General features: G+C 36.9%; 6 protein-coding genes across 6 annotated transcripts; 1 reads left to right on the top strand and 5 right to left on the bottom strand.

Moving 5' to 3' along the window:
• The first annotated feature begins 1,523 nt into the window (after positions 1 to 1,523).
• On the top strand, positions 1,524 to 6,840 carry LOC130470192 (uncharacterized). Its single transcript, XM_056839833.1, has 3 exons — positions 1,524 to 1,588; positions 1,688 to 2,183; positions 3,730 to 6,840. The coding sequence occupies exons 1-3, from the start codon at positions 1,524 to 1,526 to the stop codon at positions 6,838 to 6,840; spliced, it is 3,672 nt and encodes a 1,223-aa protein (XP_056695811.1).
• A 45-nt stretch (positions 6,841 to 6,885) lies between these two features.
• Positions 6,886 to 11,524, bottom strand: LOC110804537 (mannan endo-1,4-beta-mannosidase 7). The gene is made up of 5 exons (XM_022010139.2): positions 10,915 to 11,524; positions 9,537 to 9,731; positions 9,319 to 9,441; positions 7,959 to 8,161; positions 6,886 to 7,552 (listed from the first exon to the last, which is right to left on the bottom strand). Exons 1-5 carry the CDS (start codon positions 11,260 to 11,262, stop codon positions 7,129 to 7,131), a joined length of 1,293 nt encoding a protein of 430 aa, XP_021865831.1. The 5' UTR covers positions 11,263 to 11,524; the 3' UTR covers positions 6,886 to 7,128.
• A 4,898-nt stretch (positions 11,525 to 16,422) lies between these two features.
• LOC110804532 (uncharacterized) lies at positions 16,423 to 17,484 on the bottom strand. Its single transcript, XM_022010132.1, has one exon. The coding sequence runs from the start codon at positions 17,482 to 17,484 to the stop codon at positions 16,423 to 16,425; it is 1,062 nt and encodes a 353-aa protein (XP_021865824.1).
• Positions 17,485 to 51,336: 33,852 nt separating this feature from the next.
• On the bottom strand, positions 51,337 to 54,722 carry LOC130470583 (uncharacterized). Its single transcript, XM_056840980.1, has 2 exons — positions 53,752 to 54,722; positions 51,337 to 53,420 (listed from the first exon to the last, which is right to left on the bottom strand). Exons 1-2 carry the CDS (start codon positions 53,822 to 53,824, stop codon positions 52,609 to 52,611), a joined length of 885 nt encoding a protein of 294 aa, XP_056696958.1. The 5' UTR covers positions 53,825 to 54,722; the 3' UTR covers positions 51,337 to 52,608.
• Positions 54,723 to 54,859: 137 nt separating this feature from the next.
• Positions 54,860 to 62,662, bottom strand: LOC110804536 (GTPase ERA-like, chloroplastic). Its single transcript, XM_022010137.2, has 9 exons — positions 62,240 to 62,662; positions 60,743 to 60,888; positions 59,957 to 60,097; positions 59,769 to 59,879; positions 57,738 to 57,863; positions 57,457 to 57,555; positions 56,399 to 56,500; positions 55,597 to 55,677; positions 54,860 to 55,205 (listed from the first exon to the last, which is right to left on the bottom strand). Exons 1-9 carry the CDS (start codon positions 62,592 to 62,594, stop codon positions 55,119 to 55,121), a joined length of 1,248 nt encoding a protein of 415 aa, XP_021865829.1. The 5' UTR covers positions 62,595 to 62,662; the 3' UTR covers positions 54,860 to 55,118.
• A 2,541-nt stretch (positions 62,663 to 65,203) lies between these two features.
• On the bottom strand, positions 65,204 to 69,923 carry LOC110804538 (uncharacterized). The gene is made up of 4 exons (XM_022010140.2): positions 69,625 to 69,923; positions 68,745 to 69,496; positions 67,214 to 67,654; positions 65,204 to 65,909 (listed from the first exon to the last, which is right to left on the bottom strand). Exons 2-4 carry the CDS (start codon positions 69,478 to 69,480, stop codon positions 65,725 to 65,727), a joined length of 1,362 nt encoding a protein of 453 aa, XP_021865832.2. The 5' UTR covers positions 69,481 to 69,496; positions 69,625 to 69,923; the 3' UTR covers positions 65,204 to 65,724.
• Between the last annotated feature and the right edge of the window lie 2,166 nt (positions 69,924 to 72,089).

The raw sequence follows: 72,089 nt of genomic DNA, 5'->3' as shown, positions 1-72,089 counted from the left end.
ACTCTTACCTTATGTTCAAGAGCAAGCATCGAGCGACAAAGGAATTAGGAAATGCACACTTGTCCCTAAGGACAAGTGGGAGACTGAAGGAAATAATGCCCTTGGTCCAAGTATGCATTCTATGTTAAGTCTAATAAATGCGGTTCAGTATTAATTAACAAGTTAATAATTCAGTGAGATCAAGTGAGCTGAATGCCTAGCTAGAGGCCGCTTCAGTTCAAGTGGAATTAATGATATTAATCCACAGCTTACTCTTGACTGAACCCGTAGGGTCACACAAATAGTACGTAAACGGATCAAGTATTTAATGGCATTAGATACTCCATCTATGGATATTCGGAATCGACGGATCTTGGTTTCAGTGGGAGCTGAGATCGTCACAGGCAAGAAATGAATACTCCGGAAACGATGATATTGCCGGAAACGGAAATATGGATCGTATCGGAAATATAAATATTATCCAAGTCGTAGATGTTGCCGGAAACGGAAACATGGTACGTATCGGAAAATATTATCGGAAATGGAAATATTACCAGAATCGGAAATATTGCCGGAAACGGAAATATTGTCAGAATCGGAAATATTATCGGAATCGGAAAATAATTCCGGAAACGGAAATATTAAATATTTGTTCGAAACGGAAATTGATTCCGGAATCGGAAATATTAAATATTGTTCGTATCGGAAATGAATTCCGGAACCGGGAATTTAATCGGAAGCGTATCGTACGAATTAGCATCGGACGAGGCCTGCCGGACGAAGGCCCAGCACGAAGTCGGGCCATCGCCCAGCAAGCCAAACGCGCGCCCAGCCAAGGCAGCGCCCAGGCCCACCGTAAGGCAGGCCCAGCGTGCGCCTAAGGCCATGGGCCTCGCTGCGTGGGTTGCTGCTCGCACGCACGCATGGGCGGCCCTCGTGGATGCCGTGTGTGTGTGTGAGTTTGTGTTCATGCACGATTCCTAAAACTATTAGAATTAGTATATTATTAAATTCCTATTCCTAAAAGGATAAATTAATTAATTAGAGTTCTTATAGGATTCTAAGTTTAATTAATTCGTATCCTACTAGGATTCCAATTCCCTTTCCATAACTCTATAAATACGTGCCTAGGGTCACATATTTTTAGAGATTAATTCAAGTATTCAAAGTGAGTTTTGAGAGAAAAATTCAGCCATATTTCTTACCTAAGAGTGCCGAAAATTCTAGTACCTTAAGGGCGATTCTAGTTGGTCAATCTTAAGGCGGATCCGGACGTGCTGTGGACTATCTACGGAGGGACGACACTTGGAGTCCTAAAGACTTGTTCTTGTTCGGTTCGGGCGCAGCTAGGGAAGGCACGCAACAAAGAGTATGCATCTAAATTATGCTATATGATTATGTGTAAATAATATGTATTCCTGGCTAAATGGTTGTTTCCGCATGATTTATGAATTGTCATATGTATCATAACCTAACAGGTGTTAATTAGCCCGTGTAATCTCCCTGCATGCTTACTTAGACTAATTAACTGCGTTTGCTCTTCTATGAAGTTAAATTATCTGGTTATGCAGGCTTTTGTAACAAAGTGTTGTAATGTTGCAGTTAATTGGTACTTTGTTGTTTGTGTCTTTAATTGTAGTACTAGTAAGTCCCTTTTCGCATTTTGCTTATGTTCTAATATTATCTTTTGTATTCTACCCCAGTGCAGGAATATTAATGAAAATGCTATTTATGTTTTTAAGGCTAATCTGTCCCTGATTCATGATGATATTTTAAACTCTGGATTTCATGTTTGGTTTGCCCCTGTTTGTGTAAAGGCTAATGTTCACGGAACAGTTCTTCGTTTGTTGCTCCTTTGGTTAACTAGGAACCCAAATTCTGGGAAGCTAGTTACAAGGTTGAAGCTCATTCTTGTGAGACATTCTGTACATAAGCCCAAACCCTATGATGAACCCATTGCTTTCTCTTGTTTTGGGCCTGAGGGTTCTGTCCCTGTTGCCTCCATTCCAGCGGTGAATGATGCTGAGGTCTATTGTAGCTCCCAGAATGTTTTATCGTGTTCTTCCATTACCAGAACTTCCGTTGTTGTTGTCTTTAGAACTGGTTTTATCTCTAATTTTTTACCACACTTGTATAACTTTCTCCTGTTTACTTCCTTCATGATCGTACCCTTGATGTATTTTGTGTTCTATCCAGGAACTCTTGTAAGTCTGCATGGGGGGTTGTGTACTACAGAAAAGGTGGTGCTACCCTTGGAGCTCCGGTGTTATAAATACAACACCTTTCTAGTTGGCTTAGAAAATAGAACCCAGCATTTATATGTTTTTTCGGTAGTTTCTACTCCTATCAGTTTAATTTGCTGTGAACAAAATATATGTATTCGGATCCTAAGATCGAACATTGGGACATTTTGTAACAATTTAAATGCACTTTGGTTTGAAGATGGAAATTTTCAAACCGTTAAGGAATCACCAAAGAACGTATGTTCTTTTCGGAACCGGATTTTATTATCCGCTAAGGAATCGCCTAAGAATGTATGTTCTTATCGGAACCGGATTTTTATATCCGCTTATTTTCTGTTCCCCTCCCTTGTAGAAATCAGATTCCTCAAACCATGGACAAATATAGCAAATGTCCTATTCTGGAGAATAGGTGGTGAAAAATATATCATTTATATAGTTTTAATATGAGAATTTGTTCTTGGAATATTCAAGGAGGAAAACGCGATCAAGCAATCGCCGAACTCCTACTTATAAAACATAAATTCAGACCTGATATTCTTTTTGTTCTAGAAACAATGACCAATAATCAAAATAGTAAGAATGTTATAAAAGCATTGAAATTTCAACATAAGCTTATTATTAACCCAATCAACCACTCCGGAGGTATTTGGATTTTATGGAATGATGATAATATAAAAGTTACGAACACCACTCTTACAAATAGGTGTGCTCACCTAACGGTCCATCACAAGCCAACCAACATCACTTCATTAGTGTCCGGTGTTTATTGCCCGGCTCAGGAAAATGAAAAGGATTCTTTCTGGGATTCGTTAAAAACTTTTTATAACAATATTTCAATGCCATGGCTCCTTATAGGAGATTTTAATGAATTGTTATCCCCATCTGATAAACTAGGTGGAAACCCCGTCTCCCAGCGGCAATGTCACCGCTTCCCCGACTTTATGTTACACCTTAATGCGATTGATATCAATTGCATCCAAAAAGCTTTCTCTTGGAAATCAAACCAAGACGAATCTCTTCTCCAACGGTTGGATAGAGCCATTGTTAATTCGCAATTTGCAAACCTATATCCCTAGGCTATAATCTCTTATGGAATTTTCTCCATCTCCGATCATGCCCCAGTTTTCTTCGAAACAAAGTCGCCTAATCTCCATCAAAATAAGCTCTTTAGATTTCAGAATCTTTGGACCTTGGATGGTGAATCCCATGATATTATCAACAAAATATGGAAATCTAGAAAAGAAGGATCTCGCTTCTTTAGAATCAAGGAAAAATTAGCAACTGCTAAAAACTCTCTCCGGAAAGATAAAGAGTGCTAACATAGTCCTTGAACGGGCTGAATTGGTCAAAGAGGAAATACGGAAATAATAACTTCAAACTTCAGGTGAATAATGATAAAATCAAAGAATTAGAAATCAAAATAATCCAACAACCTCACAACCCAATTTATAAAGATCACATTCAAAGAATGATTAAGCAACGTGAAAAATTGTTGTTATTTGGGCAGAGCAGTTGGAAGAAATTCTACATAAAACAGTGGCTCACGCAAGGTGATAGAAATTCTAGCTTCTTTCACCAGAGAACGAAAACAATTATAGCACGCAACACAATCTTCCGACTCAAAAATGAGGTTGGTCTATGGGAGTCGGACCCAAAAGATGTCTCTGACATACTTCTAACCTCTTTCAAGCAGAGATTTAAATCAATTCAGGCTCCAAATAGATCAATTGACCTCTCCTTCCTTCCTTCTTTTGTCTCAGAACAAGAACAGGAAAATTTGATTCTCCCATACTCTGAAGAAGAGATCAAAAATGCTTTCTTAGATATGAATCCTGATAAATCTCCTGGTTCAGATGGCTTTGGGCCTAAATTCTTCCAAGCTTACTGGCCCATTGTGGGGAAAGAAGTAACCTCGGCAATACAAGGCTTTTTCTACCATGGGAAAATCCCGAGATTCCTTAATCATACAATAATTGCTCTTATTCCCAAAAACGATAACCCTGAAAACCCCAATCACTTTAGGCCCATCAGTTTATGTAACACTATTTATAAGGCTATTGCTAAGCTGATTGTAAACAGACTAAGCCCGATCCTTAAAAATCACATGAGTCCTTTCCAAAACGCTTTCACGCCAGAAAGATCCATCCACGACAACCTTCTTATTGTGCAAGAAGTTCTTAATACTTTTCAAAAATCTAACTCAAAAATTGGATGGTGTGCTTTAAAACTTGATATGGAAAAAGCTTATGATAGGATTGAATGGGATTTTCTCTGGGCAACGCTTGAGGCTTTTGGATTCCCCTCTCAATGGATCCAATGGGTGAAAGCTTGCGTCACATCAGTATCCTATTCCTTAAAAATTAATGGTGCTACTACAGAACATTTCTCCCCGTCACGAGGAGTTAGACAAGGGGATCCGCTCTCACCTTACCTTTTTATTTTATGCATGGAAGTTTTTATTTTCATGCTCAACTTAAAAACCTCGAACCCAAAAAATGGAGTGCGAATTAAGGTGGCCCCTGGTTCACCAAAAATTCCGTGCCTCCTTTTTGCAGATGATAGCCTCCTTTTTTGCAAAGCTACAAACTCGGCATGCCAAATACTGAGGAACACTATAAATGACTTTTGTACTCTCTCTGGACAACTTGTTAATTTTCACAAGTCCGCTATCGTTTTTTCAAAACATGTGTCAAATAATAGAAAAGATAATACAAATTTTTTCTCCATGACTAAATCAATGTCACTAGGGAGGTACCTTGGGATTCATTTCTCAGCCTATAAACCTACTAAACGAGATTTTGCAGCTATTCTACAAAAAAACGAAACCAGGATTAATGCATGGCATGCAAACTATCTCTCAAAGGCTGGAAGGACTATTCTAATCCAGAGTAACCTCGAAGCTCTCCCAGCTTATGTATGTTCTTCCTTCCTGCTGCCCCAAAAGACTTGCCAAAATCTAGATTCGGCACATAGAAATTTCTTTTGGAAACAAACTTTCAAGTCGAACTCCACCCCGCTCATTTCTTGGGATACTATATGTAAACCTAAATCCCTAGGTGGATTAGGACTTCGTAGAACAAGGCCTCTCAATAAAGCTTTCCTAGCAAAACTTGGTTGGAAAATTCTTCAAGACAACAATAATCTATGGACCTCTATTGTTAGGAAAAAATACCTATCAAACACGTCTTTTTTCAATTGCAAACCAAACCCGCAACAATCGCAGATTTGGCGAGATATTTTGAAACAACGGGATATCCTAAGGAAGGGAATTAGATGGAAAATAGGAAATGGGAAGGATATTAACTTCTGGTTGGACAACTGGGCGATGAAAAAAAGCCTACTGACTGCTCTCAACAAAAGTGTAGACATTGTTGATACAGAACTGATGGTGGCCGATTTCATTCTTCCTTCAAAAGAATGGGACCTGCCCAAACTTCTTACGTTTCTACCTCTCTCGTTGGTTCAAAAAATTAAGGGAATCGCAATCCCTTCCCTTGACATAATTGACACCCCAATCTGGGGACCCACGACCTCAGGTGAATTTTCAGTCAAGTCAGCAACATGGATAGCTCATGATATACCCGATGGCCTTGCTCGCTGGGAATATCGATGGATCTGGAATCTTGACATCCCTCCGAAAATACAGATTTTCCTATGGCAAATCTGCCACAATAGTATTCCCACTAGAGATATCCTTTTCCAACGAAAAATCCTACCTTTTAATGTTTGTCCGCTTTGCGACACCTATATCGAAAGCATAAACCACCTCTTCATCCAATGTCCTACCGCAAAACAAATATGGAATCTCGATCATACCAAAAAATGGCTAGATTTTTCTATTCCTTTTTGTGACTTTTTTGAAACTATTGATTACTTGAGAAAGTATCAACAAACTCTTTGCAAATTTCTATTCATCATTTGGACTCTGTGGAAAGAGAGGAATGACTGCATTTTTAATAATTGCAATTTTAACACTTTTCGAGTATTCTGTAAAGCTAATTTTTATTTTAAAGAGTGGCAGGTAAGAACAAATATTGACCAGCATCAACTTAAGGGTACCCCACTCACTTCACACACCCACACAATTATCACTCACAACCCTCCGGTGCTAGTTCGTTGGTACCCTCCCCCTCAAGGTACCTTCAAACTCAACTTCGACGGCTCTTGTAATTCTTCATCAGCAGCGGTTGGGTTTATCATTCGCGACAATAACGGCACCGTTATCAGCATTCGTACTTACAACCTAGGAATTACACAAGCTTTTATGGCAGAAGCTTGTGCCCTACACAAAGGCCTCAAAGAAGCAAGGAACCTCAACATCAAAAACATCTATATTGAAGGTGATAACCTATTGGTCATCAACGTAGTCAAAGGAACTTGGAACATCCCTTGGAAACTCCATTATATTATTCAAGACATCCAGGATATTCTCAAATTTTTCGACACTTGGGATATCAAGCACGTTTTCAGAGAAGCAAATCGAGCAGCAGATTGGGTAGCAAATGTAGGGCATCTAGTTAGTGACACTATGGGTTTTGAACCTTGTAATAGCTCCCATTTACTGTCCATTTTAGATAGTGATTACTTAGGAGAACTCCTCGTGCGGAGGGGCTCCTAAGATACTTTTCTCCTTACCTTCCAAAAAAAAAAAAAAAATGTTGAGTGACATAATAACAACCACCCTTCAATCCCTTTGTAACAACAGAACACAGAATTACAAACTTCACAACAAACACTCAAACTACATATAGTTATTCTAGGAATTACATGTAAATAGCATCACCCCCTTGGACGAACCAAAATTCATCTCTAAGAGAGGATACCGAACAGACCCTACTTTTTTTGGTTTTAATTTTGTAAAAACCAGAATACTAGAAACAAGAAACGATACCGAACATGCCCTAATTTAATGCAATTTGTTCCTTATCTCCCTTGCCCGTTTCCACAACTGAACATTCCTCATTCTTGCGAAAATCTTCCTGATTAGAAACAACTTCCTCGATTGCTGTGCAATAATGTTAGCAGTCGAAGGATCTTTACTAAGAACAATGGTGTAACCATCTCCATACGACTCAATCCCTTCGGTTAACAGCTGCCAGAACAAACCACCAGCAGCTGCACCACCTCGCTTAGCTGACGAGTACAACTTGCTGTAAACACTCGCAAATAACCGGTCCCTCTGGTAAGTGCTGAACCCTGAATCCTTGTCTGATTTCCCGAACTCTGCTAGAAGCAATGGCTTTCTGAGAATGTTTTGTGCATCGTCAATGTGGGATGTTAGCCACTTGTTCACAAAGTCGAGCTCAGATTGATCATTCATGTTGGACAACCTGTTGATGATGACGATGTACTTGTGAAATTAAAACAAAAAACCAGGGTTTTCGAAACTAGTTCTACCTCCGTTTCATAATGATCTTTACATTTTTCCGTTTTAGCCTCTGGCCGACTTATTTTGACTTATTTCAGACAAAATAAGTTCAGATAAGTTAAGTCAAATTCAGATAAATTCAGATAAGTAAAGTTAAATTCAGATAAGTCTAGTTAATTTCAGATAATATAAGTTCCGAAAAAATAAGTTTTTTCCTGACATTTTTACACACAAATAAGTTTATTTCAGACAAAATAAGTTTTTTTTCAAATAAAATAATTTCATATAAGTTCAGTTAAGTTCAAATAATATAAGTTCAGAAAAATAAGCCGAATAGAATGGTCACTTTTGCAGAAGGTTTTACGTACCATTGATCAGGGTATGCGTGGACTGTTGCAAAATCAATCCCGGGAACTTGGTTGTTGGCAATGAAATCCGTCCCAATGTTAAAGTTTGGATTAAAATGCAATTTTTCAGGATGAGAAGATCCGTAAAATCCTTCTAAACCAGCTTCAAGCAAGTGGTTTCTGTCTATCGACTTAACATGAGCAGCCATCTCGGTGATCCATGCCTACAATTAAACAATGTAACTCAGTTTTTTTCGGGTAAGCAAGTAAGAATTTTATTGCAATCCAAACAACCATTTACAACCAAGAGTTAACTAACGCCACAAACCATCTAGGATGGACCATGGAACACAGCCAGAGAACTCAAAATACCCCGCTAGGCTAACAAAAATAACTCAATTTCTGGACTTTTTTGCATCTGTTTAGAGAGTACTATATAAAATCTCTATGTCATAATCTGTAATCCTCAAGATCAATAAAACTTTCCTCTTTCTTTATTTACGTTATTTATAATCTTTCTTGCTTCTGTTATAACACATCTCTTGCATTGATCACTTTTGGGCAACTCGATTTTAAACCATCTCAAAACTTCTCTTAAGAACGTACATATGACACGACACGTCTGTAAAACACTAATGGTTTATGATTGGATTTCTTAACACGGGATAAAATGACACACTTGAACAAATTAAGACTAATTTGTTTTGTAAAATCCAACAACTAATTCTTTTATTAGTCCTCTTAAAACTATTGCCAACACTCCATTATTAACTAATTGCACTTTAAAATGGTAGGACTTTACAAGTGAACTTTTTTTCCAGATTTTGGTGGAGCATGTATCTAACAATAAACTGCCATTACTTAGTGTCGGCAGGCAAGATTAAACTTGAAATCTTGAATTTACCTAATCTCAGCTAAAATTCCACTAATCACGGCCACGAAAAATTCAATCTGAAAGGTTTATTCTTCACATTTTAAAGTGTTACTCAACTCCTACATGTTGTAATTACATACGAGTAAAAAGAAACAACATTCGTTTCATAAATATCGCACCAATCAATAAGAGCCCAAATGAGAGAGATCCCTCAACAACAGGATCACATTCGTTTCATAAATATCGCACCATCCTGTTTTTTTTACAGTTTTATTCTATTCAGTATTCACATTACTTTATAGTTATGTGTGATCTCGTTAGATTCGTATCGATATATATTTTTTATATATCAATTTTTTATAATATTTATTTATAAGTAATTCGACATATTAAAAGTCAAAATATGTGAGGAAAGCGTAAAGTCAACCATGCTGCAATATTTAAAGAACGAAGGAATTATAAAATGTTTGAACTAGTACAGTTTAAAAACAGAGAAGAGTACAAAACCTGAATGTTTCTTCCAGAAGGATCTGATGTACACCTTGGTTCATTCATAAGCTCCCAAGCCATAATTGTGGGGTCATTCTTGTACAACACTCCATTTACCGTGTTATGTCTGTTAAGAACAGTCTGCAGAACATGCACAGTCAAAACAGAAAGATCAATAAGAAACGGAGTGAGTGACATTTTTATTATTATTTTATAAAAAATAGCAAATTATTAACCTTGATGTGATTCTTGTAGAAACCTTTAACAACAGAATTGGTGAAGAAATCATCCTCAGAAGAAAGATATTGTCCTTGATTCCTAGCCCAATTCACATATTGTTTCTTCCCTCCCATGCTTTCGTAGTTATTTGCAAAGCTTAGTATCAGCTTTATCCCATGTTTTCTTGCCTCAGCTATCACAAAATCCAGCCCCTGTCATTTAAGTTAATTAATTAATACAAATAAACAAGAACAACAATTGACAGGAGAAACTCATGATTAATTGAGATTAAGTATAATTAGTGTCGGTGCTACGATAACGCCACAACTATGGGTCCGGAGATAAAGATGGATATGCGTTGGGCCGGACTTCTTGTCGAATTCAAGTGCCTTGGGCCTGAACGGGTCCGGCCCAATTGTTTTGTGACAGGTCGGTTCATACAGTGACTTTAGAAAGGAAGTCCAAGCAGCGGCAATGACAGGTGTCAAGGATGAGCTGCCGACCATCCAATTTTATTAAAAGATGTCCATACCTTACATTTGTCAGAAAAAGTAAATTAATATGGATTAAATGACTTTTATTAACATGTCAACACCCCGATTCAAAAATCATGGCTCCGCCACTGGGCCAAAGCCCACGTGCCCGGTGCCCCTCTTGTCGGTATGATAACGCCACAACTAATTGCCCGGAAATAAAGATGGATATGCACTGGGCCGGGCTTATTGTCGAGTCCATGTGCCTTGGATCTAAACGGGTCCAGCCTAATTGTTTCGTGACAGGTCGGGTCATACAGTGACTTTAAAAAGGAGGCAGAAGTAGTGGCGAACACAGGGTGTCAAGGATGGGCCGCACCAACCAATTTTGTAAAAACACCGATCACACCTTATATTTATTAGAAAAATTAAATTAATATGCACTAAATAATTGTTTTATTAACGTGTCGACACCCGCCACTATGCCCAAGTCCACGTTTCCCTCTTGTCGGGCCAGATTGGGCCTTTATGTCCATGAATGATTTTAAAATTGCAGCTCCGCCACTTGACCCAAGCCCACCTGCCCGGGTGCCCCTCTTGTCAGGCCAGGTCGGGCCTTCGAGGCTATGCATAATTTTAATCAACATGGTTTGTCGGGCGGGTTAGCTTTTCCAAAAGTGGTTGCCAAGCCCGACCCACCGCCCAGGTCCATAACTCCGTGCTCGTGCCGGAAAAAACAACAATTCCTTCCCCTACTATTTCACTTTCATTTTCCCTTACATTTATGAAAATATATTCGAAGTTTGAAATTTGGGGCCATTTTTGGACCATGGGCCGGGCTTGGGCACCACCCTAAACCCAGAACATCCTCTAATCACAACAATAATACAATTAAAAAGCGAGTATTAGAGTAAAAAAAAACCTGGAAAACATGTTCATTGTACGATCCAGGTGAAACTTGAAGAGCACGGTCACCTGCATCATTAAAAGCCCAAGTTCTAGCGACGGAAAGGCCATGAGAAGAAGCTTGACGGAACACATTAGAGACCAAATAGCGTTGAGAAGGATCAGAAGCCATGTACATTAACCAGTAAGCATTGAACCCATTTGCATAGTAAGGTGTGCCGTTTAACAAAAACCGAGTTCCTCTTACTCTGATGAACTCATCTCTTTGTCTTGATCTTCTTCCATTAGCTTCGACTACTTTTAGGAATGAGTTGCATTGTTGGATTACCAGTAGAAATGTCAGAATCAATTTCAGGGGTTTCATTTTGATTTTTGATTTTCTCTCTCTAGAAAATGAAATTGAGGGAATTGGGGTGGGAGATTGGAAGTTGGGGGTTTGTTAAAGAAGGTGGATGGGGAAAGTAAAGAGACAATTACAATTATAGGTCTTTTTATGAAGAATGAAATGGGAAATGGAATCTGGGTTGTACTGTGGTAGGATCCGTAACTTTTGTGGTGCTCAAGTTTTTGATCCTTTGAGAAGTTTTTTCTTTCTTTCGTCCGAGGAGCCAACCGACTAATAATAACACCACACTCGATCCTATGTGGTATGTCCACTAAATTAAGCTTGTCCTAGTGAAAAAGGAACAATATACTAAAATAATGTCTATTTAAAACTTATTTTTTATTTTGCATCGGAATGAAAATTACTTATCAAATTACTGTTCATGTAGGCTCGGGTAAAATTAACCCCTTTTTAAAAAAAAAATTATTACACCATAATCGCTATCTGAAAACCGCTATTTCAGATAGCGGTTTTGGTCTAGGAAAATAATTTTATAAAAACGAACGTAGCTCCGATCCTACGTGGACAGTAGTTTAGTAAATAAGTTTTATTCTGATGCATAATGGGAAATAAGTTTTAAATGGGCATTACTTTGGTAAATCAACTTAAAAGTTGGTGTTCGATTCTGATACTTCGTATTTATTTTTGAAGAAGCGAGAGATTGTTTTCTTTTAGTATATTGTAACCTAACCATGGATATGGCTGAGTCGGGTCATGTCGAGCGTGCCTGACCAACGCCAAGTTTGCTTGTAATGTTTCTTACCGGGCCAAATTTCAAAAATGCGGCCCAGGCACGGCCAGATCCACATGTCTACGCTAAATGATTTTACTCAATTCAGCGTATCTAATCGTGCTTTTCCAAAAAAAATGGTGGCAGACTCGGTCCACGACTTCGTGACTATACCTGCCCAAACCAGTGTCATCTTTATTGCAATCCACATAAAAACTCGGCCCGACTGCGAAGCCCGAACGACCCGCTAAAAACGGGTCTGGGGCAAGCAGAATTGGCACAGTTGTTGGCCCGACCCAGAGCAACGGACAAAATAATCTAGCGGCCCGGCCCGAACCAAGTCCGGCCCGACATTTTATCAGGTCTACACTACACAGTCACCGGGTTAATTCTTCAATACCATTTTTGTTACATATCAAGTTATGTTTTGATCATGACTAGATGCATCATATTTTATACATTTTGCACAACAATCTAGTCTCATGGAAGGTTTAACCTTTCTGATTAGGGGCTACAAAACCGGAGAGAGTTGCAAAAATACGCCACTATGGCTGCGTTCTATTCACATGATTTCCACTTATTTTTCCTGAACTTATCTGAACTTATTAGAACTTATCAAAACTTATTTTAGTTATAAATTGTACTTGACCAACCCTTATTTTTCCTGAACTTATCTTATCTGAACTTAACTGAACTTATCTGAACTTATCTGAACTTATTTTTCCTAAAATAAGTGAAAATAAGGTGAACAGAACAGGGCTTATGCCTTGAATCGCTAGGAGAAAAAATGGCGTTAATGTACGGAGCATAAACGGCCTTTGGAATACTCTTCACTAATTCAATTTTAGATTGTCAAGTTATTAAATCGATTTAAGAAAAGGAAATTAATCACTTTGCTATATAAAAGTAATCAATTAACCTTTGATGTTGCTTTCACTTTCAATAACGGTGACTATATAGAACCTAAGATGGGCAACTTTGATGATGTTGCTTTCACCTTGATTAGTGGCTTTTTTTTCTTCTTTTCTTGTCAACATAAGTTTGAAATCTAAATTAGGTCTTAACTTGAACACTTGAATTTGAATTAGCTTTGTGATTTCTAAGAGTTTTAACTAAAAAACCCAGTACTAGGACGAATGGATGATTCATCTTCCAGATTACAGAGTCATCGGTATACTCTTAACCCTTAATATATACTTGCAATACTTTATATTTCGAAATAGAACCATCAACTTTCATTTCGTGGACCGTGGACAATGATGCACAATAAGCATGATATGCCAAAAGAACATGTGTGTACAAGCAAAAGATACTGATTTTGCGACAAAAGAACATGCGATATATTATTTCACGTTTTTGTTATAAAAAAAACATATTATTTTACTTTTAATTAAAAGTATAAATAATAAATATATACATGTTCGTTTTACACAAGGTAATGTTAGCGATTTACTTGCAATCTTAAGGTGCATCATGGCCGGTCCACCTTTTAAATTTCGACCAACTTTTTGGTGTTTATCTCTATTACTTACGGAGTACTTCATTTGTTTCAATTTTTTTATAAACTTTTAGGAAAGACTGCCTAACGGTTAGACCACATTGTTGTCACATAATAAAACTGATTAGTTAAGCACTGAACCAATTAGTTAAACAATAAAACTGATTAGTTAAGCAACGGGATCAATTAGTTAAGATTTTATGGCTTTTAGTTAATGATAAGTTTTTTTTTGATAAATTAGTTAATAATAAGTTTGTTAAAAAATAATAATTATTCGACTCGTAAATTTAAGTATTTGTCTTTATACCTTAACTATTTTGTTATTCAATTAGTTATGATTTTATTACTTTTAGTTATGTTTTACACTAGTTTATTTAGTACCTACAAAAATGATTTAACTGTTAGGCAGTCTTACGCACAAACTTTTGCAACTTTTTTTTATAGTTTCTCCCTCTAACGAACCTCACTTGCATCAATTCTTTTTTTTTTTTTTTTTTTTTTTTTTTTTTTCTGTCACGCTCTAATATTACGAGTATTTATGACCGAAGGAAGTAACATGACTTACTTTTTCATTCAAAAAGGAATCATCAATGCCTTAGTAGCGGTGCCGACACCCAAAATTGAGTAGATTGTCCCAAACTTTGTAGGTCAAGTGAAATCAGAAGCAGTTAATGGCGCAATCTTCGGATCCCCATTCCCATACTTTTCCCCTATAAACATGAAACATCATTCGTGAAGTTGTCTATCTATCTAAATTGTGGATGATGAAGCACCCACCTATTATTAAATTTACACCAAATTTCATTAATGTATTATTGTATTGTATTGTGTAGGGTCTCTTCCTACTGAATCAGTTATGAACCATGTGAAAGCTTTAGAGCCTATCTTTTGGGGGTCATAACTTAAAAGGTACTCCGTATTGTATAACCGACTCTCAATTTCTTAGCCCGGTTTGAAATGGGTGTTGCTAAAGATGGCCGGGCCGGGCCGGGCTCAGGTCGAGCGGTCTAATCGGGCGGGCCCATACCAGGACCACGTTGTTTTGTGTCATGCCGAAAACTTAAAAAAAGGGCCCAAGTCCACGGGCTTTTGTGCTGGACAGGGACAGCCCGTCGTTCCTAAGGCTAATTTTACTGAATTTAGCGTGCTTTGTCGTGTCGGGTCGAGTGGTGTCGTGCCTTGTCGTGCTTTTTCCAAAAAATTAAGGCTCAGGCCCGGCCCACGACCCACGACTTCGTGCCCGTGCCGGACCGTGCTTTTTTCGTGCTCGGGTCAGGTCGGGCTTTTTTCGTGCCGGGTCGAACTTTGGGCCGGCCCGGCTCACAACCATCTTTAGGTGTTGCACGTATTCGGTGTATAATTATTTTTATTTTTTATAAGGACATAAAAGACTACCTAGCTCATCCAGTCATCCTTTAGGGTGACAAATGACAATTATGTTTGAATTAAATACATGGACTTCGAGAGAGAGATAAGGAAAGTGTATCGCTATTCGACGTCCTCGTTCGCTAAAAACGCCCGTGTATTTTACTGAAAAGGACAATTACGCCCTTATAAATTCTACCCCACACAACTTCACAATTTACCACAATCTTTCACCCTCCCTCTTTCTCCGGTCTGTGCAAACAAATTCCGGCAACAAAAACCGATAGCCCCACCATCTCCACCACTCAACACTAGTCGGCAGGTTCCCACCATCTCCACCACCCTCCCCGTCACCACCACCACGCAACAAGAGATGGCAGGTCCCCGCCTTCACCACCCTTCCCGTCACCACCACCATCTACTTCACCGAACGTACCACCATCTTCACCACCGTACCACGTACCATCATCTTCACCACATATAAACGCACCTCCACCTGTTCTACACCATTAGGACGCTCGACACCACTAGTTTTGTTGCCGTTATCCGTCCGTTAAATTAAACGGGCCGGGCTCGGCCCTCCCAACAATCAATTTTTTAAAAATAATGTTGTCCGAGCCCGCTTTTTCAGCAGGCCGAACGGGCCAGGCCTAACGGGTTATCCCGTCCATGAACAGCACGAAAAAGCCCGACCTGACCCGAGCACGAAAAAAGAACGGGCCAGGCCTAACGGATTATCCCGTCCATGAACAGCACGAAAAAAGCCCGACCTGACCCGAGCACGAAAAAAGAATGGGCCAGGCCTAACGGGTTATCCCGTCCATGATCACCGCATACTCGCATAGACTACGACGTTCTTTCAATTAAAAGGGCCCAAAACCGTGGAAATCATTTAGTTAAAGGCCCATTTTTTCTTTATACAAAAATAAATGTTTATACCTCTGAGCTTTGGACTATGATCAGCAGCTTTATTACTTTTTCTTTGAAGATATGACAGTTGTATTTTCAATTTTCATCTTTCTTCAAATCTTCCTCTAATTTTCTTGGGAATTTCATTAACTTTTTTATATCCCTTTTTCTAATTACTCAAAAACGACTTGTGTACATTACTCGTACTGAACATTATATTAATTCTTCTTCGCCCTCCTCGAAATTATTTCTAAAACAGGACCTTTTGTAAATTGTTAAATAAAATATGGAGTAACAATTGGATAAAGAAGTACTCCATATTCGTTTTATTTTGGTGCAAATGAGTTCTAAATGACAACCTAATGTTAGATGGAAGAGGGACATTCAAACTGCGAAGTAAATCCTGAAATTGAAATTAAACAAAAACGAATAGGGCCTTAGTCAATCTTCCTCTATTTCTTCCATGGAGAATAATTAGTCTCGACACTCACGTGATACGACGTTTGTGAGTTAATCTTCTCAACATCCACATCCTGGACAACGTTTGTTTTAGCCATTTGATTAGCTTGTTCCATAGTACCATAACCCCTAATTATAAAACTTCCCCACTCCGTTTCTCCCTAACTCTTAACAACGCCTATGCACGTTCCATATTTCCAGTTGAACATAAACATTTGATGACATGGTTAAAGGCTTTGACCTCAGGAGTCGGGCCTGCCATTAACATCCTTATGGCAAGTCCTGAAGTTGCGTTTTCACGGGCTGAAGAATCTAAACCAGCTAGCATATTGTGAGCTAAGCATAAAGTTTCATCGTGTTTTGAAAGACAATGTATCAATTGATGAACAGAATTTGCAGGAGTTTTCTTTTTAGCAGCTTCATAAATTGCATGACCCAGTTTAGGCTTATCGATTTTGCAGTACAGGTTTATGATCCAAGAAACACTCTCATTATCAACATTACTGTCATTTTCCTGTAAATACTTAACCATTTTCTGGCAAAATTCTAATTCCCAGTCTTCAGATTTACATCCCCAAGCACAATATACAACACCTGAATAGGTATTCAAATCTGGGTTGCACCTAAAATCAGGAAACTTGTTCAGTATCTCAATTCCAGATTTATGATCTCCAAAATACCCAAATGCGTTTATCAATTTGTTGAGGATTCTAGTAGTAACAATACCGTGGATGTTGCTATCCTCCTCGCCGAGGTTTTTAATCAATTTGTTGCGCAATTTAGTAACAACACCGCCGCCGCCACCACCGCCGCTTTTGACAAGATTCCATGAGAGATGCAACCATTGTTTATCAGTTTCAGGCCACAGTTTTGGTGTTGTTAAAACGGGTTTTGTTAAAATATTGGCAATACCATCTAACAATGAATCATTGATCTGGAAATCATCTCTAGAAATAGCCCAATTGAAATACTTAAACTGATCGAGGTGAGAAAGGTTTTCAGGTGGGTTTATGATCATCTTACAAAAGAAACCAATGTTAAGAAGCGCATCCCAATTATCACGGGATTCAAGGATTGAATCTACAGAAACTGTATTGTTATCCTTTGAAGAAAATAACGATAATAGTTTTTCGAATTCAACCCCAGAACCACCAATTTCTTCTTCAATTGTTAATTCATCATTAACATTATCAGTATCAGATCTATAAGCAGGTTCGGACATGGACATGGACATGGACATGATTCTGTGACTTTGAGGGGGTTTATGTATTTTGGGGCGATGATGATGCTGCCATGGTGAAACGAGTGAATGATAATATGATGATAAATTCGTGGATCCATGGTTTACCTGAACCGGAGATTTTTCCAAACAAAATAATAATCTTGGTTTTGGTTTTGAACTTTTGTTCATCAGGGAACATCTTGATGCTATGCTTCGCCACATCTTGATGAGTTTGGCCGTTTCTGTGTGATTTGTTGTACTTTTATAATATCACAAATAAATGTGATAATATTTCAAAGATTTAGGGAATTTAAAATTAGTAGGACTCTTAATTTTTCTATGTAGCCTTAGGGTTTCAAGAGACTTAGCTGGAATAGGAATCAAAAGAGTTACGCGAATTGTGATACGGAAAACATCAATGATTATGTATTCCATTCCATATATGTGAATTTTAACAATTACGCCTCATTTAGTGATTAGTGAGTAAGGTTAAAGATTTATAATCTCAACTAATGTACTCGTACTTAATAAATTCAAATATTAAGCATGAACTAATTTAAAAGTATTATGATTTAAATGAGGTATGATATTAAAATTTTCATTTAAAGTTACCTAACTTATAAATCATATTTTCTCCGTCTTTTAATACTCGCAATGTTTGTAAGTTTCACACATGCCAATATACAACTTATGATCATTTATATCTTAAAGTTATCTTTATGCAAAAATTATAAAAAGTTGATATTTTGAAAATACTCATTGAGACGAATCTAACAAGATTCCACATGACTATGTTTTATCTTATATAAAAACACTACGAATAGTCAAAGTAGATTATATGAATAGTGGCAAAAATCCAAACGTTGCGAGTATTAAAAGACGGATGAAGTACAAATTAGAGTTGGTCTGGAATCAAGATTTCCCCTCTAACATTTAAAAATGGTCACAATACAAAACTCCCCATCATAAATTTGAAGAATTGAGATATGATCCTGTAAGATGCACACCTTAAAATGAGAAAAGACAACTCAAATGGTCGCTAAGATAATCAAATAGATTTGGGTAGAAAATTGAAACTCCTGTTTGAAAAAGTAAAAAACATGCATAATTTATGGGCCGGACTAACATAACAGACTAACATTTTATCTTCTGATTTGAAGCTTATGGTCCGGAACCAGTGTAGCTCTAAACACCATACTAAAATGTCAACAAATTTTAAATTTAGGCATTTCTATAATATAGCTCTCATGGTTAATTTATAAATCATATATTTTTTTTCCAGTTTTTTCAGTTTACAATAATTGAAAAATTGGCGGCAGGCATACTTGGGGATTTTTTATTTTTATTTTACTCAACCACTATGATTTCTATTCTGAAACAAAAACACACTCAAAAATGAAACTGATAATTCCGGATGTCATGGTATGATTAGAAGATGTGATCGAGAAATTTCTTTTGTATGAATAATGATGAATTGTGTGCGAAATAATTATGTACTACGTATGTTGTACTTACTCCGTTTAGAAATAGTTGCATAACTTTCACTTTATGCACTATTTATATATTAACTTTGACTCTCTTTTTACACACACACACACACACACACACATATATATATATATATATATATATGTATATATAATATAAATGTTATTATATAAAAAAACTGGTTGGATTAGTCTCAATATCTAATTTTCAAATTATCAAAAAAAAAAAAAAATTACTAATAGATAATTAGAGATATTAACGGTAAAAGTTGTGCGTTGTCAAACGTGAAAGTCAAAGTGATGAAAATGTTTCTAAACGGAGGAAGTATGTGATAGAGATAGAAATCTACTGGGATTTACTCTTACGATATTTGTTGTATATTAGACTTTTAGTCATGTTAGTGTTCCTAATCCTATTAGGAACCATATTGTAATCCCTATATTTTGATCAATGGAATACACTCCAATTCAAGGAGTTTTCTCACAATCTAACATGGTATCACAACTTAGATTGTAGATTTAGCTTCCACAATTTTTTCTTAGTCACAGGACTGGTCCTGACAGTCTATCTTGAATATTTCGTCAAATTGAAGGGACTCATCATTTAATAAACCACATTAAATGGAAAATGAATTCTATTCATTTATTGTAAATGATTAACCAATAATGTTTTACAAAGTATTAAACTCTAAAACTTTAAAACATTAATCAAGGACATCAAAGCCATTCTCCAATATGCTTGATTCCCATAGCTGCAGTGTACGAGTTGTGCTTCGCCTGCGGCAGAGGTTTAGTCAACGGATCTGATATGTTGTCATCAGTTCCAATCTTGCTTATCTCGACTTCTTTTCTTTCAACGAACTCTCGTAGAAGGTGAAATCTACGAAGTACATGCTTGACTCTTTGGTGGTGTCTAGGCTCATTTGCATGTGCAATAGCTCCGTTATTATCACAATACAGGGCTATTGGTCCTTTAATGGAGGGGACTACACCAAGTTCACCTATGAACTTCCTTAGCCATATAGCTTCCTTTGCTGCTTCATGTGCAGCAATGTACTCCGCTTCAATTGTAGAATCCGCAATGGTGCTTTGCTTAGCAATTTTCTAGCTTACTGCACCTCCGTTGAGGCAGAAGACAAACCCAGACTGTGATCTGAAATCATCCTTGTCGGTTTGGAAACTTGCGTCCGTATAGTCTTTAACAATTAATTCATCATCTCCACCATAGACCAGGAAATCATCTTTGTGCCTTTTCAGGTACTTTAGAATATTCTTGGCAGCAATCCAATGCGCCTCTCCTCGGTCTGACTGGTATCTGCTCGTAGCACCGAGTGCATACGCAACATCCGGGCGTGTACATATCATAGCATACATTATTGAACCAATCAATGATGCATATGGAATCCCATTCATTCGTCTACGCTCATCTAGTGTTTTTGGGCACTGAATCTTGCTTAGAGTCATTCCATGAGACATGGGTAGGTAGCCTCGCTTGGAGTCTGCCATATTGAACCTTTCAAGCACCTTATTGATATAAGTTCTTTGACTGAGTCCAATCATCTTCTTAAATTTATCTCTGTAAATCTTGATGCCCAGTATGTATTGTGCTTCTCCTAGATCCTTCATCGAAAAACATTTCCCAAGCCAAATCTTGACAGAGTTCAACATAGGAATGTCATTTCCGATAAGTAATATGTCGTCGACATATAATACTAGAAAATCAATTTTTCTCCCACTTACCTTCTTGTATACACAAGATTAGTCTGTGTTCTTGATGAAACCAAAGTCACTGACTGCTTCACCAAAACGTATATTCCAGCTCCTTGATGCTTGCTTCAATCCGTAGATTGATTTCTTAAGCTTGCATACCTTTTTAGCATTCTTTGGATCCTCAAAACCCTCAGGCTGTGTCATAAACACAGTTTCTGTTAAGAAAGCGGTTTTGACATCCATCTGCCATATTTCGTAATCGTAATATGCAGCGATTGCTAACATTATCCGAATAGACTTTAGCATTGCAACTGGTGAAAAAGTTTCATCGTAATCCACACCGTGGACTTGCCTGTAACCTTTTGCAACTAATCTAACTTTGAAAACTTCTAGTTTCCCATCCTTGTCCTTTTTCAGTTTGAAAACCCATTTGCTTCCTATGGCTTGGTAGCCATCTGGCAAATCGACCAAATCCCAAACTTGGTTTTCAGACATGGAGTCTAATTCAGATTGCATGGCTTCTTGCCATTGCTTGGAGCTAGGGCTCGTCATAGCTTGTTTGTAAGTCGCAGGTTCATCACTTTCAAGTAATAGAACATTATAGCTCTCGTTCGTCAAAATACCTAAGTACCTTTCCGGTTGAGATCCATATCTCTGCGATCTACGCGGGGTTACATTTCTAGATGGTCCTTGATTCTCACCAGATACTTCTAAAGATCTCTGAGTTTCATCCTGAATGTCATCTTGAGCATTCTCTAGAGTTTGTTGTTCGACTCGAATTTCTTCGAGGTCTACTTTTCTCCCACTTGTCATTTTGGAAATGTAATATCTTTTCAAAAAGATATCATCTCGAGCAACAAACACCTTGTTCTCAGATGTATTGTAGAAGTAATACCCCTTTGTTTCCTTTGGATAGCCCACAAGGATACATTTGTCAGATTTTGGATGATGTTTGTCTGAAATTAATCGTTTGACGTATACTTCACATTCCCAAATCTTAAGAAAAGACACTTTTGGAGGCTTTCCAAACCATAACTCATATGGAGTCTTTTCAACAGCTTTAGACGGAGCTCTATTTATAGTGAGTGCAGCTGTATTTAGTGCATGTCCCCAAAATTCTATTGGAAGTTCGGCCTGACCCATCATTGATCTAACCATGTATAGCAAGGTTCTATTCCTCCGTTTCGATACACCGTTCCATTGAAGTGTTCCAGGAGGAGTCAATTCTGATAGAATTCCACATTCTTTCAGATGGTCATCAAATTCATAGCTCAGATATTCACAGCCTCTATCAGACCACAGTGCCTTAATCTTCTTGCCTAATTGATTCTCTACTTCACTCTGAAATTCCTTGAATTTGTCAAAGGATTCAAACTTATGCTTCATTAGGTAGAAATAACCATATCTACTGAAGTCATCAGTGAAAGTGATAAAGTAGCTGAAACCACCTCTAGCATTTGTACTCATTGGTCCACATACATCTGTATGGATTAAACCCAATAGTGCATTTGCTCTTTCTCCAACTTTAGAGAAAGGTTGCTTTGTCATTTTGCCAAGTAAACATGATTCGCACTTACCATAATCCTCTAAGTCAAATGGTTCTAGAATTCCTTCCATTTGAAGTCTTTCTATGTGTTTCAAGTTAATATGGCCTAATCGACAATGCCGCAGATAGGTGAGATCTGAATCATTCTTTTTGGCCTTTTTGGTATTTATGTTATAAACTTGTTTGTCGTGATCTAATAAATAAAGTCCATTGACTAATCTAGCAGATCCATAAAACATCTCTTTAAAATAAAACGAGCAAATATTGTCTTTTATTAAAAAGGAAAATCCCTTAGCATCTAAGCAAGAAACATAAATGATGTTTTTAGTAAGACTTGAAACATGGAAACAATCTTCCAGTTCCAAAACTAGCCCAGAGGGCAACGAAAAATAATAAGTTCCTACAGCTAATGCAACAATCCGTGCTCCATTTCCCACTCGTAGGTCGATTTCACCCTTGCTTAACCTTCTACTTCTTCTTAGTCCCTGTGAATTGGAACATAAGTGTGAGACACAACCAGTATCTAATACCCACGAAGTTGAATTAGCAAGTATACAGTCTATAACGAAAATACCTGAAGATGGGGACTGTTTTGTTCTTCTGATCTTCCTTAAGCTTCAAACAATCTCTCTTCCAATGCCCCTTCTTCTTGCAGTAGAAGCATTCAGATTCAGAAGTGGGTTTGCTCACCTTCTTCTTTTCAGATTTAATGCCGCCAGGTTGCTTAGTCTGGCTGGCCTTGTTGCCACCTTTCTTAGCATTCCTCTACTTTTCCAGATTTCTTGAACTTTCCCCCACGCACCATAAGCACATCTTGCTTATCACTTTTGAGCGTCTTTTCAGCGTTCTTCAGCATACCGTGAAGCTCAGTGAGCGTTTTGTCCAGACTATTTGTACTGTAGTTCAGTTTGAACTAATCATACCCGCTATGAAGAGAATGGAGGATGGTGTCTATAGCCATTTCTTGAGAGAATTGCTGATCCAGCCGACTCATATTCTCAATGAGTCCAATCATTTTGAGAACATGTGGACTTACGGGCTCGCCTTTCTTGAGCTTAGTCTCAAGAATTTGCCTATGAGTCTCGAATCTTTCGACTCGAGCCAGATCTTGGAACATGTTCTTTAACTCACTGATGATCGTGAAAGCATCTGAGTTGATGAACGTTTTCTGTAGATCTGCACTCATGGTTGCAAGCATTAGACATTTCACATCCTTGTTGGCATCAATCCAACGATTGAGGGCTGCCTGAGTGACCCCGTCGCCTGCGGCTTCGGGCATCGCCTCATCCAGGACATACTCCTTTTCTTCCTGCATAAGAACTATTTGCAAGTTCCTTTGCCAGTCAAGGAAGTTTTTCCCGTTCAACTTCTCCTTTTCGAGAATTGATCGGATGTTGAATGAATTGTTGTTTGTCATAGTTAAAACTACAATTGAAAAAGAATAAACAAATAAATAACCATTCACAGTTTCTCTTAATAAAGTTAAATTCTAGCATACATGCATAATTTATCATTTATTAAGCATTTTATTCAAATTATGTGTTCCGGCAGGTGTGAATAAAATGATTCCAAGATCCTTAAATCATTGAATAATTAAGCACATTATGTATTTAGACTCAATTCTAAAATATTTTAGGTAAGCAAAGCCTTTGCTAATAGTCTAGAAACTACTCTTGGTTGATAGGTACGTCTAAGAACTTATTAGGTAAAGGACTCCTTACTTATATCGTTGAGTTTCACCAAAACTAACATGTACTCACAATTATTTGTGTACCTTACCCCTTTAGAATCAATAAGTAACACCTCGCTATGGCGGAAAACTATTACTAAGATTGATGTAAAGGTTATCCAAGTAAGTGTTATTTTGGCATGGCACCTTTTAACTCAATTTTTAAAGTTTGGAACTTAAGGCTCTTACTATGTTGGTTAGATTTTAAGTGAACTAAAATCCTTAATCATGCAACATAATCAAGCCATAATCTCATGCATAGTTAAGACATATTTAAAGCAATAAATAACTTAAAACATGCATAAGATATAAATGTGATCTAGTATGGCCCGACTTCATCTTGAAGCTTCAACTTCAAAGTCCGTCTTGAAAATGGATTGGAAACTCCGTCTTGAATTTCACCATGGGAGGCGCCATTTTCTTCAAATAGGGTAAGCTATAATTTAACTAATCACAACTATTTGATGGTACGCAGACCATATTTAAATTGAAAAACTTTGGTGCATTAGACCAATATTACATTCAAATTAATGGTACGCAGACCATGTTTTCTATCCTATTTGGGCCATACTAGTCACTTTCATTAACCTGCAAAACAATACATATACAATATATACCATTCACCCATTCATTATCATGAATGGCCTACATAGCTGGTTAGTAGAACATATTATGCATCACATAAACATTTGCAACAATTAATCAAGGCCTCCAATAATCTACCAATTATTCAGTCCTTATTAATTCTAATCAAGTTGTTTTAACCTTAAAGGATTGTAGACCTAATCAAGAGTATATGACTAAAGGCTCCCACTTAAACCAATAACTTTGCATGCTTTACTAATTTTAAACATAAAAATGTATTTCCTAGTCTAACCGGAAACATACAAATTTAATTAAAATTTAAAGCTCATATAACTTATAATTGAATCCTTTTAATTTATTTTCAGTTGAATTAAATAAATAAATTTAAATTTATTCAAGGTTTTAATTTTAGTAAAATAATAAGTATAAATTAGAATTTATAAAAATTAGATTATTCAAAATTAAATTCCGAGAAAACAATTTAAATTGCGAATTTTAAAGTTAATTAAAATCGTTTCCGAACTGAAATTTTAAAATTAAAATCAAAGCGCATCAATCGTAACAAGACGAGGCACTTGGGCTTGCGCCCAAGCCCCATCGAGTCATGAGGCAGCAACGCCCCATTGACTGATCGCTAGGCATGCACGAGCAGGCCACAAACATCGCAACCATGCCAGACCACGCTGCGCACAACCCGCATTGCTCAACCGTTACTGCTCTGCTCACTGGGCGAGGCAGCGCGCGCTGTGGTGCAGCTCGCTTGCTGCCCACACGCGACTGCTCGCCTGGCACCCGCATTGCCCATCGCCCATCGCCCATCGAGTCACACACGCCCAGCTCCCTTGCTTCGCGCGCGCCATCGCTTGTTGCTCACTGCATTCGTACCGCATGGGCAACGAGCTCCCTTGCTCGTCGTCGCATGCCCGCACTATACAACACCCCTTAAGGGTAACACGTAGCGTCCATTGCTTTGTGCGTGCAACATTTATGAGCGAATTTCATAAAAATTAAAACTTTTTAATTCAAAATTAATGACAAATTAATAAATCATATTAATTTCATAATTTAGCGACGAAAAATTGAAAATTTATTATTCAATTAATTTCCGATTATCATGGATTCAAATCTAGGTCATAAAAATTTAAAATTTATCATAAATTCACTATTTTTATGGTGGTTTTTAATCATGGATACCTAATTAAATCGTCAATTAAATAAGATAATCAAATCAAATTCTAAATTATTCGAATTTCAAAAAATTAATTACAATTACAAATTAGGTTGTATAATTAACAAGCTTAGGCACTTAAATTTGTTAAACATATACAGTAGGTCAATCAAAAATTCAAGATTTAACAACAAGGGGCGCAAATATTTATTTTAACATCTTAAAAATTACAAATTTCGCTTTCGAAAAACTAAAACCTCCGATAAGTCATAGTTAGGCTTCGAATTTTGGAATTCTGGGTTCGGCCGAAAAAAAAGTATTTTTCTCAAAAGTTTAGAATGCCTTTTACATGCAGAATTGACACAAAAATCACTCGATTTCGTTAAGTAACGAAAAAACTGCCGAAAAACTGCGAACATACAATTAAATAATCGCAATTTGCAATTAATTACAAAAATAAAAAAAATCGTGCTTAATCACCCCTTTAATTCATTGAAAATTTATAAAATTTAACCATGTTAATTAATTATTATGGAATTAATTAGAGGCTCGTGATACCACTGTTAGGTTATGATACATGTAACTGAATATAAATCATGTGGAAAAACCATTAAAGCCAGGAACTCAAATTAATTGCCACATAACAATTAACATAATTTAGGATGCATACTCTTTGCAGCGTGCCTTCCCTAGCTGCGCCCGAACCCAACAAGAACAAGTCTTTAGGACTCCAAGTGTCGTCCCTCCGTAGAAAGTCCACAGCACGTCCGGATCCGCCTTAGGTTTGACTAACTAGAATCGCCCCAAAGGTACTATGTTTTTTGGTTTTATGTAGTAAAGTAATGACTGAATTTTGTGCTTAAAATTCTTATGAATACTTGGAAAACTCGTTATAAATTGTGAGCATTGATCACCTATTTATAGGGTATGGAAAAGGTATTGGAATCCTACTAGGAAATGAATTAATTAATCCGAATTTAATTAAAACTCTATTAATTAATTTATCTAGTAGATATATGAATTTAATCTTTAAACGAATCCTACACGTTTTAGGTTTCGTACGTAAGCACAAACACACACGAGCATGACCCGCATGCGCGCAGGCCATGCCCGCGCATACGCAAAGCCCACGAAGCCCACGCGTGCTTCCTTGTGCTCGCAGCCTAGGCGCGCGCTGGGAGTGGCCTTGCGCTGGGCCTGGCGTGGCCTTGGGCTGTTTGTGAGGCGCGCCAAGCTTGCTGGACGTGGGCCTGGCTTCGCGCTGGGCCTTCGTCTAGCAAGCTCGTCCGATGCTAATTCGTACGACACGCTTCCGATTAATTTCCCGATTCCGGAATTCATTTCCGATACGAACAATATTTAACATTTCCGATTCCGGATTTAATTTCCGTTTCGAACAAATATTTAATATTTCCGTTTCCGGAATTATTTTCCGATTCCGACAATATTTCCGATCCCGACAATATTTCCGTTTCCTGCAATATTTCAGATTCCGGCAATATTTCCATTTCCGATAATATTTTCCGATACGTACCATGTTTCCGTTTCCGGCAACATCTACGACTTGGATAATATTTATATTTCCGATACATTCCATATTTCTGTTTCCGGCAATATCATCGTTTCCGGAGTATTCATTATTTGCCTTTGACGATCTCAGCTCCCACTGAAACCAAGATCCGTCGATTCCGAATATCCATAGATGGAGTATTTAATGCCATTAAATACTTGATCCGTTTACGTACTATTTGTGTGACCCTACGGGTTCAGTCAAGAGTAAGCTGTGGATTAATATCATTAATCCACTTGAACTGAAGCGACCTCTAGCTAGGCATACAGTTCACTTGATCTCACTGAATTATTAACTTGTATAATTAATACTGAACCGCATTTATTAGACTTACCATTAAATGCATACTTGGACCAAGGGTATTATTTCCTTCATCTGGATCCATACTTATGCATTGATTTTTTTCCTTGTCATTTTGTCACTACCTTAGGCTGAGCAACATTTCTTTAAACAGAATGATGTTGGATCATGGGTACAAGATTATGCATTGGTGCTATATTTACGTTTTAAGTCGCGTTTTGGAGAACATGAAAAGTCAAATGGAGCAACCTTTTAGGAACGGAGAGAATTTTAGCTAAGGATTTTCCTTAATATTAGGAATTATATATTACGTATTAGGAAATTTTGTGAAACACTACCTTAATTTTTGGACGTTTTGTGAATTACTACCTTATAAAAACTTTTTTATATTTTCCTACCTTATAAGTTTGATATGTTTTAGTAACACTACCTTGTAACTGAAAATGTTAAATCTCTCCGTTTGTGAGCCCCATCTCAAAGACTTTATTCAATTTCTATTTCCTCTTTCTCAATCCCTGTTCTCTACTACTTTCTCCATGTGTGTCTTCTCATTTCTCAAAATGCAGACGACGAGAAAGATAAAAGACACTGATTCACAGGAAGAATTGAAGGAAGCTTCCCCTTAGAAACTCCTCAACTCATAACTCCTTTTACTCTCCTTGTCTATAAAACAGAGAACCAAACCCTATGTTAGAGAGTCCGGGAAAATCCATAATTCATCCCAATTTTTTGTCCCTTTAATCCATTGTAAAATTGCAATAATAATTAAAAAAATCCTAGTATAATCATTTCAATATTTCATACCTAATCAAAATTTTCGTTAATTTCTGGGTTTTTGGGAAGGAGGAGAAGATGAAGAACAACAATGAAGAATAAGTAAGGTCTCTTTTTGGAATCAGTTTGACAAGCAGGCCAAAATGGCACCACTTTCTCATTTGCTCTTTTGGATTTTTCTTCAGTTACCTCATCAATGGCATCTGCGAGGTTAATCAATCCCCCTCTTTCTCTTTCCTCTTTTTTTTCTGGGTTTCTTGCGATAATCAAGAAAATTCGATGCCTGAATTGAAATTCGTAAAATTCAATTCTGGGTTTGTTACATTTTTTCGGTTTTATAATTTCTTGGATTCTTGGATGTATGTGTAATTTGTATCAGCCAGAATCGGTACATTTTCTATGAATTTTTCACGGATTTTTTTTACCATGTCCTGTATTTCCATGGTAGATATTCTCATGCATGCCCCTTTTTTCGTGATTTTTGCTTAATTTAGGAATATGTATACAACATGCATAAATTTAGGTGAGTAATTTTATATAGTTTTTTGGATTTTTATGCATCTTCTCCTCCTTCAGAAAAACAGAGCTTATAAGAATGATACTTTCACGAGTTTCACCGCTTCAGAGCCAAAGGAGAAGCAGATGTTTTCTCTGAAAAAAGTAAAGGTATGAAACTCTTTAAAGATAACAGAGATTGAAAAAGAGAAGAAATTGAGAAATGTGAAGGAAATAATGCCCTTGGTCCAAGTATGCATATAATGTTAAGTCTAATAAATGCGGTTCAGTATTAATTAACAAGTTAATAATTCAGTGAGATCAAGTGAGCTGAATGCCTAGCTAGAGCCCGCTTCAGTTCAAGTGGAATTAATTATATTAATCCACAGCTTACTCTTGACTGAACCCGTAGGGTCACACAAATAGTACGTAAACGGATCAAGTATTTAATGGAATTAAATACTCCATCTATGGATATTCGGAATCGACGGATCTTGGTTTCAGTGGGAGCTGAGATCGTCAAAGGCAAGAAATGAATGCTCCGGAAACGATGATATTGCCGAAAACGGAAATATGGATCGTATCGGAAATATAAATATTATCCAAGTCGTAGATGTTGCCGAAAACGGAAACATGGTACGTATCGGAAAATATTATTGGAAATGGAAATATTGCCGGAATCGGAAATATTACCGGAAACGGGAATATTGTCAGAATCGGAAATATTATCGAAATCGGAAAATAATTCCGGAAACGGAAATATTAAATATTTGTTCGAAACGGAAATTTATTCCGAAATCGGAAATATTAAATATTGTTCGTATCGGAAATAAATTCCGGAATCGGGAATTTAATCGGAAGCGTATCGTACGAATTAGCATCGGATGAGGCTTGCCAGACGAAGGCCCAGCACGAAGCCGGGCCATCGCCCAGCAAGCCTCACGCACCACACGCAACAGCCGAGCCACGCCAGGCCCAGCGCAATGCCAGGCCCAGCCAAGGCCTGTGGCGCGCGCGGAGCAGTTGTGGGCTGCGACATGGGCTGCGAGCAAGAGCAGCTCACGTGGGCCGTGAGGCTTGCGCGGGCTGTGCTTGTGCTCGTGCTCGTGCTCGTGTGCGGTTGTGTGCAATACAAATCCTAAAGCTATTAGAATTTGTTCTATGATTAAATCCTAATCCTAATAAAGATAGAATTTGTTTAATAGAGTTTTAATAAGATTCTAATTAAATAAATTAGTATCCTAATAGGATTCAAAGTCCTTTTCCATAACTCTATAAATAGGTGCCTAGGGTCACATATTTACATAGAGGATTTCAAGTATTCAAACAATAAAAAGCTAAGATTTTTAAGTAGAAAAATCAGCCATATTCTTGCCCTATTAGCCGAAAATATATAGTACCTTAAGGGCGATTCTAGTTGGTCAATCTTAAGGCGGATCCGGACGTGCTGTGGACTATCTACGGAGGGACGACACTTGGAGTCCTAAAGACTTGTTCTTGTTCGGTTCGGGCGCAGCTAGGGAGGGCACGCTACAAAGTGTATGCATCTGAATTATGCTAAATGATTATGTGTAAATAATATGTTTCCTGGCTTTATGGTTTTTCCGCATGATTTATGTTTATTCATATGTATCATAACCTAACAGTGGTATCACGAGCATCTTATTATTTTCATAATCTAAATTTCATGAACATGGTTAAATTTTACAAATTTGCAAGGAATTAAAGGGGTGATTAATTTTCGTAATTAATTGCAAATTGTGTTTATTTAATTATATGTACGCAGTTTTTCGGCAGTTTCTTCGTTACTCATCCAAATCGAGTGATTTTTGTGTCAATTCCGCATGTAAAGACATTCTAAAATTTTGACAAAAAGAGTCTTTTTCGGCCGAACGCAGAATTCCCAAATTCGAAGCCTAACTATGACTTTTCGGAGGTTTTAGTTTTTCGAACGCAAAAGTTTGTATATTTAAGATGTTAAATTAAGTATTTGCGATTCTTGTTGATAAATCTTGAGTTTTTGATTGACCTACTATATATTTTTAACAATTATGAATGCCTAGACTTGTTAATTATACAACCTAATTTGTAATTATGATTAATTTGTTGAAATTCGAATAATTTAGAATTGATTTGTTTTTCATAATTAATTAATAATTTAATTAGGTATCCATGATTAAAATCCACCATAAAAATTGTTAATTTATGTTAAATTTTTAATTTTTATGACCTAGATTTTAATCCATGTTAATCGGAAATTAATTGATTAATAAATTTTCGATTTTTCGCCCTAAAATTATGAAATTAATATGATTTATTAATTTGTCATTAATTTTGAATTAAAAAATTTTAAATTTTTATAAAGCACGCCCATAAATCTTGCACGCTCAAAGCAATGGACGCTACGTGTTACCCTTAAGGGGTGTTGTATAGTGCGGGCACGCGACGACGAGCAAGGGAGCTCGTCGCCCATGCGGTACAATGCAGCGAGCAAGAGCCATGGCACACGAGCACAAGGCAGCACGCTGCCTTGTGTCGAGTGCCGTGTGCAGCGTGGGCGAGCAGGCAAGGGCGATGGGCCAAGGCGCAAGCCAGCGGGCAGACGCGTGTGGGCAGCAAGCGTGCTGCGCCATAGCGCGCGCTGCCGCGCCCAGCGAAGCGAGCAGACGCGAAGCAAGATGTGCGACGAGCGAGCGGGCTGCGCGCAGCGTGGCCTGTGCTTGCTGCGTTGCGTGTGGCCTGCTTGCGTGGTGCTATACGATCGGTCGAGGGGCGTTAAGCCTCGTGCACTCGACGGGGCTTGGGCGCAAGCCCAAGTGCTCGTCATGTTACGATTGAGTCGTTTAGAATTTTAATTTAAAATTTTCAGTTCGGAAATAATTTTAATTAATTTTAAAATTAATAATTTAAATTGTTTTCTCGGATTTTAATTTTGAATATTATAATTATTATAAATTTTATTTATACTAATTATTTTACTAAAATTAAACCTTGAATTAATTTAAATTCATTTAATTCAATTGAAAAATAAATTAAATAAATGGATTCAATTATAAATTTATATGAGCTTTAAATTTTAATTAAATTTGTATGTTTTCGGTTAGACTAGAAATACATTTTTATGTTTAAAATTAGTAAAGGATATGAATTTATAGGTTTAAGTGGGAGCAATTTTAGTCATAAACCCTTGATTAGGTCTACAAATCCTTTAAGGTTAAACAACTTGATTAGAATTAATAAGGACTGAATAATTGGTAGATTATTGGTGCCCTCAATTAATTGCTGCAAATATATATATGATGCATACAATGTGTTTTAACTAACCAATTATGTGGGCCATTCATGATAATGATTGGATGAATGGTATATATTGTATATGTACTGTTTTGCAGGTTATGAAGTGACTAGTATGGCCCAAATAGGATAGAAAATATGGTCTGCGTACCATTAATTTGAATGTAATTGGTCTAAAGCACCAAATTTGTTTTTCAATTCAAATATGGTCTGCGTACCATCAAATAGTTGTAATTAGTTTAAGGAAAATTTGGTAATATTAATCCAACCTTTGACCGATTTTCTTTTATTAAGCCCACCTACGACATATTTTTTAATAATCCCACCTTTATTACCCAAAAACTTTTATTGGGCCCAACAGGTCATAAAACTGTTGTAAGCCGCATTATTTCTCTACATGGCAGTACTCTCTCTCGATATATTCAGTCATCATCATCAATTCATCACCATCTCGTTGACTTTTTCACCGATTACCGGCCACTTAAGCCCAATAAAAGTCGTCGGGTAGTAAAGGTGGGATTATTAAAAAATATGTCGTAGGTGGGATTAATAAAAGAAAATCGGCCAAAGGTTGGATTAATATTACCAAATTTTCCTTAGTTTAATTATATCTTATCCTATTTGAAGAAAATGACGTCTCCCACGGTGAAATTCAAGACGAAGTTTCCAATCCATTTTCAAGACGGACTTTGAAGTTGAAGCTTCAAGATGAAGTCGGGCCATACTAGATCACATTTATCTTATGCATGCTTTAAGTTATTTATTGCTTTTAAATATGTCTTAAATATGCATGAGAACGAAGCTTGATTATGTTGCATGATTAAGGATTTTAGTTCACTTAAAATCTAACCAACATAGTAAGAGCCTTAAGTTCCAAACTTAAAAATTGAGTTAAAAGGTGCCATGCCAAAATAACACTTACTTGGATATCCTTTACATCGATCTTAGTAATAGTTTTCCGCCATAGCGAGGTGTTACTTATCGATACTAAAGGGGTAAGGTACACAAATAATTGTGAGTACATGTTAGTTTTGGTGAAACTCAACGATATAAGTAAGGAGTCCTTTTATGTCGTGGCAAAATCGATAGGTTTACCTAATAAGTTCTTAGACATACCTATCAACCAAGAGTAGTTTCTAGACTATTAGCAAAAGGCTTTTGCTTACCTAAAAGATTTTAGAATTGAGTCTAAATACATAATGTGCTTAGTTCTTCAATGGATTTTAGGATCTTGGAGTCTCATGCTGAACAATATCCCTGATGAATGGGCTAGAAGGTTTGTAGCTTATGAACCTTTTACGCTCATCAAGCATTCGGGGGATATCTGTCGTGGAAGCACGGAGGACAGGGACCTCAACGTCCATGAGTTGATTGAATCAATGTCTGGTCTAAAGGTTAGTTCTCCCAACAGGTGTTATAGGATGTAGGTCCAAGAAACACATGTTCAGCTCCTTCGCACTAAACAAAGGGTAGGCGTCCCACTAAGGTTCCATGTGGATCTTATGCTTTCATATTTTGATCGCCTAAGTCTGCTAGGAACACCAATAAGCGAAAGGATCGCAGTCTCTATCTAAACAATTCACTGCACAGTGGGTTTGGTCGCTTCAAGCAACTATACCTGAGTGAACCAAGAGAAGAAACAGTTGCAGAATTTGTTCACCTTGTTAGAAAGGCTGAGATAATACTGGACTGTGAAGCCAAAGATTTACTCAAGGCTAAAGGGAGACCGTTCAAGAAAAGTGGAAAGTCCAAGGGCAATGCTAAATCAAAGCAGGACAAGTCCACATCAAGCTGTCTTTATTGTGATGGAATAGGCCATTACAAAAGAGAATGTCCAAAGCTAAAGGAAGATCAGAAGAACGAAACAGTCGTTCCATCTTCAGGTATTTTAGTTATAGACTGTATACTTGCTAATTCAACTTCTTGGGTATTAGATACAGGTTGTGGCTCACACTTATGTTCCGATTCACAGGGACTAAGAAGAAGTAGAAAGTTAAGCAAGGGTGAAGTCGGCCTACGAGTGGGAAATGGAGCACGGATTGCTGCATTAGCTGTAGGAACTTATTATTTGTCGTTGCCCTCTGGGCTAGTTTTGAAACTGGAAGAGTGTTTCCATGTTCCAAGTCTTACTAAAAACATCATTTCTGTTTCTTGCTTAGATGCTAAGGGATTTTACTTTTTAATAAAAGACAATAGTTGTTCGTTTTATTTTAAAGAGATGTTTTATGGATCTGCTAGATTAGTCAATGGACTTTATTTATTAGATCACGACAAACAAGTTTATAACATAAATACCAAAAAGGCCAAAAAAGGATGATTCAGATCTCACCTATCTGTGGCATTGTCGATTTGGCCATATTAACTTGAAATGCATGGAAAGAGTTCAAAAGGAAGGAATTCTAGAACCATTTGACTTAGAGGATTATGGTAAGTGCGAATCATGTTTACTTGGCAAAATGACAAAGCAACCTTTCTCTAAAGTTGGAGAAAGAGCAACTGAACTATTGGGTTTAATCCATACAGATGTATGTGGACCAATGAGTACAAATGCTAGGGGTGGTTTCAGCTACTTTATCACTTTCACTGATGACTTCAGTAGATATGGTTATGTCTACCTAATGAAGCATAAGTTTGAATCCTTTGACAAATTCAAGGAATTTCAGAGTGAAGTAGAGAATCAATTAGGTAAGAAGATTAAGGCACTGCGGTCTGATAGAGGCGGTGAATATCTGAGCTATGAATTTGATGACCATCTGAAAGAATGTGGAATTCTATCAGAATTGACTCCTCCTGGAACACCACAATGGAACGGTGTGTCGGAACGGAGGAACAGAACCTTGCTAGACATGGTTAGATCAATGATGGGCCAGGCCGAACTTCCAATAGAATTTTGGGGACATGCACTAAATACAGCCGCACTCACAATAAATAGAGCTCCGTCTAAAGCTGTTGAAAAGACTCCATATGAGTTATGGTTTGGAAAGCCTCCAAAAGTGTCTTTTCTTAAGATTTGGGGATGTGAAGTATACGTCAAACGATTAATTTCAGACAAACTTCATCCAAAATATGACAAATGTAACCTTGTGGGCTATCCAAAGGAAACAAAGGGGTATTACTTCTACAATACATATGAGAACAAGGTGTTTGTTGCTCGAGATGGTATCTTTTTGGAAAAGAATCACATTTCCGAAATGACAAGTGGGAGAAAAGTAGACCTCGAAGAAATTCGAGTCGAACAACAAACTCTAGAGAATGCTTAAGATGACATTCAGGATGAAACTCAGAGATCTTTAGAAGTTTCTGGTGAGAATCATGGACAATCTAGAGATGTAACCCCGCGTAGATCGCAGAGATATAGATCTCAACCGGAAAGGTACTTAGGTATTATGACGAACGGGAGCTATGATGTTCTATTACTTGAAAGTGATGAACCTGCGACTTACAAACAAGCTATGACGAGCCCTAGCTCCAAGCAATGGCAAGAAGCCATGCAATCTGAATTAGACTCCATGTCTGAAAACCAAGTTTTGGATTTGGTCGATTTGCCAGTGTAATCCCCCATATATTTATAAAGTTTATTAATATAGTTTTACGAATAATTAATTATATTTAAATTATATTGGTGAATTTTAGCAATAAATATACATATTTAATGTATATTTATTTATTTAAATGCATTTTAAATATTTTAAGAATTTACGAAATCGAAAATAATTTTAGAATTTTATTTCGAAATGAATTCGAATTACAAAAATGATTGAATTTAGAAAATAATCCTAATCGGTTTTGGGATTTCAAATTCTAAAACTAAATCCTAACTCTAGCCCAATTGGGTGAAGCCCAATAATAAAACCCAAACTACCAACCCCCCTTCTCTTTCAATATTACGTAAAAACAAAAAAAATGAAACAACAACCTCTCTCCTTCAAACTCACGCAAACCAGCAAACCCTCAAACCTTGGTACTCTCTGCCCCAGCCGCAGCCACCGTACACCCGCCAGACCGCCGCCGCCGCGTTGCACCGCCAGTCCCTCGCTGGTAACCCCCTCTCCTTCTTCTTCTTTTCTATTTCGCTTGCTGTTTCGTTCTCCTTCTCACTCTCGGTTGTTTCTGTCTACTCGACAGCCACCACCGACCACCAGTGTGCCGGCGCAACCACCGACCTGCGACCCCGACGTCGTCTCCCTTTTCTGGACGGTGTTTTCTCTCCTCCCTAGTACTTTGCTTCCCCTCTCACGTCGCTGCAAGCCGCACCGCCCGCAGACCACCGCGCCGCCTGCCGACCTCCGCAACCGCCTGCCTGCTTCCGCGGCGCCCTGCCGCCGGCCAGCCTTCACTCCTTTCTCTTTGGTTAATTCTTGATCTTTTTATTTAATTAACGTACTTTTATGTTTTAATAATTTAATTAATATTTTCATAATATAAATTATTAGTTTTGATAATTTACATTTGGAATTCATATTATATGTTAGTATAACAAATTTAACTATTTTCAGATTTCACAAATTGATTGAAACGGAGATTTTGAATTAATCAAAGCAGGAATTTTAAGTTTTAATGGTTTTAAATTATAGTAAGAATGATTAGGAATGATTAAAACTATTATTTTTATACTCTAAGCATGTTAATTTGGTATTGGCAAAGTTTTTAAACGAGTTTAAATTGCTGAAAATTAAAGTATGATGTTAGCAAAGAGTTTTCAACGAATTTCAATCGTTGATTCAATAATTATGATGCTAGGAAATCAAATGTTCAAGTTTTAATGTTAGGGAATGTCCTAAATATGTTTAGGATGTATTTAAAATGCTTTGTTATTGTTGTGAGTGATTAGAAGTTGATTGGGAATATTTGTTGGTTGTTTTAGGCGGATAATCATCTTTAGGCGACTTTTGAAAGTGTTAAAGTGGCCTATTAGTTGTTTACACAAGGTACGTACATACCTGTGTGCTTAGAATGTGTGCTAATTGTTGAAACCATGTTGAATTGTTGATAAACTTGGTTATGTTGATATTGTTGATGAACTTAGTCAGGTTGAAATTGCATGTTTAATACTGTTGGATGGACATATTAAACCTATATTGCATTTTGAGGATTTTAACATGTTAGTATGGATGATTGATGCAAACATGTTTGATTGGGAACACTAGATTACTCAGTATATAATTCATATCAGTTGATTGTTGTTCCCTTTTAGCTTTTCACTACTTTATGAGGGCGGAGGACCTTATTTAGTAAGTTGAAACCTTATACCCACATACAGGGTTGATCAGTATTAAAGGAAAGATTGGAGTTAATTGGAATGAGTCTTGTTTGATGCCTTTGTGATCACTTACTTAATTCCAGGATAAAAGCAGTTGTAAATAAATGTGAGTTGTATGCCTTATGTGATTGTTGAGTCATAACAGGGTGTCAATTTGTAAATCATGTAAAGTGAAACTGAGTAGCAATAGCTTTAGACTGTGCACGTCTAAAGTGACGGACAAACAGGAGTTGGGGTTCATGGTGGTAGCCCATGGCCTTTCATTCGGACCGGATTGATCACCGCGTCCTATTTTTAGTCAAACGTTCCTCGATATCGCAGGTCACTGAGGTTACGGAGTCGCGCCCGTACCTCGTCTTCCTTAGTGAAGACTTCTAGCTAGAAAACTCGGTCCATTGCCTATTTTAATTAAAATAATATTATTGTTATAAAAGTCTAGTCCAGTCTAGCCTAGTCTAGTTAAGTATGGTCGTCAGATTATCATGCTTTGTCTGCCCTTATTTATGTTCATTAGTGTCATGTTAGGATTGATCGTTTAATAGTATCATGTTAGGATCATTATTGTTTTAGTATGTAGTACTCAGCTTTGCTGATTACGTGCTTTGTTTGTGTGTGTTGATCATGGCTATGCCTTATTGATCCTGTGATGACCCATCTTTGGTGAGCAGTCTCTAAGGATCAATAAGCGTCGCCCATCTACAGGTTTGAAGATGATGCATCATTGGGATCGGGATTAGAGAGCTTGTAGTTATATTTGTTTAATTAAGTGATTTAATTTGTTAATTTGGACTTGAAATTTGTCGTACTATTCGTAATTCCTTATTTTCGTTAATTGGTTTTTGAGCTTAATATGTAATCGATTATTTATAAACCTAAAAGTTAGTTTTATGTTTTCCGCTGCAAAATTCTGAATAAGCCGTTACGTTTTCACACGGGCGATAATACTTTGATAATTCTCTATAGTTATATTTATAAAAGGGTTATTTTAGAAAACGGGAATTGTCGGGGTGTTACAAAGTGGTATCTAGAAGCTTATGGTTTTGCTTCAACGATTTTTAGGCGCCTAAACTAGCTAGTTTCCTAAAACGAATTTCCTAGAATTGAGCTCCTACTCATTATATCATTTAAAAATGCGTACCCTTTTTTTGGGGGACCATATTCATTTTATTTTGTTTGAAAGTACATTAATATTTCTTATTAAGTTGAAATTAACTTATTTATTAAAAAAAAAAAAATCCGTTTATGTGAATTAATTGTATTTTGTTTTTTTTTTGTTTTTTTTGAAATTTAAATTAATATTTTCGGAATTATTATTATTTTTTTTTAAAAAAAAAAAAAAATTATTTATTAATAATTTGTCGTTTAATAATTATTCGTTTAATGAAAATAATTCTTATAAATCATTCTTGTTTATTCTTTTTATGCTTCAATGTTTGATATTTTATGATTATTTTGAGAGATGGGTAGCATAGAAAAGGGCATATAGAATAGAAGCATTGTGTCTGCATTATGTCAACAAGATTGTACTTTCTCTACCTGCTAACTGTTGTGTCTTTCCTATGCTTTGCAATTGCTATATATTTTTACTTATTGTGTATTGTGGGATCATACGGTAAGTGAGAGTACTAATTACTAACATAGAAACTATGTTTAATTGTTATAGATCACTAATCATGTCTGGCGTGGAAAAAAAAAATAGAATAGGGAGCAACTCCGATCTTATTAATCTTGAGTGATGATGAAAAAGTGATGAATTATGAACCTGACAATATTAGAATTCGTAGTGTAGAGCGCATTTGTCGCGAAGTAATGAAAACAAGTGCATATGGTAGTGATGATGAGGCAATTCGTGAGTATGACCGTGCTGTGGGTCAAACAAAAATGGATATCTACAAAGCCTTTCTGAGGGTTGAATCTGATTCTGAGCCTGAGATTGAGTTTGAGTTTGAGCCTGAGCCTGAGCTAGAGGAAAATAATCATCAACTTCAAGGTCTACGAAGATCCTCAAGGCCAAGAAAACAAGCTTATTATTTTGATATGGATAATGATGATGAACTTAAATATGAGCTATAGCGAATCAAAGGACAAGTCTGATGATGTCTCCCTTTAGCCTTGTTTACATATTTAGTTGTGTGTGAGAAAAATGTTGGACAATTCGCCCAACCATAGTTTATGTTTATATCATAGAACTTTTATTTTATTTTGAGGACAAGTGTGTTGTTAATATTTAGGGATTGTTATAAACATTCTTTTGAGGAATACAAGTTAGATTATTGATTATCCAAAGGATCAAAAGTTTATTTTGGGACGCAAGGGGAATGTTTCTTCTTTTATGCTACCTTGTTATTCGTGATGATTGGACTGTGTTTCTTATTTCTCAGTTGAATGCCCTGTATGTGAATATCATTCATAAATGATTGAGGGGATTACCTTCGTAAATAATTGTTGCACTTCGTAAATGTTTGTTTATTTTACGTGAATTTTGGATGTTGGTGTGATATTACTTTGCTAGAGGATAATATAAGTAAAGTTTTGAACCTGAATTAGAGTATATTAATTTCAGGTCGCGTTCTAGGATGACCAACAGTAATGACCTAGCTGTTGTTTTTCGCCTCTTGGCGGAAAAACTAGCCCATGAAAGAACTGAGCGCCCCGATTTCTGCAGGAGACATGTTTGAAAGACTTGCGAAAGTTAAGCCACCATACTTCGAGGGGCAAGCAGACCCGACCTTCCTAGAAAACTGGATTAGGGAGTTTGAAAAACTATTTTGGGTGGTAAACTGTCCTGAAAATATGAAAGTAGGTCAAGCCGCCCTTTACCTAAAAGATGAGGCCGATCTATGGTGGAAAGAGAATGGAACTAGGCTAAGTGTTGTTGAAGGATTTAATTGGGACTCATTTGTTGTTGCATTGAGGGAAAAGTTTTATCCTCATTTTATAACAAAACGAAAAGCGCAAGAATTCATAAATCTTGGGATGGGGAGTATGACCATCGCTGAATATTATAGCAAATTTATAGCGCTGTCAAGGTTTGCACCTGAGGTTGTAGCCACAGAAGAGGTAAAGGCTCAGAGGTTTGGGCAAGGGTTGACCGATGAGATCCAGTTGGGATTAGGTGGAGAAACCTTTACGCCTTTAGATAATGTGTATGCGAGAACCACTCATATTTATAGGTTGCAGTCCATAAGGGACGAGAAAAATGTCGTTGGGGAGAAAAGAAAAAAGTTTAATGTCCGGGAAAACCAAGGAAATTTCAAGAGGAATATGAAAGAGAATAAGAATGGAAATGGAAATGGAAATTTTCGAGGAGGAAACAGTCAGGGGCACAACAATAGGAGTCAATCCGAGAGAGTGTATCACTACAAGAGGTGCAACAATAACCACCCTGGGAAGGACTGTAAAGGAACATTGGTGAATTGCCACTACTGTCAGAAAAGGGGGCATAGAGAGTTTGAGTGCTTCACTAAGCACAGGAGGGAGCAGAATGGTAGTGAGAGTGGTAACCAAGGGAAACCAGGGTTTAACCAATCCGGAAATCAGAGTTCGAAGCCTATAGGGTCGCAGAATAACCTGGGGAACCACAGTAAGTCTGCCAATGAAAACAACAACCAGAATAAGGCTCCGGGAAAACTGTTCATGATGACTAGAAATGAAGCTGAACATTCTGCAGACGTAGTTCATGGTACTTTTCCCTATTAACTTCGTGCTAGTAAAAACATTATTTGATTCGGTAGCAACTTATTCTTCCGTTTGTCATCTGTTATTAAGAGTCTGAAGTTAGTATATCTTGAATGATTGATTTGCCTGTTAGTATACCTACCGGTGTAACCATAAGGTGTATAAGATTATTTAAGAACTTGCCTTTGAAGATAAAATATTGCGTTTTCATTCTGATTTGATAAAAGTTTAATCTGAAGGATCTAGATGTAATTATGGGAATGGATTGACTAAGTTTTTTTTTTTTTTACAAGGCTAAGATAGACTGTGAAATTCAGAAAGTAAGTTTAAGGAACCCTATTAGAAGGTTGACCTCATATAGACGTTTTGAGAAGTCCAATAACCCTTAGTTATTTCGGTAATGCAAGTGAGGAAATTGATGAATAGGGAGTGTGAGCTATTTCTCTGTAGTGTGCTAGTGGGAGTAAATAAGTTGGAGTGAAGATCGAGGATGTTCCCAGTGTGAATGAATTCATTGATGTGTTCCGAGTGGAATTGCAAGTATGTTACCTGTTAGAGCCTTTGAGTTCACTATAGACTTAGTTCCTGGAACGACACCTACATCTAAAGCACCATATAGAATGACACCTCCTGAAATGAGCGAATTAAGACACAATTGCAAGAATTGTTTAGTTAAGGGGTATATTATGCCTAGTGCATCACCGTGGGGACCTCCTGTGTTGTTTATTAAGAAGAAAGATGAGAGTGTGAGATTGGGTATCGATTTTAGGGAGCTAAGCAATGTAACCATCAAGAACAAGTATCCTTTGCCTAGGATAGATGACATATTGGATCAATTGAATTGGGCGAGTGTGTTCTCGAAGACTGATTTGCGTTTGAAGTACCACAAAGTGAGAATAGCTGATAAGGGCCTAAGACCTCATTAGGATTCGTCATTGTCAATATGGGTTTAGAGTAACGTCTTTTGGGTTAACCAATGCACCTGCATTAATTATGGATTTGATGAATGAGATTTTCTACGAATTCCGAATTAAGTTCGTTATGATGTTATTGATGATATCCCTATTTATGCAAGGAATGAGAAAGAGCATGACAAACACTTGAGGATTACTTGGAGACTCTTAGGAAGAATCTAGTTTTATTAAATGAAGTATACAAATCTTGAAGTCATATGTGTATAAGTGACACCGACGGGAAATGAAGGACTAAATTGATTGAGAACTATGTTACGTAAGGGAATAAATCTAAGAGATGATTTGAGTGGTCCAGGATCGTTAGAAATCATTGTTGTCTGGAAAAGATGAAAAGAAATACATGAATTGGTGCAAGAGCTAAGAGTTAAGCCCAAAAGTTATACACCCATGAAAAGTGTAATGAGGTTCGGTAACAAGGAAAAGTTGAACATAAGAGGTTTTTGTGGATCATGCTAAGATTCAAGCTGTGAGTGAGTGACCTACTCCAAAGAACGTGTCCGATACTTGAAGTTTTCTAAGCCTAGATGACCATTATAGGAGGTTGTGAAAGACTTTTCGAAGAGAGCAAAACCATTGACCAACTTGTTAAAAGAGGAATCAAAATTCGAGTGGAGTGAGAAATGGGAGAAAGCTTTCTAGATTTTAAAAGAGCGTTTGACCTCCGCACCTGTTGTCGCGTCAATTGAAACTTTATGAAACCAATTACCCAACCCATGACCTAAAGCTAGCTGCTAGTGCGTTTGCTTTGAATGATTTGGAGACATTATCTTTATGGGGCAACATTTGAGATCCTTACCGACTATAAAAGTCTGAAATTTTAGCAAAAAGGTCTAGTGAATCTTGTGAACGACATTGAAATGAGTATTTCTTTCCACCCTGCAACCGATAGACAGACTGAGATTACTACGAAATATATGTTGAGATTCTGTGTTATTGACTTTAAGGGTAATTGGGAAGACCAACTAGAGTGATTGAATTTCTTGCACAAATAGTTACTATGCGAGCTTTAAGATGGAACCTGTTGAGGCATTGTGTGGAAAGAAGTGTAGAAATCCCACTTGCTACGATTTTAGTGGAAATATAGCTTTGGGGGCATGATTCGTTGAAGTAGAAATAGCCAAAGTCATTCCCTGGGATGAGTTACGAGGGCGTAACTCGTTTTCTTTTAGGGGGGTAGAATGCGATAGAAATTCGCGCCTTTTACCTATTTTTATGGTATTTTTATGCATTTCATGCTTATTTTAGCAACCTTTACATGTTGATGCAAGTAAATAGATTCTCCGCGTAAGAAAATTGTGTTCTTGAGTATTGCAAGTAACTTTAAGTTGGCAAAAGAGTGCACATGAGTGACACAAGTATTTCTCTGGTAAGAATGAATTAAAGACTTTCGAAAAATGTGTGAGTTCTTGTGTCAAGTTTCGGGACGAAACTTCTTTTAAGAGGGGTAGATTGTAATCCCCCGTATATTTATAAAGTTTATTAATATAGTTTTACGAATAATTAATTATATTTAAATTATATTGGTGAATTTTAGCAATAAATATACATATTTAATGTATATTTATTTATTTAAATGCATTTTAAATATTTTAAGAATTTACGAAATCGAAAATAATTTTAGAATTTTATTTCGAAATGAATTCGAATTACAAAAATGATTGAATTTAGAAAATAATCCTAATCGGTTTTGGGATTTCAAATTCTAAAACTAAATCCTAACTCTAGCCCAATTGGGTGAAGCCCAATAATAAAACCCAAACTACCAACCCCCCTTCTCTTTCAATATTACGTAAAAACAAAAAAAATTAAACAACAACCTCTCTCCTTCAAACTCACGCAAACCAGCAAACCCTCAAACCTTGGTACTCTCTGCCCCAGCCGCAGCCACCGTACACCCGCCAGACCGCCGCCGCCGCGTTGCACCGCCAGTCCCTCGCTGGTAACCCCCTCTCCTTCTTCTTCTTTTCTATTTCGCTTGCTGTTTCGTTCTCCTTCTCACTCTCGGTTGTTTCTGTCTACTCGACAGCCACCACCGACCACCAGTGTGCCGGCGCAACCACCGACCTGCGACCCCGACGTCGTCTCCCTTTTCTGGACGGTGTTTTCTCTCCTCCCTAGTACTTTGCTTCCCCTCTCACGTCGCTGCAAGCCGCACCGCCCGCAGACCACCGCGCCGCCTGCCGACCTCCGCAACCGCCTGCCTGCTTCCGCGGCGCCCTGCCGCCGGCCAGCCTTCACTCCTTTCTCTTTGGTTAATTCTTGATCTTTTTATTTAATTAACGTACTTTTATGTTTTAATAATTTAATTAATATTTTCATAATATAAATTATTAGTTTTGATAATTTACATTTGGAATTCATATTATATGTTAGTATAACAAATTTAACTATTTTCAGATTTCACAAATTGATTGAAACGGAGATTTTGAATTAATCAAAGCAGGAATTTTAAGTTTTAATGGTTTTAAATTATAGTAAGAATGATTAGGAATGATTAAAACTATTATTTTTATACTCTAAGCATGTTAATTTGGTATTGGCAAAGTTTTTAAACGAGTTTAAATTGCTGAAAATTAAAGTATGATGTTAGCAAAGAGTTTTCAACGAATTTCAATCGTTGATTCAATAATTATGATGCTAGGAAATCAAATGTTCAAGTTTTAATGTTAGGGAATGTCCTAAATATGTTTAGGATGTATTTAAAATGCTTTGTTATTGTTGTGAGTGATTAGAAGTTGATTGGGAATATTTGTTGGTTGTTTTAGGCGGATAATCATCTTTAGGCGACTTTTGAAAGTGTTAAAGTGGCCTATTAGTTGTTTACACAAGGTACGTACATACCTGTGTGCTTAGAATGTGTGCTAATTGTTGAAACCATGTTGAATTGTTGATAAACTTGGTTATGTTGATATTGTTGATGAACTTAGTCAGGTTGAAATTGCATGTTTAATACTGTTGGATGGACATATTAAACCTATATTGCATTTTGAGGATTTTAACATGTTAGTATGGATGATTGATGCAAACATGTTTGATTGGGAACACTAGATTACTCAGTATATAATTCATATCAGTTGATTGTTGTTCCCTTTTAGCTTTTCACTACTTTATGAGGGCGGAGGACCTTATTTAGTAAGTTGAAACCTTATACCCACATACAGGGTTGATCAGTATTAAAGGAAAGATTGGAGTTAATTGGAATGAGTCTTGTTTGATGCCTTTGTGATCACTTACTTAATTCCAGGATAAAAGCAGTTGTAAATAAATGTGAGTTGTATGCCTTATGTGATTGTTGAGTCATAACAGGGTGTCAATTTGTAAATCATGTAAAGTGAAACTGAGTAGCAATAGCTTTAGACTGTGCACGTCTAAAGTGACGGACAAACAGGAGTTGGGGTTCATGGTGGTAGCCCATGGCCTTTCATTCGGACCGGATTGATCACCGCGTCCTATTTTTAGTCAAACGTTCCTCGATATCGCAGGTCACTGAGGTTACGGAGTCGCGCCCGTACCTCGTCTTCCTTAGTGAAGACTTCTAGCTAGAAAACTCGGTCCATTGCCTATTTCAATTAAAATAATATTATTGTTATAAAAGTCTAGTCCAGTCTAGCCTAGTCTAGTTAAGTATGGTCGTCAGATTATCATGCTTTGTCTGCCCTTATTTATGTTCATTAGTGTCATGTTAGGATTGATCGTTTAATAGTATCATGTTAGGATCATTATTGTTTTAGTATGTAGTACTCAGCTTTGCTGATTACGTGCTTTGTTTGTGTGTGTTGATCATGGCTATGCCTTATTGATCCTGTGATGACCCATCTTTGGTGAGCAGTCTCTAAGGATCAATAAGCGTCGCCCATCTACAGGTTTGAAGATGATGCATCATTGGGATCGGGATTAGAGAGCTTGTAGTTATATTTGTTTAATTAAGTGATTTAATTTGTTAATTTGGACTTGAAATTTGTCGTACTATTCGTAATTCCTTATTTTCGTTAATTGGTTTTTGAGCTTAATATGTAATCGATTATTTATAAACCTAAAAGTTAGTTTTATGTTTTCCGCTGCAAAATTCTGAATAAGCCGTTACGTTTTCACACGGGCGATAATACTTTGATAATTCTCTATAGTTATATTTATAAAAGGGTTATTTTAGAAAACGGGAATTGTCGGGGTGTTACAGCCAGATGGCTACCAAGCCATTGGAAGCAAATGGGTTTTCAAACTGAAAAAGGACAAGGATGGGAAACTTGAAGTTTTCAAAGCTAGATTGGTTGCAAAAGGTTACAGGCAAGTCCACGGTGTGGATTACGATGAAACCTTTTCACCGGTTACAATGCTAAAGTCTATTCGGATAATGTTAGCAATCGCTGCATATTACGATTACGAAATATGGCAGATGGATGTCAAAACCGCTTTCTTAAACGGCGTTTTAACAGAAACTGTGTTTATGACACAGCCTGAGGGTTTTGAGGATCCAAAGAATGCTAAAAAGGTATGCAAGCTAAAGAAATCAATCTACGGATTGAAGCAAGCATCAAGGAGCTGGAATATACGTTTTGGTGAAGCAGTCAGTGACTTTGGTTTCATCAAGAACACAGACTAATCTTGTGTATACAAGAAGGTAAGTGGGAGAAAAATTGATTTTCTAGTATTATATGTCGACGACATATTACTTATCGGAAATGACATTCCTATGTTGAACTCTGTCAAGATTTGGCTTGGGAAATGTTTTTCGATGAAGGATCTAGGAGAAGCACAATACATACTGGGCATCAAGATTTACAGAGATAAATTTAAGAAGATGATTGGACTCAGTCAAAGAACTTATATCAATAAGGTGCTTGAAAGGTTCAATATGGCAGACTCCAAGCGAGGCTACCTACCCATGTCTCATGGAATGACTCTAAGCAAGATTCAGTGCCCAAAAACACTAGATGAGCGTAGACGAATGAATGGGATTCCATATGCATCATTGATTGGTTCAATAATGTATGCTATGATATGTACACGCCCGGATGTTGCGTATGTACTCAGTGCTACGAGCAGATACCAGTCAGACCGAGGAGAGGCGCATTGGATTGCTGCCAAGAATATTCTAAAGTACCTGAAAAGGCACAAAGATGATTTCCTGGTCTATGGTGGAGATGATGAATTAATTGTTAAAGACTATACGGACGCAAGTTTCCAAACCGACAAGGATGATTTCAGATCACAGTCTGGGTTTGTCTTCTGCCTCAACGGAGGTGCAGTAAGCTAGAAAAGTGTTAAGCAAAGCACCATTGCGGATTCTACAATTGAAGCGGGAGTACATTGCTGCACATGAAGCAGCAAAGGAAGCTATATGGCTAAGGAAGTTCATAGGTGAACTTGGTGTAGTCCCCTCCATTAAAGGACCAATAGCCCTGTATTGTGATAATAACGGAGCTATTGCACATGCAAAGGAGCCTAGACACCACCAAAGAGTCAAGCATGTACTTCGTAGATTTCACCTTCTACGAGAGTTCGTTGAAATAGAAGAAGTCGAGATAAGCAAGATTGGAACTGATGACAACATATCAGATCCGTTGACTAAACCTCTGCCGCAGGCGAAGCACAACTCGCACACTGCAGCTATGGGAATCAAGCATATTGGAGAATGGCTTTGATGTCCTTGATTAATGTTTTAAAGTTTTAGAGTTTAATACTTTGTAAAACATTATTGGTTAATCATTCACAATAAATGAATAGAATTCATTTTCCATTTAATGTGGTTTATTAAATGATGAGTCCCTTCAATTTGACGAAATATTCAAGATAGACTGTCAGGACCAGTCTTGTGACTAAGAAATGTCTATCAAGTGAACTTGAATGTCAAAAGTTGAAAATGGTCCCTGGTCGGAGTTTTCTATAAAGATGGACGAATAGAAAACGTTAGACGACTAGAATGCAAGATGACTAGTAGTTCTGTTTCTTGAACTATGTGGACATGGCAATGTTGTAATCATTTGCATAGATACTTACTTTGGGAAGACTAGTATCAGACAGACCTATGAAACTTTACTGTAAGAGATGAAAATCTGTCATAAGTAAATTTCATTAAAATTATTAGACACTAAATCCTCAATACCTGAGTGATTTGAGATTACTTGTTTGAGAATTGGTTACTTTGACGTTGACCAACCGTCGCACCGTAAAAGGAGGCTATAAAGGCAACACTCAGGTAATCACCTATCAAACGAAGTCTAATCTCAAGATCGCAAGATTGGGATTGTCCTCCCATAAATCGGGATGAGATGCTTAAAAGTTGTACAAGGCCATTCGGAGAGCTAGAAACTGTAAAATGCATGGCCGTGCTCGGATGAATCATAGGCTATGATTATCTGTTTATTTGATCAGTTGAACTCTGAAACCGAGAAACACCTCTGGACATAATAAGGATGACAACTCTTACCTTATGTTCAAGAGCAAGCATCGAGCGACAAAGGAATTAGGAAATGCATACTTGTCCCTAAGGACAAGTGGGAGAGTGAAGGAAATAATGCCCTTGGTCCAAGTATGCATATAATGTTAAGTCTAATAAATGCGGTTCAGTATTAATTAACAAGTTAATAATTCAGTGAGATCAAGTGAGCTGAATGCCTAGCTAGAGCCCGCTTCAGTTCAAGTGGAATTAATTATATTAATCCACAGCTTACTCTTGACTGAACCCGTAGGGTCACACAAATAGTACGTAAACTGATCAAGTATTTAAGGGAATTAAATACTCCATCTATGGATATTCGGAATCGACGGATCTTGGTTTCAGTGGGAGCTGAGATCGTCAAAGACAAGAAATGAATGCTCCGGAAACGATGAAATTGCCGGAAACGGAAATATGGATCGTATCGGAAATATAAATATTATCCAAGTCGTAAATGTTGCCAGAAACGGAAACATGGTACGTATCGGAAAATATTATTGGAAATGGAAATATTGCCGGAATCGGAAACATTACCGGAAACGGGAATATTGTCAGAATCGGAAATATTATCGAAATCGGAAAATAATTCCGGAAACGAAAATATTAACTATTTGTTCGAAACGGAAATTTATTCCGGAATCGGAAATATTAAATATTGTTCGTATCGGAAATAAATTCCGGAATCGGGAATTTAATCGAAAGCGTATCGTACGAATTAGCATCGGACGAGGCTTGCCAGACGAAGGCCCAGCACGAAGTCGGGCCATCGCCCAGTAAGCCACATGCACCACACGCAACAGCCGAGCCACGCCAAGCCCGACGCAATGCCAGGCCCAGCCAAGGCCTGTGGCGCGCGCGGAGCAGTCGTGGGCTGCGACATGGGCTGCGAGCAAGAGCAGCTCGCGTGGACCGTGAGGCTTGCGCGGGCTGTGCTTGTGCTCGTGCTCGTGTGCGGTTGTGTGCAATACAAATCCTAAGGCTATTAGAATTTGTTCTATGATTAAATCCTAATCCTAATAAAGATAGAATTTGTTTAATAGAGTTTTAATAAGATTCTAATTAAATAAATTAGTATCCTAATAGGATTCAAAGTCCTTTTCCATAACTCTATAAATAGGTGCCTAGGGTCACATATTTACATAGAGGATTTCAAGTATTCAAACAATAAAAAGCTAAGATTTTTAAGTAGAAAAATCAGCCATATTCTTGCTCATTAGCCGAAAATATATAGTACCTTAAGGGCGATTCTAATTGGTCAATCTTAAGGCGGATCCGGACGTGCTGTGGACTATCTACGGAGGGACGACACTTGGAGTCCTAAAGACTTGTTCTTGTTCGGTTCGGGCGCAGCTAGGGAGGGCACGCTACAAAGTGTATGCATCTGAATTATGCTAAATGATTATGTGTTAATAATATGTTTCCTGGCTTTATGGTTTTTCCGCATGATTTATGTTTATTCATATGTATCATAACCTAACAAAATGAGGGGGCAAAAATTGAGAAGGAGAAGTAAAGAACAGAGATTGAGAAACAGGAAAGAGAAATGGAATAAAGTCGTTGGAATAGGGCCCACAAACGGAGAGATTTAACGTTTTATGTTACAAGGTAGCGTTACTAAAACATATCAAACTTATAAGGTAGGAAAATATAAAAAAGTTTTTATAAGGTAGTAATTCACAAAACGTCCAAAAATTAAGTTAGTGTTTCACAAAATTTCCTACGTATTATATAGAATTTCTAGTGTTATGTAAAGTTTCCTATTGTTATTAGGTTTATGGTTTAATTTGGAGCTTATACGGTGTTAATGTTTTTGTGTAGCTTTGTATTATAAATACGTCAATAATAATATACAAAATGGCTAAGCCGTTTTCTCCTAATCTACTCGAGTTTAACAATCAATCCTCGTCTTTGAAATCAGAAAATGACACCAAATAATATACTACTCCCTCTGTTCTTAAATATTAGTCCTCTCTTGACTTTTCAACTCGTTTCAACTCAATATTTAAACGTAAATATCTTCAAATATAAAATTTGATATTGTTAAACTACAAACTACACATTGAGACGAAATATAAAAGAAATATATTTTGAAATACGTACAGGAAAGAAATTCGAAGATTCTCTGCAATTTGTAAATTGTGACAAGATTCTAAAAGGGACTAATACAGAGGGGGTTAATCATTTTTATTCTTTTGAAACCAAAACTAAACCAATGGAGGAAACTCCAACAATCTATCCTGGATAATGTTTGCGTTAGCCATTTGATTAGCTTGTTCCATCCTACCATAACCCCTAATTATAAGACGATAATCTTGAAACTGAAATTAAGCCAAAAAGAACATGTTGGGCCTTAGTCAATCTTCCTCTATTTCTTCTATAGGAGATAATTAGTCTCAACTCACATGTGAGTTAATCTTCTCAACATCCACGTCCTAGACAATGTTTGTGTTAGCCATTTGACTAGCTTGTTCCATCCTCCTACCATAACCCCTAATTAGGAGACGATAACCGCGGATATCGGAAAAAAATCCCCCACCCCGTTTATCCCAAAGTTTTAACAACGCAAATACATACTCCATATTTCCATCTGCACATAAACATTTGATGAGATGGTAAACGGCTTTAAACTCAGGATACGGCACATACGGGCCTATCTCGTCTTCATCTAATATCCATTTGACCAACTGCGATGCATTTTCTATCTCGCCTTTTCTACACAAAAAAATAATCACAGATGAAAACGAAGAACTTTCGTGTTTACGAGCATCATACCCTGCATTATATACCATATACTTAGCTAACCATGAAGTTTTATTGTGCTGTGAAAGACAATGTATCTGTTAGTTTAGTAGGAACACTTGACAAGAGGGGGGGTGAATTGTTTCTTGGGAACTTGGGTAAGTTTCTTGCGGAATTTAAACAATAAAGAGACTGAGAACAATGAGCGAAGAAAGATATAAAATGAAGGAACCTTCTTGACCCTAATCAAGAAGAACCTCACTACTCTTTTGTATTAATGCAATAACTCTATTACAAATACACTCTTTAACTCGAGTTCCTCTCGAACACGAGTTCCCCACAGCAATCCCCTTCGATTACTGTGCTACTCTTTCTCTCTCTGACTTAACTCTAAGTCGCTCCTTTTCTCTTTGACTTAACTCTAAGTCACTGTTTCTCTCTTTGACTAAACTCTTAGCCGCTCTTTCTCTCTTTGACTAAACTCTAAGTCACTCAAGGATCACTCAATCCTTAAACCCAAAATACAATATGATTGATAGATTCTAGTACGTAATAAAGCTTATAGTAATAAGGAACTCAAGGAACACTCTATTTTGCCAACTGATTCTTTTAAAACGTTTAAGCTCTTTAAGATAGATTTTGTAGAAATCAGTTGTGTTTTGAAAAGTCAAAACTCTTCTCCTTTTATAGGAGAGTTTTACCTAAGGTTAGGTACCCATGTTCTCCTCAACTACCCACTAACTGTTACTGCTCAGTAACATGGGCATAGTTGGAGAGAAACAGGGAGACCAAACAAAACACTAAATGCACGTTTAAACAGAAATACATGGGAGAGTTTTAAGGATCATGGAAAATCTTTTGCTTGAGAAACAAGGAGAATGAAAACAGAATCCTATGTTTAGATTTATTAATTAAATTCATTTTATTTATTTACATAGATTTTCCAACTTAAAACTCTTTTATAATTACAGTTAATATATTTCAATTTAAAACGTACCAAAATACTTGGGTTCCTTTCGTTCCAAATTACGTATAAACAATATTAAATACTTACATAAATCCTAAACATAAACTCATATGTTGTAGTCTTCATGTTGCACCTTTAGAAGCTTCACTCGAAGTCTTCCCAATTTGTTCCTTCTCTGGAACATCGAGGATCCACATAATATATGAGGATCTCGCCTTAGGAACTCGCCTAAGGATCTCGCCTTTGTAAACTTGCTTTATGATTATATCTTCAATGTAGTGTCTGACATGGATCAACTACTTGCTTATATTCCACGTTGCTTAGTTTATCCAACTCAGGATCTCCTTAACTTAGCATTATCCCTCTAAGGATCTCGGAACCTATTATGCAACATAACTTAACCAATTGTCAGGAGTTTGCTTTGTCATCATCAAAACTTTAGGGTCAACAGTATCAATTCATCATACCCTTCATTATATGGACAATGTTTCAATTCATCATACCCTACATTATATGCCATATTCTCAGCTAAGCATAAAGTTTCATCGTGCTTTGAAAGACAATGTATCAATTCATGTACAGACTTTATACGAGTTTTCTGTTTAGCAGCTTCATAAATTGCATGTCCCAGTTCAGGCTTGTCCAGTTTACAGTACAGGTCTATTATATAACCAACACTCTCATCATCAACACTTTCAATTCTGTCATGTAAATACGAGACCATTTTCTGGCAAAATTCGAATTCCCAGGCTTCAGATTTACATCCCCATGCACAAAATACAACACCTGAATAGGTATTCAAATCTGGGTTGCACCTAAAATCTGGAAACATGTTGAGTATCTCAATTCCAGATTCGTGATCTCCATAATACCCAAATGCGTTTATCAATTTGTTGAGGATTCTAGTAGTAATTTTACCGTCGTTGTTGCCTTCCTCCTCACCCACGGTTTTAATCAATTTGTTGCGCAACTTAGTAACAACACCGCCGTTACTGCCACCACCGCCGCCACCACCACCACCACCACCACCACCGCTTTTGAGAAGATTCCATGAGAGATGCAACCATCGTTTATCAGGTTCATATTTCGACAACTTACACGGTTCTGGTCTTGTTAAAAGAGGTCTTGTTAAAATATAGGTAATACCATCTAACAATGAATCATCGATCTGGAAATCATCTCTAGAAATAGCCCAATTGAAATACTTAAACTGATCAAGATAAGAAAGGTCTTCAGATGGGTCTGTGATCATCCGACAAAAGAAATCAATGTTAAGAAGCACATCCCAATTATCACGGGATTCAAGGATTGAATCTACAGAAACTGAATTGTTATCATCTGAAGAAAATAAGGATAATAAATATTTAAATTTAAAAGCAACTTCTTCTTCTTCAATTGTTAATTTATGATTATCAGAATCATTATCAGTATCAGATCTATAAGCAGGTTCGAACATGGACATGAATCTGTGACTTTGAAAGGGTATTTGTATTTTGGGATGATGATGATGATGCTGCCATGGTGAAACAAGTGAATGATAGTATGATGATGAATTCATGGATCCATGGTTTACCTGAATTGGAGGTTTTTCCAAACAAAATAAAAATCTTGGTTTTGGTTTTGAACTTCTGTTCAACAGGGAACATCTTGATGCTATGGTTCGCCACATTTTGATGAGTTTGGCCGTTTCTGTGTGATTTGTTCTACTTGTATAGTTGTATATGTATAACGAAGGTTTAGGGTTTTAGGGAATAATATCCACAAATAAACGTGATAATGTTTCAAAGATTTAGGGAATTTAGAGTTAGGAGGACTATTAATTTTTTTTATGGAGATCTAACCCTAGAGTTTCAGGAGACTTAGCTGGAATAGGGAGATCTAGCTGGAGGACTCTTAATTTATTTATTTTTATTGAGTAGGACTGTTAATTTTCCTGTGGAGATCTAGCTAGGGTTTCAAGAGGCTCGTACAGAATAGGAATCAAGAGAGTTACGAGAATTGTAATCCCGAAAACATCAATGATTTACGCCTCATTTAGTGATTAGAGTAAGGGTAAAGATTTATAATCTTTATACTAATGTAGCCATACTTTAATTGAGGTATGATATTAAAATTTTCATTTAAAGTAACATACCTTATAAATCGTACAAATTAGAGTTGGCCGGGAGGCCGGGGAATCAAGATTTTCCCTCTAACATTTTTAATCACAATACAAAACTCTGGAAGTTGCTACATGTACATCCAGAGTACCAAATAGTAACATACCCTGGGCTACATTGGTTGTTGTCATATAAGCAACCCCGCATGGGATTGAAATTTAAATCTAAAATTTCAAATGGTATTTGAATTTGAAATTTTAGACCAATTACAGCCAAGAGTATGAAACTATTTCATACCCTGAGGGTACATGTAGCATTTTTGCAAAACTCCACGCCATAAATATAAAGCATCGAGATCTCGTGAGATGCACACCTTAAAATCAAGATTTTCCCTCTAATATTTAAAAATAATCACAATACAAAACTCCACATCATAAATATAAAGCATCGAGATCTCGTGAGATGCACGCCTTAAAATGAGAACAGAGAACTCAAAAGGTCCCTTAGATCATCAAATAGATTTGTGTAGAAAATTGAAACTCCCGTTGAAAAAAGTAAAAAAAAAACATTAAAATGACACAGTTCTTATTGTAATGTTTTTTAATGAATATCTGGGTAAGATTTTAAGGAACATGTTGGAAGAAACAGATAATAGAACAGAGAATATGTAGAAGCAACTAATGATTATGACAAAAAAAAATGCTGCATATCTACAATCTAAATAGAGAACAGGTACAGGGATCTCCACCTGGTCTTTTCACATGAAAAGCGCACTCCTCGGAACAACGATGGAGAACTACAGGTCTACAGCCATTGAAGAAGATGAAGATGAATACTGAAACTACAAAACTTGAATTTTACCACCATATCCGTAGCGTTTAAGAAGTACTTCATCTTGTCTCCAGTTTTCTTTTACTTTGACTTCCACCTGTAAAACAATTGCTCTGAGTCACTAGTCCAAAAGTGGCTTCAGAAGGGGCAACAATATGATATTACTAGTATTTTATGCACGCGATGCGTACGTGAATTTTAGAATACATGTAAACCAACATTAATGAATCAATATTTGTTATCGCAGAATTATTACTGTTATTTTGTAAGAACCAAAACTCTATTTGTATACACAGTAAACTGAGAAGATATTGATTGTCTTCCAGTTCAAAATTTGAGAAAAATAAATAAATATAGTGATGATTAAACCTAAAAACTGGAATTTAACAACTTCATTGATATGGAAATGAAGATAATTGTATTCTATCCAAATTTCAGGTGTGTTTGTGTGTGCAGGGGGGAGGGATAAGGTATGCTGAATCAGTCACCTCTAAAAACACCTTTTTCTGCAAAAAGTCTTCTATGTCAAGGCGTGCAGCAGTCGCTAGTAATTTCAGTGCTCGTCCGTCCTACAAGGGTCCATAACCATAGCCATTAACCAACATAAATTCAGACAAGGAATAAAAAAAAAAGTCCCTAACAACGCAAAATTTTATAGCATATTGCTGGACAAATGAGCGACAACAACTCCAAATATTACAGCATTTCATATAATCCAGGAAAGAGGAAGCAATCAGAAATCTACGAGTTTCGAACAAGAATGCACACAAAAGTCCACGTCCTTTCAAAATCCGGCGCACTAGTGACATTCAATGCTTATGTGACCATGTTACAGCAGCTTAAGAGCCAAGTGCAGCTTAAGATATAACATATAAGTATAAGTTAGTACTTTCACTTCCAGAAGTAAAACTGTTATACCAGGAAAAAGTGTTTTCCTTACAATTTACTTACAAAAACTCTCCCCTACCCCTATGAAACTCTAGGGAGTGTGGGGAATGAAGAGGCTACTTCCATCAGTCATAACTCATGATCAAGTTTCATTTAACACAAATGAAAAACTATTTAAGCAAGGAAAACTAGGATTATGGAACACATTCTCGAACAGGGAATAGGTCTTGGAAGAAACATATATTAGAACAGAGAATATGTTGAATTTCTCGAGATGTTGCGTGTATAACCAACCAGTTACCTAGGATTTTGGCAGATGGTGCTGTTGTTGATTTCATATACGAGAAGAAAAATGCAACTACACCTACCAGAAATTCAGAATAAATAATGATAATTCCTTACCTTTCCAATAAGGATCATCTTTTGCGAAGTCTTCTCAACAACAACTTCCACTTGAATAAAATCTTTTGCAGCTGGCCTTGATTTGTAACTCACCACATTAACCTGCGGAATTTGACATTAAATTTAGGAATGCATGCAACATAAATGCCACAGGTAGGGGTGCAAATGAGCCGAGACTCTCAATAAGCTACTCGGTCTCGGGCTCGTTTAAAGCTCGTTCATGTTCATTCAATTATTAAACGAGCCGAGATTGAACAACTTTTGAAGCTCGCTTAATAAACGAGCTTGAACATGAACATATGTACGCTCGTTCATTTAAGTTCATGAACAACTCATTTATTAATGTTCATGAACACTCGTTCATTTATGTTCATGAACAACTCATTTATTCATGTTCGTGAACAAGCTCATCTAGTTATGTTATGCATCATATTTACCATATATACGTTTTTTAGACATAGAAAAAAATCATGTTTTTGTCCTTTGACATCCATGATAGAATAAAAATGTTTTAAAATAAAATTTTAATTGCTAAATTAGTGCTCTTTCTAAATCACGTTTGGAGGGAATCAAATTTTATACGATTATCTCCATATTTCTTACTCTTCCTTTCTTTAAAAAGTTTCACAGAATTTATAAGACATTCAAAACCCCAAACTCTAAACCCTAAAAGCGCGATATTCATTATTAGTTTATTTATGAAATAAAGTAATGTATTTTAATCTTTATTATGAGATATAATCATAACTTGTGAGATTTTCAACTGGTTAAACTCTAATGCGCAAAGCTCTTTTAAGAAAACTCGTTTAAGAAAACTCGTTTAAGAAAGCTCGTTCATGAAAAAATTTCGTTTATAAACTCGGCTCGATTAATTAATGAGTCGTTCGCGAACACAAAATCTCTTAAATGAACCGAGCTTGAACAGATTTTTGAGCTCGGTTGAAAGCTTGGGCTTGGGCTCTGGCTCGAGCTCGTGTAAGTTAAATGAACATGAACATGAACATGAACGGCTCGGCTCGTTTGCACCCCTAGTCACAGGCATTGAAGTGGACAATTACCTGGCATGCATATGGAACTTCATTCTTGTATTGCAGAAAGATTTTCTCTCTAACTATTTCAGCTACAAAAAATCTTTCAGGATGTTCACTAGCAATGTCCTGAGAATCAAGCAACAAAAAGACATTAAGTATTTAAGGTGCCTAGCTAGAAGACAATTCACCATTTCCAATTTTCCATCCTCCAAAATTACCAGTTATGCTGAACTAAAGCATAGATGACGACAGAATAAAGGAGAAAACAAAAAATAATCTCACTAGAAGCTAAAGGCAAGAGCTAATACTTTTGGATAATAGGGTGGACCGAGGGGAAGTTTTGATAAAATCCAATCTTTGACATCCTCAACTCCATGTCCATGTTTAGCACTGACAGGTATAACCTCATCCACGTCAGTGAACTTTTCATACCACTGCAACAAGCAGCAATAGGATGTCAAACAAGCATCATATTTTTTCATAAAATTAACTATAGAATTTTATCCATAGATCAGTTTTAGGTTGAAAATATTAAATATATCAATGGGTCCAGAGAACACAGACCACGTCCGTATATTTTTCTTGACTTATGACAATTATTCCACTTTAGCTACGCAAAGTTTCATCATTTAAATGTACTAGAGTACCCTGTAAGTCTGTATAACAGACTTTCGCACTAGCATGACATCTTTTAACACTGTAGAAGCCTATAAATATAATACAACTAGAAAGTTTAACAGAACTCCAGGATCCCGGCCCCAACCATAAAAGTCATTTGTTCTTGGAACACATTAAACAAAATCCTGTAATAACCGCCCTATCGTTATCTATAAGGTCAAAAGACCAAGATACATTAACAAGAGTTTATTTTTTCTTCATGTTTGCAGGATATCGCAGGTTCAACCCCCGTGGCACCTTTCCACTTCAACAAAGCAGGTTGGTTGAAGTGGAAAGGTGCCACGGGGTTCCTATGTGATTCAGGCATGCCCCAAAGATTGAAGGGAAAATTTTACCGCACGGCAATTCGACCGGCTTTGTTATACGGCACAGAATGCTGGGCAGTGAAACATTGTCACGTGCACAAGATGAATGTGGCGGAGATGCGCATGTTACGTTGGATGTGTGGGCATACAAGAAAGGATCGTTTGAGGAATGAGATTATTAGGAAGAAAGTAGGGGTTGCACCGATTGAGTTTAAGATGATGGAAAATCGTTTAAGATGGTTTGGACATGTGAGCAGAAGACCAAGGGATGCCCCGGTTAGGAGGATAGAAGGGGGGTAAAGTGATAGAATTGCAAGGGGTAGGGGAAGACCTAAGAAAACTTGGAGGAAGGTGATTGAGCACGATATGAGCTTTCTTGGGATTGAGGAAAATATGGCGTTGGATAGGACAGAGTGGAGGGAGAGAATATACATTGATGACTTCAGTTGATTTATACGGATTTCATGTTTTTGTTTCTTTCTATTTTTTATTTTATTTTTATTTTTATTTTTAAAATTCTTTAAATTTTTTTAATTTACATGCTATTTTGAATATACTTATTTTTAAACTTATTCATTTATTTTAAACTTTACTTATTTTTATTATCTCTTACAATATTTCTTCTACAATATATATACATTTTTCTCTTATCTTACTTTCTTTAATTCCACTTTCTCTTCCTTGTTTTTTTTTGACGATCTCCTACGACGATTCATGTTAGCCGACCCCAAATCATGTTGGGACTAAGGCTTTGTTGTTGTTGTTGTTGTTGTTGTTTGCAGGATATCAAAGAATCACAATCAAATACTCCTATATGCAGTTGATGTTGTCCATTTTCTTAGGCACCATGACAGTTTCTCTTCCTGCCTCAAAGTTATCTATATATAGTAGCCTTCTCCTCTCTCAACAATATCACAAGAGCTAATCTTTCTCACTGGTCATCCATTGAAGTAATCCAGATGAAAGAAGCATAATGAAAAGTGCGTACACCAGTATGCTGTTAGCCTGTTACTAGTGTAGGAGTGTAGGACAGTACACACAAACATCAATTATGCAATGAAAATTGTGCTTCGCCAAAGAAAACGTCTTAGTGTTCTGACTATGACGAGTATAAGGAACCGTATCAGCATACTGTTCAAAGATGCTCGACAACATTAACCCAGCAATATAATGATCACCGCAAATAAACAACTTTTGTAACCGGATTACATGCCACGCCAGAAATGTGGAATCAGTTTCTAACTCAGTAAAACAAAAATGATTTTTACTTTGTTCAAGAGCCAGAGAATTGTGTGATGGTCAATAAAGAAACAAGAAAATATTATAAACATGTTGCTCATTTAGGCATAAACAAACCTGGAGTTTTTTAGCAATTTCACCAGGTTTGATGAGATCCTTTTTATTTAAAACAAGTAAGGTCGGTAACTTGTCCTTCAAGTCCCCTACACCCGCAAGCACCTCGTCTAACTGAAAAAATGTAGAAAAATATGTCAACTAACAAAAAAGTTGAGATGGACAGAGATGATGAGAGCCAAGGAGCAAACCTTTTCTGGCATTTTACACGCATCAACCACGACAATTACACAATCTGCATTGATGGCAGCACTTCGGACATTCTTCATCATCATAGAGTCCAATTGGTGCATTTTCTTCTCAATAACTCCAGGTGTATCATAAAGTATAATCTGCAAGCTATTAACAGCTGGACTTAACAATTTTACATAGCAACAAATGTAGTTGGCTATAATATATACTGGAAAACGCACAATCAATAGCTACCTTCATATAGCAAAACAATTCAGGTGACATAGGAAATATTAAGATCAATGCAAAACTTTAGTAAATTATGTCACAAGAAAATAAATGATGTATTCATTTAACTGAATCACTCAGCTACTATATACAGCTGTAGACTATAAAATGGTGCATGCCATATAAGTTTCACTATCACCTAGGGATAAGTTACACAATGAAGTACCTAGTACTAATGTCACTTGTCAAGTATATCTTACGTTAAAGAAGTGGTTATTCTATAGGACTATAGCTCAGATCCATCAAGAAAAAACAGAAAGAAATACAAGCAATTCATGGCAGTCAAGTCAGAAGAAGATGCAATCATAAAAAAGTTATTAAGAAAAAAAGTTACACCAGCCAAATTTTACACACAAAACATATAACAGGCCTGACGTTATCAAACGCCACCAAGCCAAATCATGCTTGAAAGAACAAAGGAATGATTTTATGGAAGATTCTACACTGGATATAATATCTCAGTCTACTGCGTTTATAAATAAAGATCACAAGGCCATTGTTTACAAGAAAATCCAAACCTGGTGATCTGGGCCAGAACATATACCGAGGATTCGATGTCTGGTAGTCTGCGGTTTATCTGTGACAATTGACAGCTTCTGGCCAATCATTTGGTTTAATAGGGTGCTTTTTCCAACGTTAGGCTTTCCAACAACAGCCACATATCCTGTATATAGCAGTATTATTTTCAGAACATCTTACTATAGCTCCCCTTCAAAAACTTTGGAGAATAGACTAGTATAGAAATCTCAAAAGGTTGAAGATAATGCATAATACTACACCATAATCTCAGACATCTAATAATTATGAATGTCAACTAGGTAGACAGAAGGATAGCAACCGCAACAATGAGATCCATCACAAACTCAGTAGTCATGTGGTTATGTGCAAGAAGTTATACACCTCTTGAAGTGAAGAAGTTCAAAAGGCTGCTTGGTTATCCACATGTAAGTAAAACTTTTTCAATTCTTAATCACACAAAACAAAAAGAGGAAAATTTCCTATTGCTTTCCATGTTAACCAATCAACCACAAAATTTCAAAGGCAACTAGACCAGTTCCATTCTGTATTCCAAATTGGATCACTCAAATTCCTTGACTTGGTATCAACCAAATATTTCAAGAGCTACTTGACCACCTTACCAAAAAAACAATAGAATCCTAATTGATCACTCACTACCTATGTTTGTCAAACCCGTGTACGTATCCAACTCGCCTATTTTGTAAAAAGAAATGTGGCCCAAAATGAAGTGCCAAAAGTCCAACAAGAGTACTTAAGATTAAGACTAAAGAGTCTGAGTAACACAACTTACAACTTCAATGGGGCAACAAGCATATAGCATGACAAATTGCAATTTTCTTTGCCAAATCCAAAGCCATATCCATTCACCATAACATACACCGAATCACCTGGATTGATCCCTTGCTTAACTTAATTCCCTTAACATTATCCTAAAGCAAAATTATCAACAAATATTCTAGGAAAAAAATATCGAGCATAATTGGCCAACAACACTAAGGGAGTGTTTAGATGATTTTCCTCTTTTCAGTCATTTTTCGTTGTTTGTTTTGGCAAGGGGTGGAAAACTTATAATAACTCTGTCTAGGGGGGAACACATTTTCATTCGAAAAGAGGGGGAAACCATGTTTCCACCTTACTTCCCTTCTCCCCTCTTCCCATCAATCCTCATCCATCTACTCCCATTGATCTTTTCTCTATGAATTTCTCTTGTAAGGAACCAAACAAAGAAAAATTAATTTGGAATTGTGTGCTCCTTTGGAAAAAAAAATCATATAAAATCATTTTTCTCTGAAAATGATTTTCTCAAAACCGGAGCCTAAGAGGAAACTTAGCATCAAAGCATGAGCCTGATTTTAACTAGCAATAGTTCAATAAACAAACAAATTAAAATCAATTGAATAGACAACTTAGCTAGAATTACTACATAAACAACCAATTTTGAACCACAAAAGTAAGAAACCCTAAATCAGAAAATGAGGAAGTTAAAGAATGATTACCACTTCGATGGTTAGGGTCAAAATCACTCTCCTCCATCTCATAGTCATCGAGCAACGCTAGAGTCCTATCTGGCTTCTCACTAAGAGAGAGAAACGACGACGACGACAGAAATTGATCTTCGTACGTTCCTTGTTCGTCTTCTACTGCACCATCTTCAACTACAGGAAGCTTCTCCTGCAAGCCAATACTAGTTCGACACTTCACTCTAGAGTTTCTGAAATTGAATTGAATAGTGGAGAATCGAGTGAATTGTGAAGAAGATGGAGATGGAGAGAGATAAACAAGGTTTGAGGAGGAATGAGAGAGGAATCTCCTCTCTCCTAATGGAGGAATGCGAACTGCTAAAACCTCCATTTTTGGATGGAGCTTCGATACTGCTACTGTGTGTAACTGTGTAATGTTATCCTCTTTCTCACAAACTCCTCTTGTTTTGAATCTTTTAATGGCACAATTGTCAAAAAGTACCTTCTTTTTGCCTCACTTTGTGAACTAATACCTTATGTTTCAAGTTTTGTCAAATAGTACCTTGAATTAAAAAGTTATATTAAAAATGGCACCTTATAGCAAAATTCCGGCCAAATTATAAAATTTCCGACCATTGATTCCGTTTGTTGGCACAATTTGAGAGGGAAATCAGCGCGTGTAAACACACACTCATCAAATAACCACATTCAAAGTTTCCAGCTTCCTTTCTTCTTTCATTTACTCCCCTGTATTCTCTGCTCAAATTAACTCCCTCAAATGATGCCTTTATTTATTCCAGACTGCCAGAACAAGTGGTTCACCATCTTCATAAGCTTACAAATAATTGATAATTTTCACAGGTTCTTGATATGAAGTATCTCATGCTACGTTCTTTTTCTCTCTCTTAATTTTGAGTAAGTCGATATATAAACAGCATCACTACATACATAATCTTCATCAATTCAACCATATTTACTACAACATAAACCTTACCTACATCGATGGCACATAATGAGAACCACAACATATCTTATTACTAATTCATGGCGGTCATTCTTGCCCTTTTCGGATCAATGTCAGTTCACTCGATCACCTTAAACACAGAAGTTGATGTCCTCCAGGTCTTAAAAGAATGGATTGATCCAAACTTCATTCCTAACAATTCATTCACTAGTTCCTGGGATTTTTCACTTGACCATTATGAGAGCATAGGGGCTCACTTCCTCGGCATCCTTTGCTCAATTCCAGAGGAAGCCCACAGTTACATGTGGAGCGAAATCTTCGAAAAGATGAATGAGAAAGAGAAGACATCTGCAATGGGAGTAAATTACAACAATGAATTTCTATTGATTACAGTTTGCACCAAAAAACATTTACGAGTAACAGAGGTGCGTATTTTGGCGTGGTTTGTTCAACACGCACATGTTTTTGGAGGGAAACTTGAATCAGTGGCCGGAAATTTGATAATTTGGCCGGAATATTACTATAAGGTACCATTTTTAATACAACTTTTTAATTCAAGGTACTATTTGACAAAACTGAAAACATAAGGTACTAGTTCACAAAGTGAGGCAAAAAGAAGGTACTTTTTGATAATTTTGCCTCTTTTAATACGGAGTATTGTAATACCCTGATCTTTCGGGTAACTGGGTCAGGTAAATGGGTCTTACGTTTCGGGTTAATGGGTCTTACGTTTCGGGTTAATGGGTCTTACGTCATATTGAATCAGTACTTAGAAAAGTAGAGAACAATTACAAGCCCCATGAGAAAAATGTACCGGTTTCATTTTTCTAACTTTTTTATAAATTTGGTTAATTTGGTTAGATTTAGTTAGGTCAGAGACTCAAGTTGTCAACAGGTTGCATAAAATCAGGTAACGGGTTATCGTGAGTTGGGTCAATAATAAATTTCATCAGGTTATAATCATTTTCGGGTTGACATCGGGTCGATGTTGAATCGGATTTGGGTCATTTTTCGGTCGGATCACTTGACTCAGTTTTATTGTCGGTTTTATTTTAGTTGGGTGCCAGGTTCGGGTTCAGGTCCGGGTCATACATTAACAGGTCGAAATCGGTTGATAAAAATAATAAATAATAAATAATGAATAATAAATAATAAATAATAAATAATAAATAATAAATAATAATATAAAATGTTAATTAATAACTAAATAATCTGTAATTAATTACTAAATAATCATAAATAAATTATGAATATTAATAATAATTCATAATTATTAATTAATAATGAATAAGTAATAATCCATAATTAATTACTAAAAATAATAATAAATTATAGTAACAGGTTGGATACAATCGGCTTACAAGTTTCCTATTTCTACAACATTTCGAGTCTCGAGTCGGGCCTGGATCCTAAAAAATACAGGTCAGTTCAGGTCGGTTTCTCTGATTAAACTATTGCTCTACCACAGGGATTGTTTGCGCGCTTCTTAAGACAATTATTGTAAGAGAGAATTTCAATTAGTCACGCATAATGCAAGAACTTGCGAAAAAAACCTCGACTGTTTTTCCATTCATACAATCATACACCCACCCCAGACCACGCAGCACGCGTGACATGGAACGCAGCACCTTTGCTGCAGCCAAGTCGAGCAAATGGTAACTTTTGTGTAAAACCGCCTTACCAAAAAGACCACTTTAATTGCTTAACTAATTAGTTCCATTACTTTAACTAAATAGTTCTAGTGTTTTACTAATTAGTTGCAATATTTAACTAACTAATTAGTTTCAGTGTTTAACTAATTGATTTCATTGCTTAACTTATATGACACCAAAGTAGTCTTTTATGTAAAACCGCCTTACATAAAAGTTTGTATTTAAGCTATCTGTAACGGATGTTCACATCAGCAACAAGTCACGAACCCAAGCTTGAACGCATCAAAAAATAAACTTCATAATCACAGATTCACAGAGCAGCAAATTTGACAAGCCTTTTATATCACATTAACACACTTAAATAGACCCAACGAGAGTTTGAAGTTACCAAAATTTACTCCCCTTCTTCTTCCTCAAAAATGCCCATCAACAAATATATTACATTCTCGAGTTCTTCAAGTCCCTAGCACCAAAAACATGAGAGAATACCTCACATCCTAGCACAAGAGACTCAACCTTAAAATTCATTTTCCAACGACGCATTCCAGCGTTAACGAGGGCCGGTCATCAAAAATTAATAGCAGATAATAAGGGTATACTCGTAATTAAACTATATACGATATTATTATATACGAGTCCCACGCACCCGTATTAGGGTACCTGAGACTCGTACATACATAACAATATCGTACATAATACAATTACGAGTATACCCTTACTATCTTCTATTAAAAATACATTATTCTCACGGAACTATACATTCTGCATAGCACAAAAATATGCATCCGGAACGTGAAAAAAGAAAGGAGGCTGTTATGCACAACATTGCACAATTGCATTAGACTTTGTCAAATTATTTTCTTTCCTATTAGTGTACTCACTTCTAGTATTGGCAAGGCAGCTAATCACTGCCTGTTGTCACTGTCAGGTTGAAAGGCTTCACTCGACGAAGATGATCCGTTTCCAGTTTCGCTTGGGAGAAAAGACCACGCCAAAGCTGCACCGCTGAGTGTGATGGCTGGGATTATAATTGACCCCCAAACCCATTTCTGTCTTCTCCTCCTCTTTTGTCTTTCATGCCGTGCGACCTCTGCAAATGAACACACAAGAAACTCAGCATACCTCATAGAAGCAACCAAGGGCGGTGCATAAATACTCGAGCGCAAAATTTCCAGTTGATATAATTGAATCTACAACACTAGGACAAACTCACTCTGTCCAACACATAGAATCCCATAAACTGAATATTAATGTGGCAAAGGAACCTAAGCAGTAGGGGAAACATTGCACAATGCATCAAGCAGAAATAACTATCAATAAATGAGATCTTTATGAAATATTGTTTTGAAGAAAGAAAAAAGAAAAAGTTCTCTATCAATCTTTATAAAAGGCCAAGATTTATGGAGCATTGAAGCAATTGTTAGCAAATATTGTTATTTTATTTACAGTTTTTTGAGGTTTGAACTGCATGAAGCTATGTTAGATTGTTCGGTTGTACAAACTACAGAGTATGCTTTGCTTATTAGTAAACCCCTTAGCAGTAACACTTTGTTTGGATAATCGGAAATAGGGACTTGGGGAGGGAGGGGAAGGGAACAATTTTCCTTTTTCGGATAGAGGGTGGGGCCGTGGGGGAGGAAAGGAGTGAGAAGGAGGGACCCATTTTCCCTCCCTCTTTAATAAACACAATTCTCCAAAGCTGAAGAGATTTGGAGGGGAAATGCAACCCTACGTCCCTACCCTTCCCCCTACCTTCCTTTCCCCTCCCCTTCGTCCTCTTTCCCTGCAGGTATAATAATTGACACCATGCCAATACCCTACTAGGCTACTACAAGTCAAACGGATATCACAATTCCATAAAAATAACATTTGTGTACCACAATCTCTGACAAACAACTTCTACTTTGGACTAATGTTACTCGGATACCCATGGGCACAAATCGTGTCCGATGCAGCTATTGTTGTGAAAAAATTGCAGGACTTTTGTCTAAAATGAGTGTCGAATTATCCATACCCATGTCCTAGTGTCGATGATCCAACACGGGTATTTGAGGTAAAATGAAGAGTCGAGGTAACATAGCTTTTACAGGAGACAAAAATTTGGAAATAAGGCAATGAAGGAAAGACTCAAGCACCAAACCGTCAATCAACAGCCATTGATCTTAAACGTGACCTATCAGGCTATTATTATCAGATTTTCAATGTGCATAAGAGATATGCAGCATAACAAGGCTGATGAAAAACTTATATGGAGTAATATAGCATGTAAAGCCAAAAATAACTGCAACCCCATGCAAACAACAGATGAGAAAAAACACACACAAAATGATTAATGATCAGTCAATTACGGTCATGTCAGGTTAAATAGAAGAAAAATGTAAAACTGAGACTCACCCATGGCTTCTTGATTCCTCTGTGACATTTCACGATTCATAGTTTCGTAATAATGCAATCTGTCGGAGAGGCGAGCAATCTCAAAGTTCTTCAGTTCCAGCTGAGCTTCCATCACTGCCTCGGCTTCAGCCTTTGCGATTCCTCTACCAATAGATTCTGACACAAAACGTGCCATTTGGATTTGTCGACAAATCTCTTCGATAGGAGAAGCATCTACTTGGCTATCATCTACTAGAGCAGTAAGATCTGCAGGAAGTACCAACCCGACAGCGCCTAACTTCTCTCGCAGCAGTTGCCAATGTTGTTGCATGCTCTGTAAAGCTTCTTCGGATAGCTTTCTCTTTTCAATCTCCATCAACAAGGTCAGCCTCATCTCTCGTAGCTCAGTCTCAACATCATTAAGAGAACGATGTGTTTGCATCCCACTATCAGAGGACAGTTCTAAAGAAAGGAAAAATAATCGTCAATACCATGTTGGAAAATGGAAAAAGTCTATAGATTAATTATATTCTCATTATCAATCATGCAGCAGGAACAATTTAGCTGATCTGTAGCTGTACTAACAAGTTGAACTAACAAAAAGAGCCAGTACACCAATTTTACCCACCCTACATAAAAATAGAAAGATATACTTGTATATATATTGATACACATGCCATAGCCACTCAGATAGTCACACTCAATCTATCTTCAATTGACTTGACATGCATGAAATACGGTATCATCTACTAGTATATGTCTCAAACTATTCAATACGACGACTACTTTGCAATACCAACAAATCTTAGAATAGAAAGCAATCTCATAGCTTAACAACGTAGATGATACCAAGTCTCAATCTTTCACTGTCTAAGCAATAACATATAAGAAATTTCCTGTTCAAGAAGCAGCAATCCCTTAAAGGTGCTTATATATTCTTCTAGATGACTAACTTCCCATTTGATCAGTAGCTCAACTTAAGATCACTTTGTATTCCCCCTTTTTCTTAATTCTTCCAGGATTAAACAGAGAAATCAACCCAACCAACAACGTTTTTGTGCCAGTTGAGGAGTTCATCCCCCACGATAACAAGCACTTAGAAAATTGTATCCAACTTTTGAAAAGTCCAGAGATTTCACAAGAATGTATACAGTAGCTTCAAAACCTCTCCCCTTTATTTTCACAGTGAATTATGCAGTACAATTTTACTCTGGCTTTCACAATTTATTCAAAAGAATGTATCCAGTAGCTTCTAAACCTCTCCCCTTTCTTTTCACAATGAATTATTCAGTACAATTTTACAAACTACAGAGCTTATTGTGAGCAAAAGCTATCATTTCACAACAAAAACAAACCAGTGGGACCAATCTTTACACTCCAATTTTCTTCCATTTCCTCTTCCTTTAACTTTGCATTACTAAACAAAGTAGGCCCAAACGATTTCAATTGCAAAATCTATAGTACTACACAACAATACGCTATAAAAAAACATAATCACATACTTAAACCAATATAATCTCATCAAAAAGCTCAAAAGCTCAAAACATTTTACCTTCCCAAGCATCATAAAACTCTCCTCCCATGGGAGTGTTTCCCTTAGCCGACCTGTCACCGCCGTAATCCTCGCTATAAGCAGAAGCTGAAAAACTCATGGAATCCTGCGGGTCATAGAAGTTTTCACTCTCACTATTCTCTCTCCCCGACGTATCGCCGTTAAATTCGTCTTTCATAGGCTCGGCTTCAACCTCGGCCACCAAAACGTCGTCGTTTGATCCATTAAACGCCAATTCCTCATCAAACCTCTCGACTTTTGGCTCAACTGTCACGTTTTCATCCGATAGGCTCCTGGTGTGTGTCCCCTCCGAAGCAGAAGAAGAAGCCGCCGCTGCCGCCACGTGTTGGTCGGAGAGGCTCTTGATGAGGCGCGGTCCCCGTCGTTTATGGTTGATGAGAAAAGGAGAGAAAGGAGGAAATGAGGAGGTAGCTGAGTCAGGAAGAGGTGTAGGTTCCGGCGTGGCATAGAGCGACGGTTGTATCTGCGGAGGCTTCGCCACCGCCGCCGGAGACGACGTGGAGTTCCGTCGACGAAGCTGAGGGTGCGGCGGAGGTATTTCCTGTCTTCTAGAAGAAGATTTCAGATCGTCGATCGGTAACGTCGTCGAATTTCGCCTCTCCAGCCAGGAAGCTGGCGTAACATCTGGAATGTTCTGGTTATTGGTAGACGCCGTCGTTTTGGAAGCTCCTGGCTCCAGAAACCGATCAAATTGAATAGCTGCAAACGTTGGCATCGTCCAATTCCAGTCTCTGCAATTTCAGACAAACCAAAATTCAAAATCAAAAATCAAACATCAACAGAATGAATAACAAAATTACGAAGATTGAATCGAAAAACATGGAGGAATCTGGAGAATCTTGAAATGAAATGGTGTTACCTCGTTTGGGAGGAGAGAGAATTAGAGAAGGATAGAGAAATGGAGGGATTCGATTTGAAATGAGAACCCTAGAGAAAGAGGAAAGAGCGGTGTAGAAGAAGAAGAAGAGGTTGAAAACGATGCGTTTTTGGTTGCTTCCTCCTTAACCTTTGGAGGAGGTGTTTCGTCTTGACGTCTGTGGCTTTTGAAATGTTTTCTTTAAAGGGAAGAAGTTTCTGGGTTCTGAAAAGTCAAAATTGCCATTACAGTCGTAAAGAGGGAAAGCGTGTAGGAGAGAGAAAATGGTAAGGGTAAATAAGGAGTTTTAGGTGGGAAATAAAAATAATAAAAATGAAAAAAGTGTGGAGGCAATAAATTAAAGATTTATGATTAGATTTTATAGGAGGTTGTCTGGTGTCTTGAGGGGGAAGACAAACGTGACAAAATGAAACGATGTCGTTTTGAGGGTTTAGTGGTGTGAAATGTAGATTCACTAGAATCTTTTTGCGCAAGAATGTAAGGAGATGAGATGGAGTTGTGGGGTAGGATGAGGAAAATAAGCGGGTACCCGGTTCGGAATCTGAATCGTAAGGATAGTTATTACGGAGTAACATTTTAAAATCAGAATCAGTTGGTTACTTTTTTTTAAACAGGTGAGAAGAAATTTTATGGGATGTCCTCGCACAGGGCCCATCCAGAGGCCCGTTACAAGCCTTAAACCCCTCAACGGGCTACAACTGAGCTAATACATTCGCTAAGAACTCACGAACAAGCTCGGTCAATGCTCGATCAAAGCTCGTTTATTAATTAATGAACGAGTTTGAACAAAAAATCTAGGCTCGATAAGTAAACGAGCCAAGCTCGAACAACACGACGTTGGGCTCGTTAATGTTCATGAACACTCGTTTATAATTCATTAGTTACTTGTTTATAAGCCCGTTTTTAACTCACTCAAGCTCGAAAAAATAATTAGAATGGAATAACATATACTTCATTGTTGACTCTTAAATGTCAAGAAATGTATAAAACGGAAACGAATCTATCATGTAGTATAATATATGTCCCATAGAATATTTCAGTCATACATATATTTTGTGAATTTTCTCCTTGATAATATGATTTAAATCAATTTGACAATTTCTCAAAACTCCTTTTTTAAGCTCGAATAAAGCTAGTTTAGCTCAAGCTCGAGCTAAACGAGCGAGGTCGAGACATCCTAATGCTTAGCGAATAAAGCTCGAACAACAAATTGCAAAGCTTAGTTAAGTTCAAGACAAGCTCGAACATTGAAAATACTTATCAAGCCTAATTAACTCAAATAAGGTAATTTCGCATCGACTCAGCTCTTTTGCAGGCCTACCCCAACCCCCTCCCCCAATCAGTTGGGTACTTGGTTGAAGAGTTATATGAATCTATAATCACTTATTTTATTTTATTTTATTTTTCTAAGATTAATTTAAACTAATAATGTCAATAACACATAAAGGTGTTAATTTGGCCCAAATAGAATGAAGTTTGCCCTAGAGAAGTTCGAAAAAAATGGCACATTTCTTAAGGGTGCTAAACACAACGTGATTTTACTTGACATAATCCTTTTTTATTTTATTTTTTTCATTCTAAAAAAATCCATAACCTCCACTTTTATTATTTTCCCCATATTTTTTTTTTACATTATTTTGGTTCAGATGTTAATAAGCTTAAAATCTTGATTATTTAAATTTGAGAGGGTGGTGTCCAAAATCTAAAATTGAATCTCATTTACATCATTTACCGTATTAGTATTTGTGGCTCTTTTTAAAAAAAAAACAAAAACAAATATAGCATGTTTGCCTAGAGTGTTAGGAATAATATAGATAGAGTGGTAGATGACTTTGTATTTTCCACGTTTTGGGTTTTTTCCTTGACTAAAGCTACTTTATGTTTCAAATCCTACTATATGTTTTATGAAAGATCAAATCCTATTTTATTATTTGTTATTGTAATAATGTCAAGTTAGAATAGCATGAAAACAATTGTCTAATTAACACCTTTAACACACCCCCAATTTTTGACTTATGAGAATCTCATGGGGTATTTCATTGTATGTATTCGATCATAATATATAAATCAATATGGAATTGGACGACTTTTTGGTTTTGAATTCGAATAAGTCACTCTGGTACGTCGGTACGTATTAGATCATTTCGTATTAATTTATGACAATTATTATTATTATTATTATTATAATAATAATAATAATAATAATAATAAATAATAAATAATAAATCAAATGCTAACAAAGTCAAATATTTTACAAATAGTTAGTGGAAAGCTGAGATACAATCTGGGCCCCCACTCTCCTGGCTATAACAAAGTCTATCCTAGTGAAGATATGAACAGCAGCACGAGTTCCAATATCCTGTGTCCTAGAAAACTTTTGAATCCGCTTCAGCAACGCAACAACATCCTTATCCAGCTCCCCCAAAGAAGAGAAAGAGAACAGAAGA

This window comes from Spinacia oleracea, chromosome 3 (assembly GCF_020520425.1).
Source record: "Spinacia oleracea cultivar Varoflay chromosome 3, BTI_SOV_V1, whole genome shotgun sequence".
Classification (NCBI taxonomy): Eukaryota; Viridiplantae; Streptophyta; class Magnoliopsida; order Caryophyllales; family Amaranthaceae; genus Spinacia; species Spinacia oleracea.
This window is presented reverse-complemented; position numbering and strand designations above follow the sequence as displayed.

Coding starts and splice junctions, on each gene's coding strand:
- LOC130470192 (XM_056839833.1), top strand. CDS start 1,524: ATGAAGTTAAATTATCTGGTTATGCAGGCTTTTGTAACAAAGTGTTGT. Junction 1,589..1,687: donor TGTAATGTTGCAGTTAATTG/GTACTTTGTTGT, acceptor ACCCCAGTGCAG/GAATATTAATGAAAATGCTA. Junction 2,184..3,729: donor TGTTCTATCCAGGAACTCTT/GTAAGTCTGCAT, acceptor TTATTTGGGCAG/AGCAGTTGGAAGAAATTCTA.
- LOC110804537 (XM_022010139.2), bottom strand. CDS start 11,262: ATGAAACCCCTGAAATTGATTCTGACATTTCTACTGGTAATCCAACAA. Junction 8,162..9,318: donor CTTCTGGAAGAAACATTCAG/GTTTTGTACTCT, acceptor GTTTAATTGTAG/GCATGGATCACCGAGATGGC. Junction 7,553..7,958: donor CACGCATACCCTGATCAATG/GTACGTAAAACC, acceptor CATCATCAACAG/GTTGTCCAACATGAATGATC.
- LOC110804532 (XM_022010132.1), bottom strand. CDS start 17,484: ATGTCCATGTCCATGTCCATGTCCGAACCTGCTTATAGATCTGATACT.
- LOC130470583 (XM_056840980.1), bottom strand. CDS start 53,824: ATGTTCCCTGTTGAACAGAAGTTCAAAACCAAAACCAAGATTTTTATT. Junction 53,421..53,751: donor TGGAAAAACCTCCAATTCAG/GTAAACCATGGA, acceptor GGATGATCACAG/ACCCATCTGAAGACCTTTCT.
- LOC110804536 (XM_022010137.2), bottom strand. CDS start 62,594: ATGGAGGTTTTAGCAGTTCGCATTCCTCCATTAGGAGAGAGGAGATTC. Junction 60,098..60,742: donor GTTCTGGCCCAGATCACCAG/GTTTGGATTTTC, acceptor AATAGCTTGCAG/ATTATACTTTATGATACACC. Junction 59,880..59,956: donor CGTGTAAAATGCCAGAAAAG/GTTTGCTCCTTG, acceptor ACATTTTTTCAG/TTAGACGAGGTGCTTGCGGG.
- LOC110804538 (XM_022010140.2), bottom strand. CDS start 69,480: ATGCCAACGTTTGCAGCTATTCAATTTGATCGGTTTCTGGAGCCAGGA. Junction 67,655..68,744: donor GTTTTATGATGCTTGGGAAG/GTAAAATGTTTT, acceptor TCCTTTCTTTAG/AACTGTCCTCTGATAGTGGG. Junction 65,910..67,213: donor GAGGAATCAAGAAGCCATGG/GTGAGTCTCAGT, acceptor GTTCATTTGCAG/AGGTCGCACGGCATGAAAGA.